Here is a 72,089-nt window from a genome sequence, read left to right on the forward strand (position 1 = left end):
TTATATTCATTTATTAAAAATGTCGCTATGCCTCATTGATATTGAAATTGGATATAAATTCAAAAGCATTTCAATAAAGCTTTGCTCACAGAGTGCCTTTTATTATTATAAAACAGACTGATCAAATGCACACCTTGAGTCAAATGTATGTCACTTTTCAAATGTAATTAAAGCATCAGCCAAAAGCATAAATGTATTGTTTCCGTTCTTTTGGGAAATGACTCTGATTCTCTGTTTGATGTCTAATATATACTGCTGTCAAAAAGCACACTTATATATGCCTGTTTTTTTCTTTACTAACTTGAATTTTTTTGCTCAACATTAAGTGTGGGCCCAAGGCAAAGGCCGAGAGAAATGTCTCGTGGAGTTCATGACATACACCTCAACCAATTCATTTCTTTATTGAAAAAAATAAAATAATAACTACTTTGAAAAATCTTATTAAAGACTTAAAAAAACCACTAAATTAAAATTAAATTATTCAGATTGAAGGTTTACAGAATGAGTTGAAAATCCAGTTACTTGTTCAATTGCACTCAAGTTCAGACCGCGGCAAACGAGCCCAATCTGAAAACGCCCTTAGTTGAATATGACATAGATGCATTCAAAGTGAGTGAAATGGCCGAGCTCTACTGTCAAGTCCTGATAAAAAAGTCACAATGGAAATGCCCTGGCATTAGGTTTTGGATATTTCACCATCTTGCCAAAGTTAGTTTTGTGGCTTTTGTCGTGGCAAAAAGTCGATCAGCCAATGTAGAAAGAATTCACGAAGACCAGGGGGCCAGGTTTCAAGAGGTTTCAATCAAAGAGAGACATACAGAGTTTTTATACATTGTTCTCAAGTTGTTATCACAGTTAAAACCAATCATGTTTTACCTGACATCATCTACCAACCAGGTTTTACATGACATCAGTTATTTTTATTAGTCCATCCCCTTATGACTCGTTACAGTTATATTTCCGGCCTACCATATTAGGATTTAATCGTAGGGAGCGCCTCTCAATCAACACATACGTATATCATGTGCTCTTTATCTTGACACCTTTCCGGGGGCTTTCGGACGATACATGATTTAACATTAGTTTTATTCAAAATGAACTCATGGTTTAGTGATAATGAGCACCCCAGCGTCCTTGGCTGTCTGCGATAAGTTAAACTTCTCTGCAAAAGTGTGTGGTTTTATTAAAAATGAGCTCATTGTTAAGCGTAATAATAAGCAACCCAGTGTTCTTAATTTAACTTCTCTACAAAAGTGTGTGTGGTGTACGTGTGGTGTACGTGCAGTTCCTGTCGTAGTGTGATAAGATATTTGGTGTGTACTCAGGTGTTCAAGTGTTCAAACTCATACATGAGACCCATAGCCCTTGTTAAGATCAGAGAAGTACAACATGAACTCTATATTTAAATGTATTCTTTTATATAAGAAAACTCAGTAATATCTTTAGAATATAAGAAAAGTCAATTATATGTCTAGAAAAACCACCATACTTTATGTACAAGGCTGAATCTAGCTACTTGTTTGTTATATTAAATGTCAGAGATTTGTGTTTCTTTAGGACATATGTATCTGAGGCAGTATGCATCGAATTATGTTTTCATCAACTTACAGTTTATAAAGTTTATTGTAGCTTTGTGGGTGCTCAGTTTTTCCCAGTACAAATTCAGTCATATTAAAAAAATCCTCTTCAATTACAAAACTTTAATTTAATGAAAGTTGGCAATCAAACACAAGGACATAGCAAAATCAGATCATATTTTTTTCTATATTCAGTTTAAAATCTGTCCAGCTCCACAAACATATATAATTCTTAAAATTGGGCACAATTACAAGGGGCCCTATTTGAATGATCTATGCCCGTGGTCTAAAGCGAGGAAACAGATCCCTCATGCACAAGGTTAAAGCGTGCTAGCAGACCATCTTCAGGACAAGACGGATTTTATCTTTATGTACCCAATTATATTCTTTTCTTAGAATTTTTTGCATGTCTGTTGTCCCTCTGTGTGCAGTAAGAGTGTACGTGTGTTGTATAGGCTCATATTACTAACGCGCTCTTTAACCAAAACAATATTTCGACATTGACTTTAGACCAGGTTGCAGTTGGTCAATAGCTCAGTTTTTTTCAGTTGCCTCAAAATAGCAACGCGCCAACAATGCGCCTGAACACATCTTGTTTTCAGACCAGCATGCCCATGGGCGCACAAATGGGCGCAAATGCATTTGCTATTTCAAGCAACACTTTAGAACGTTTGCTCACGGTTCCCCCATGTGGTTGATAAGATTTTCTGTTGCCAGTGTTGTAAATAATGTCGCTGTAATAGCTCCCCCGTGTGCAGCGCAATACATGTGACTTTGTTTACAAATCTGATGAAACCAGCGAATGCAGAAACGTCGTTTGGGAACCATGTGTATGAAGGTATTTTTGGTGCAAAACTACTGAGCACCTGTGAGAGTGGAATTTGTAGTTGTAGAGGTCGGCCACACATGTGTATCAGTAAATTTGAAGTCAAAATTTGAAGTTGTAATCTTGTAGATTTTTTTTCTCTCCCGCAAACACAACACAACAGTTACACCTTCTTGAATCCTTCAGTGCAAGTGCACAAATCCACTTCTACAAATCACAAACTGAGATACTCGTGCACTCACATTTTTTGCTACAAATGCTGCAGTAAATATGGTGCAAAACACATTCACACACCTGCACCAAAAGACGTGCGTTCACAGACGAGTTTTGCACATCCGCAAACAGTATGTGAATTCATGCAATGAGAGTTGAATGCTTGTCAAATATTTTCTGACAATTTAAAGATTTTATTCTTGCACATTGTTCTAGCACAAACACAAGAGCATAACTACAACTGCTTGAATCTGCTGCTGCGAGTCTCTGACACAAGTTCGCACACACTCTCATTTTGCACCACATGTGTCATGGCTCTGCTTCCTTTAGTCATGTTTTTCTTGGTCCTGTAGCAGAGTCATGGCAAAGCCTTTGGTTATGTGTGGAGGGAAACATATTATTGTCCTTTTGACAATAATGTGCATTCTCTCCAGTGTCTCGTCATTGGCCCCGCCCTTCTCGTTTCCTTGTGATCTTTCCCTGAGTGTTTGATTAACCACACCTGCCCCATGTCGTTATCCCTCGTTTGTCTTGCCTATTTAATGCCTCATGTTTCATTGTCCTGTGTTCGTTCATTGTATATGGTTCTTGTCTGTGTACTACCCCCGTGCCTAGTGCTGCCTGTTCCTGTTCCTGTTCCTGTTGTAACGGCCACATAATGTTTTAAGGTGTGCATGTGCCTTTAAGATGCTGGAAGACTATACTCCTGTGTGAGCACGCGCAGTCGCAGAGAGGTGAAGGAGAGTGATGGTCGCTCTAGCTCTACCGCTGACAACGTGTGTACTTTATTTTCTTTTGTTTGTGATGGTACCAGAGGGTTTTTGTGTTCCGTTTCTGTGCTCGCTCCTTTGTATGTGTGTGTAGTATAACGTTCGTGTAGGTGAGAAGGAAGAGATCGGGGACAGGTTGACTACTGCAGAGAGAAGATATAATTTATTCGTAAACAAAATCAAAGTTCAGTGTTGACGCCGCGCGTCTTTGTTTCCAGCCTCCGTGTTCCAACGGAGCTGAAGATCCTCTCGTGAAGAGCTCCTCTCTCGAGCTTCATCTTTCTCTCTCGCCGTCTCCGCAGTAGTCTGCTGGCTCTCACACACCCGGCTCCTGTCTCCGAGCTGTTTATATGCATCCCCACACCAATCACTGGAATAGAGGACAGCTGATCATCATTTGCACTTCGCACCCCATTTACTCACCACTCTTCTCTCAGCCTTCTCTCCCGCTGCAAACCTTGCTAAATCACACCCCCCTTGCCACATACCCCCACCGCCCGACTCAGGCCGGGGAGCCCTCCGGCCTGCAGCCTCCCCCCTCCCCCTTCGCCTGGAGAGGAAGTCGGCCACAGCCATCTGTGCCCCCGGCCTGTGGATCACCTTAAATTTAAAAGGCTGTAAAGCCAGATACCAACGGGTGATCCGCGTGTTGGTATCTTTCATGCGGTGGAGCCATTGGAGGGGAGCGTGATCCGACCAGAGGGTGAATTCCCACCCCAGGAGATAATACCGGAGGGTGAGAACAGCCCACCGGATCGCCAGACACTCTTTCTCGATGGTGCTGTACTTCGCCTCCTTCTTTGAGAGCTTGCGGCTGATATACAGCACCGGCCGTTCCTCTCCCCCCATCTCCTGGGACAGGACAGCCCCCAGCCCTCTGTCCGACGCGTCGGTCTGCAGAAAAAAGGGAAGAGAAAAATTAGGCGAGTGCAGAAGCGGCCCGCCGCACAGGGCAGCCTTAACTTGGGTAAAAGCCTGCTGGCACCGCTCCGTCCACTGGACCGGATCTGGTGCCTCCTTTTTAGTGAGATCAGTCAGTGGGCTGGCAAGCTCCGAATAATTGGGCACAAACCTCCTGTAATATCCCGCCAGCCCCAGAAACTGTCTCACCTCCTTTTTGGTCTTAGGCCTCGGGCAGGTCGCAACCGCTGCCGTCTTGTTAATTTGGGGACGCACCTGCCCATGACCCAAGTGGAAGCCCAGATACCTGATCTCCACCCGCCCAACCGCACACTACTTCGGGTTGGCCGTGAGCCCGGTCTCCCTCAGCATCCCCAGGACCGCCCTCAGGTGCTCCATATGCCGCTGCCAATCGTTACTGTAGATGATAATATCATCGAGAAAGGCAGCCGCATATGTTGCATGTGGCCGGAGGATGCGGTCCATGAGGCGCTGGAAGGTGGCCGGAGCTCCGAACAAGCCGAACGGAAGGGTGACAAATTGGTGCAATCCGAACGGCGTGGTAAAGGCTGTCTTCTCTTTAGACACTGGGGAAAGGGGGATCTGCCAGTATCCCTTCGTCAAATCCAGTGTCGAAAAAAACCGAGCGGTGCCTAGCCGATCTAACAACTCGTCAATCCTTGGCATGGGATACGCGTCAAATTTCGACACGGCATTCACCTTGCGATAGTCTACACAGAACCGTATCGAGCAGTCCGTTTTAGGGACAAAAACTATCGGGCTCGCCCAGTCACTGTTAGACTCTTCTATTACCCCCAACTTCAACATCGCGTCTAATTCCCCCTGAACCACCTTCTTTTTGTGTTCAGGTAACCGGTAGGGTCTACTTCGCACCACTACCCCGGGCTCGGTCTCAATGTGGTGCTGAATAAGGTTCGTGCGACCAGGCAGGGGGGAGAACACATCCGCAAATTCCGCCTGCAGGCAGGCCACATCCGTGAGCTGCGAGGGTGAGAGGTGATCTCCCCCCGGGGCCAGGGCGAGAGATTGATGTTTAACATTCGCCTCCGGCCCGAGATCATCCTCTCCCGTTACCACCGTCGCCAGCATCACAGACTCCTCTTCACTCCATTTTTTTAGGAGGTTGAGGTGGTAAATTTGCCGTGCTCCCCGTCTGTCTGTTCGCACGACCTCATAATCGAGATCCCCTACCTGCCGTGTAACCTCAAAGGGTCCTTGCCACTTTGCAAGTAATTTTGAACTGGAAGTAGGGAGTAATACAAGTACCTTCTCTCCCGGAGTGAATTTTCGCAAGTTGGTTCCCCTATTATACCCGCGGCTCTGCTTGTCCTGGGCCTGTAACAAATTCTCCATAGATAGCCGCCCCAGTGTATGGAGTTTTGTTCTCAGGTCCATGACATACTGAATTTCATTTTTGCTCGTGGACGGTCCGTCCTCCCAGGTTTCCTTCAATACGTCCAGCACCCCTCGAGGTTGCCGCCCGTAAAGAAGTTCAAACGGGGAAATCCCTGTGGAGGCTTGCGGGACCTCCCGTACCGCGAATAATAGGGGTTCCAACCACTTATCCCAATTTTTGGCGTCCTCGTGTATGAACTTACGAATCATGGTCTTTAACGTGCGATTAAACCGCTCCACCAGACCGTCTGTTTGTGGGTGAAAGACGCTGGTACGGATCGATTTAATGCCCAATAATTCGTATAGTTCGCGCAGTGTGCGTGACATGAACGCCGTGCCTTGATCCGTGAGGACCTCGCGGGGGATCCCCACCCGGGAGATGATACGAAACAGAGCCTCCGCAACACACTTAGCCGAAATGTTGCGCAAGGCTACTGCCTCGGGATATCGGGTTGCATAGTCCACTATGACTAACGCAAACCGATGTCCCCGTGCCGATCGTTCCAATGGCCCGATGAGGTCCATCCCAATTCGTTCGAAGGGGACCTGCATCAACGGAAGAGGGCGCAATGGCGCTTTTGGTGTGGCCGGTGGATTCACCAACTGACATTCACGGCAAGACGCGCACCACCTGCGCAAGTTGTAGTGAATGCCCGGCCAAAAAAACCGGGCCATGAGACGATTTAAAGTGTTAGTTTGCCCCAGATGTCCTGCCATTGGATTACAATGAGCCGCCTGAAAAAGCATTTCACGGCGGCTCTTTGGAACTAATAATTGGGTTAAATCCTCATTAGTCTGAGTGTCCTGGGCCACTCGATATAACCGATTGTTCCGAAGTGCAAAATAGGGGTAGGCGAGAGGTCGGGCAGGCTGCACCGGCTGCCCGTCAATGGACGAGACATGCTCAAAAGCCCGTTTTAAGGTCTCGTCCTGGGCCTGCTCTAGGGGAAAGTCATCGCGGTCCGAGAGGATCAGCCTCTCGATCCCACTTTCTCCTCCCCCGGAGTCAGACCCCTGCGAGCCGGGTTCTGCACTTCCCGCCTGCACGAGCCCTCGCCTTCCCCGGTTTCTCTTAACCCAAGCAACATCCATGCATAAAACCCTTAATAATTCTGGAAAAGCAGGCCAATTCGTCCCTAGAATTAACGGATGTCGGAGGTGCGGATTAACGGCCACCTCAACTCTATGCTTTTTCCCTTTAAATTTTATTGGCAGCGACATGAGGGGATATTGAACCACATCCCCGTGCACACACCGTACCTTAACCGCGCGGCCTTTATCCCATGCCACGGATCGAATCAGGCTTTGGTGGATCGAGGTCTGGTTGCAACCGGAATCCACCAGAGCCCGATAGGTACCCCCCCCAATACTCACTGGTATCTGGTACTCGCCAGCCTGACCGGGGGCAGCCTGAGGCGCGTCCGGGACCCGAACCATTAACCCCACATCCATCATGGGACATCGGTCGAGAAAATGGTCCGGATCCCCGCAGCGCCAACAGGCCGGCCCAGACCTACCCGCCGCCCGGGCGGCAGAAAATGGGGGCGGTGCTTGGTGTGGGGAGGACGGAGACATGGGGTGGTGTTCCTCCAGCGCCGATCCGCCGGTGCGTCCCTGCATCCCGCTGGACCCATCATCGGGCCGAGGAACAGTCCCGCCTCGCCCCCGAGGCGGGAACCGCGGTGGACCCGGTGGCCGGGCTCGAGGAGCCGGCACTGGTCGACTTGGAGGAGGTGTGGGGGTGTGTGAGAGCGAGGCCGATGGAATTGCCTCCCCGACCCCGGGGCACGTGACCAAATGGTCCTCCGCCAGCTGGATGGCCGAGTCCAGCGACGACGGCCGGTGGCACTGGACCCACGCAGCTGTCTGCCGGGGAAGACGGGTGGCAAACTGCTCCAGCACCACCCGGTCGACGATCTTCTCCACGTCGCCTTCCTCGACCCTCAGCCATCTGCGGCACGAGTCCCGGAGCTGCTGAGCGAGGGCGAAGGGTCGACCGGTTTCTGCCAAGCCCAGCGTCCGGAAACGCTGGCGATGCTCCTCTGGGCTCCGGCCGACCCGCTGTAGAATGGCCCTCCTCAGCTCATCGTAAACCAGGAGGCTCTCTGGGGCCAGCTGTTGCGCCGCCACCTGTGACTCTCCGGACAAGAGGGGGAGGAGCCGGATTGCCCACCTGTCCCTCGGCCAACCGCTGGACTCAGCAGCTTTCTCAAAAAGGCCGAGGAACGCCTCCGGCTCATCCTGGGGTCCCATCTTTGTCAGCCACAGGTGGGAACCCGATGCCACTTCCGTACGGCCCCCAGCCTGAACCTCCCGGTCCACCCAGCTCCGGAACGCCTCGCGGTCCTCTTTCTGGGCCTGGAGGATAGCCTGGAAGCGGGCCTCCTGGTCTGCCCTCAGCTGCAGAAGCGCCTGGTGTTGCTCGCGGTGGAGGACCGCGAGGGACGAGATGACGTCCGCAAACGGGGTTGCCGGCGGAGCTTGCATCTGGCCACGGCTTCCTACTTCCTTCTCCCGGGTTTCGGCACCACTGTAGTAATGTTCGTGTAGGTGAGAAGGAAGAGATCGGGGTCAGGTTGTCTACTGGAGAGAAGAAATATGTTTATTCACAAAATTATATCTCAGTCTAATGCTGACGCTGCGCGTCTCTGTTTCCAGCCTCCGTATTCCACTGGAGCTGACGATCCTCTCGTGAAGCAGTCCTCTTACTGGCTCTGTCTCTCTCTCTCTCTCTCTCTAGTAGACTCTGCTGGCTCTCACACACCCGGCTCCTGTCTCCGAGCTGTTTATATGCATCCCCACACCAATCACTGGAATAGAGGACAGCTGATCATCATTTGCACTTTGCACCCCATTTACTCACCACTCTTCTCTCAGCCTTCTCTCCCGCTGCAGACCTTGCTAAATCACACCCCCCTTGCCACAGTGTGTGACAGGAGTGCTGGTGCAAACCGCTATAAAAAAGTTTGTCAAACGACTATCTAATGGACTCGTGTTTTCCTTCTTCAATGGCCATCTGTTTCAGTCCGGGTAACGTTGGCTCTTAACTCTCTGGCCCGCCGTTACACTGTTCCTGTTCCTGTTCCTGTTCCGTGAGTTTAGTTATTGTCAGTTCTTTGTAGTTTTGTTCAGTGTGGTGTTTAATCCTTGTATTTTAGTTTAGTCAGTTTATGTGCCTGTTCTGTTCTTCCATTCATTATCGTGTTTTGTTCCCCACTGTGGGTTTTTGTTTTGCGTGTTTTTGTAATATTAAAGTTTTGTTAACCCCTTCACTGCCATTGCCTGCATTTGGGTTCTTTCCACACCAGTTCGTGACAGAATGAACGAACCACCCAGAACCCAGCAGGCAGCTCCAAAGGACAGCATGGCGTCGTCCTCATGGGCCGCCCAAGCCCACTTGTTGCTGGGGTTCCGTCAGGGGAGTTACGGGAACCGGGAGTTCGCCGGGGCATTCTCGACGGTGGCGAGGTCGTCTGGGTGGCGAGGCCCCGTCGGAGAAGAGGCTGCTGGCTCCCCTTGGGTTTGCGGACATGGTCAGGTTCGTGGCAAACCAGGACGGTCCCGGGGGTGAGGTTCCACTCGGAACTCTCGCGCCACGGTCGACCGCTCCGGAGGGCCTTGTCCTGGCTGCCCCTGCTGGGGGGACTCAGTACCCTTCGGCTTGAGCTCCACGGTCCCCAGTTCTCCTGGCGGCGCCTGTGGCGAGTGGGTGAGGTGTGACCCGGGGATGATGTCTGCGGTCTCCACCGACGCAGAACTCCCTCCGGTCCCCATGGTTCCGCCTAAGTTGGCTACGGACCCAGTGGTGCGGAGAAGGAGGGAGAAGCGTCGAGGAGGAGCGTCCACGGCGGTGCAGCCGGCGTCCAGCCCGGTGATCCAGCAGGCGTCCAGTCCGGTGATCCAGCCGGCGTCCAGTCCGGTGCAGCCGGCGTCCAGCCCTGTGTCCAGGCCGGTGATCCAGCCGGCGTCCAGTCCGGTGGTCCAGCCGGCGTCCGGTGCAGCCGGCGTCAAGCCCTGTCCAGCCGGCCTTCATGCCGGCATCAAGCCCTTTCCAGCCGGCCTTCCAGCCGGTACATCAGCCGGCCTTCCAGCCGGCGTCAAGCCCTGTCCAGCCGGCCTTCCAGCCGGCATCAAGCCCTGGCCAGCCAGTTTCCTCCTAAATGGAAACAGCTTTTAGATGTTCACTTGTATTACAGTATGTGACAGTTCAGTTCAGTTATAATATGACTGCAAGTCTGCATGATAACTAAGAAATATATATATACTGTATACATACAAAACAAAAGACTTCCCACGTGGGGGCAAAACGTAAAACAAGAACAGCAAATAACCTAACTGAAAAAAACACGACAAAACGTCTTACAAAACACGGAAGGGTAACAAGGCAGGGGAGGGCAGGGTAAAGCCACAGACAATGACAAGGCAAGGTAACAGGAATCAGGAACACAAGCTAACACGAAGACTTCCACAAACAGGTAAGTACAAGGTACAACGATCGAGCACAGGACAATGAAGACGAGGGTATTATATAGGGAGACACACAAAGGAAGATAACGAGGGGCAGGTGAGGAACATGAGACACGGCAGGAAGGCAATACGGGAAACGAGAGGGGCGGGGCCAATGACGAGACACGAGAAAGCACATGGAATGTCAATGATAAACAAACCATGACTTTCTCACACTAAACACAAGGGATCTGTCACGATCCTGCCACAAGACTAGAAAATCATGAACAAGAAAGCTGGACCATGACGCTTAATCTTTGTGGGTCATATATCAGGGCCGTGCCCAGACAATTTAGGGGACAGGCGGAATCAGAATTACTTACACTTTTAAAGTTAATGATTAAGCTGGTATACAATCAGGGGCGTCGCACTAATACACCCACACTTTTCCCGGTGAGAGGGTTCAACACCCGCACTTTTTCTGCAGTTTTGCACAAATGCCTTACAGCAGTCGCTCCTCCATTTCTCTTGCCGCTCCGTTTGTGTCTGCGCTCTGCGCTCGCTGCAGCTGCCTCCTCTCCCCTCCCCTCCCTCTCAAACATGACACCGGCTTTGAGTGTGACCGGCTGACGATTGGCTGTTCTGCCTTAAGTCCCGCCTCTCTTGGTGTGTTAGATTTATTTATCGGTCAGCTCGTGCTGAGGAGGCGGGAATTTATGGTTATCGTTATTTACATCTCCCTTTTCCAGGTACTTTGAATAAGTGTTTATGCTTTCGAGGTTTTTAAATAAGCATGATATGTGTTTGGGAAGATGTTCTGTTTATGTTTTGTTGACATGTCGAGTGTTTTCTGTATTATATTTCGTTTTTTAGACTAATGCTAATTGCTAATTGGGATATTGTTCAGCAGCTAGCTAAATTCGGTTATGTGGCATGCAATGTATGAAGTAACTGTGATGAAGAAGGCAGGGAATTGACGATGAGGAGGGACAAATTGTCATTGTTAAGCAGTGTATTTATTGCCAGTGCAATTGATTTAGATATTTTGAGCATTGTTTGTTGCTTAGCTGAATACTTTTGTGGATACTTACCTGTTGTGTTTGAATGTACCTGTTGAGGAGAAAAAAGTGAGAAATGATGTCATTGTTTGCATACCTGTTGAAGAACTATGAAAGAAAAGTGTATATTATTTTAATGTTTCAAAACAGTAAATTGTTACATTATTTATACCACCAGAGAAAAAGCTTTGTGTGGGCATTTTTTTTAAATCTCCCCTTTTCAAGGCGCAAGTAAGCAAAATTTAGCAGTCTCAGTCACAGTCCTGTCAGACCCATGTCACTATCAAGCTTACCACCGAGTGTGTTTTTATACTTTTCTAGTATCACTCATTTAAATGGGAAGCTTTTTATATCTTGTATGTTATACCTTTTGTACCCTTCTGTCATTGTATTAATCATTTTTATTGTTAACAAACAAACCACATCCATCCCCCGCACTTTTGAAAAGCTTGCTAGGCCCCTGTATACAATGAAGTATTTTAGCACACAGAACCTACAGACACTAAAACTCATGACCGTTTCTCATGTTTTCGATCAATTCATGCATTTTAATTTTATTCAGAGCATATTCATAATAGGTCAAAAGACTTGAACATATTAAAACAAACTCATGTAGTAATAGAAACTTTTTGCCAACTCAACAGTTTATATCTTGTGATTTTCTTTCTGTTAAACATGCTCATTAAGTGTAAACCACATGGACTGAGTGTGAAGAGCTCATCTTAAGCACTCTATTGCAGCATCACTTATATCGAAAAATTGCAGTGAATTTTCACACCTGCTTCTTTTCAACCTAATAAATATCAGAGTCAGCTGAGCGTTTCTGGCACTTGCTGACCTTCAACTCAACAAAAAACTTCCATTTACACAAGCTCAAAAACAGCAGAAGTACAGGTTTGAATGACTTTGTTGCATTGTAGAAAATACTGATCTCAAACAAATAGATTGCATGAGAAGAAGCATTGTTAAAACAATTTCACACATTTCATTCTTTCACAGCACAAAATACTGAAGAGGGAAGTAAGCCTTGCTAAGCAGACCCTGAACAAGCAGTGTAATCAACTTCTCAGGAATTAAGCAGGTAAACTTGCAGGCATAGTTGCATATTGTAATGAATTTAGATTGTGTCAATGGCTATGTCTCAATCAGCTCTGTAGATCATTGATCAGTATATCATTTACACATAGTCGGGCGCTGGTATGGACCCTAGCTCAATTCAGATTGGGACATTGGGACACTGTGACGTGACTAAGCATGTTGTGATACATCACAACTGATATTTATCAATAACAGGCAAAACTGACTTCTCTATGACTTGGTTAAAGTACAGTCTGAAAAACAATCTGATTATTCATATCCGTGCATAAATTAAGTCGGTATTAATTTAAGTGTTTAGTAAATTGTTCCTAGCAATATGGGTTTATATAAGATCAAATAAACGTTTGTCTTTTGTCAAAAGTTCTGTTGCATTTCATCGTTTATTGAGTCTCGTATGGTGGCGGACTCAGGTGTGGGAGACGTGGGCAGCCGCCCAGGCGGCATTTTGAAGGGGGTGGCATGAGGCAGCCCAAAAAAACACTGAATGCAATGGGTTTTACCGCTCATTTGCCCGATACGTCAATCATTCCATGTCACTGTGCTGTCCGGTCAGTCAAACCTGATCGGGACTCACAGCGTCCATGCCCCACCCAGAGAGATGTGTTTGACTTTATGCAGTGCTTCGTGCTGCGCTGACTGATCGGCACGTGACATCAAGTAGCGCAAGAGTATGAGGAGTATGAGTCATTATTGAAATGACTAGTGGCCGAGGCCCCCCCAGAAAGGTCACTGGCCCCCATTGGTCCACCAGAATAAGATTTTTTTATTTTTTATTAGAATAATAGTATTTTTGAAAAAATAAATTAACTCGTATAATGTGTTATGTAGAATACGATCTCAACCCCTCCCCTCTCGTTTAACGTGCTCACGGCAGCCGAAGTTCAACGCACGTGACGTCATGTTCGCTCCTGTTCAGTCAGCACGCATGAAAGGAGTAGAGGGTTGGAGACGAAACTCACAAACTAGTCAGTAAAACTCAGTTTCTCATAGGTTATATACAGGGGTGCACATAATTTTTTCTATCTGGTTCTCAAGAGAGCACCTGGAGATTCGGTTTGGTGCTCACATTGCACATAGTGTGACAAATTATATTTACCTATTAAAAATAAAAGTAAAAAAGTAGTTACTTTTTAATGAAAAATAAACAAAATAATAAAGTGGGATAATACTATATTTATATTATTTTAAAGTACACTTAAAATACAATGATAATGTATTTCTTCTTGTTTTTCACATTAGTAAATATTAATTTTCAACACCAATTTTGAAACCTAAAACGACAAACTTTTTGGTTTTTGGCAGGTGGCTGGGAAGTGCACTTGCGAACGCACATGGAGACTTGCGGTGCAGAGCTAGGATCGAGTATAGCATAGAGAAACACAAGCTGTGTGCACGTTTAAACAGCTTGTCCTTTTAGAAAGTTTAAGAGAAGCGGTGTTTTGGTAGATGTGCAGCGCAGCGCAGTTCCAGACATTCACAGAGGCTGCGCGTGCCGCGTGCTTCTCTAGTAACGAAAGCAGAACCAACGAAGGCGGAGCTACCAATACTCCGTTTTTCATCATTTACACCCAGGTCCCGTTTATCACCGGGAACTAACGAGATATCGGTAGTTTTAGCAGCATTCAGTACAAACGGAAATCTTATCCAGTATTACATTTACTCGGTCTAAAACAGTGATTGTGCATCAAAAGGTTTCAACAATGTCAGTACGCAAATGAGTGTTCTAAATTTATCTACAGAGCGCATTTTTAATTTTGGTCGCGCATGCGCACCATTTATGTGCATCCCTGGTTATATAAACGTATTGTATCAAGCTTAGATAATCACCTTTAATGCTGGGCTGTAACTAAAAGAAGCTCAGATATGTTTGGCTAACGTTAACTGAGATTAGGCTAACTCTAGTGGCAAACTGGCAATGGCATTTTGGATTTAAATTTAGCTTTTTATGCTGCTCACACGTTGATCGATGACTACACATGTTTGGTAGATTAATATTACTCCATCATCTGATCTTTAAATTATTGGATTTGCAGTTTTTGGCATCTATTACTATCATTTTTTATTTAGTCTAATATAGTCTAATATACAGTATGTAGAACAGTTAGCGAATTAGCATGTATCGATCAAACACTGAAAATATTAGTAGATTAAATTAGAAATCGTAAAACGTAAATCTTACACCGTAAATCGTAAGACTAGAAGGCTAATAACTTTATATGATCCCAGTAGTATTAATGGCAATGCCCAAACTCTTAACCATTAGATTCAGGCATAATACATTTTTTTTTAAATGTGCCACCCTAAGACTTGTACTGGCCCCTTTGTGCCACCCCATAAAAAAATCCTGGGGGCGCCACTGCGCTGGTTCTCATGTCTCGACAGATTACATATCTTTCGTTTAGGTATAACGGGGTCTTTTTGCTGCCCTTGTTTCTAAACAAATTGTTAACTACAACAGTGTCTTGATTAGGCAAAGCTTTAATCCTTTAGGCTAATTTACTTTTAAATCTTGGTTGTCCGGTGTGACTATGCACCCGTGACATTTACCTTGCATGTTGCGCACATATTCTGCTTTTACCTGCTCGTAGTATTCTTTATTGATATATGCCATTTATTATTACTCTTTAAACGCACAGATTGAGCTTTGTTGCGCGTTTTAAAATGTCATTAAATGTATTCGCCCCTACTATGGTAAGGGTTCGGGATGATGAAGGCGGGATTTAGAAATAAAGACCAATCATGTATCAGCATCCGCAATAAATAAACCAATCAGAATTAGGGAAGTCACAATCTGTCCAATAAACTGCGCGGTGTGAGGCTCACTATACCTTATCATAGTATGGGAACAATAAGATTTAGGGACATTTTAAAACGCTCAACGAAGCTCAATCTGTGCACTTAAAGAGTGATAATATGGCGAAATTCACTACACACCTTCTAAATAAAGAATACTATGAGCAGATAAAACCAGAATATGAGCGCAGTTCACGTGCAAGGTAAATGTCTCGAGTCAGCTCCGCATAGCGCGAGCTCTGTCACACCGCGCAGGCAAGATGAAAAGCCAAAAGACCCCCGTTATACCTAAAACAAAAGATATTTAATACATAATCTGTGTGTCGAGACATCAGAACCAGCGACAAGTTACATGTGCTGCCAGATATTACTGTTCTCAGCGGGTCGTGACTCGTGTGACCACTGACAGTGCGAACCTTAAACCTTAGAAAACGACAGAGCACATTTTTAAACAGTAGCGACTTTATAATTCGACCTCAGATTGTGAGTTTAAACAACCACGTTGTGCTCTAACGAATTCATAAAACTATATTTTGTGACACAGCAATATATGTACGGTATTGTTACAAAGGTTTGCCCAGGCTCAAATCAAACTAAACGGAAGTGCGGGTGCAGCTTCCTTTTCAAGTGAAATAAGCTCTCATCAACTACACTGAAATCTTTCATCAACTATACCTGCAATATGTTGCCTCAGTAGTGCACAAGTGTTTATAAGAGGCTGTTTCGCATGCATATGAATAGTATTTGTAAAAGGTTATTTAGTAGTACACGTGAGTGAACTTCACTGATGTTTGTAAAAGACTTTTCATTAATACACGTTAATGATTTTCGCTAGTATTTGTAAAAGATTGCAGTTGTAAGATGTATTTCATTAATACATATGAATGAATTTCGCTATGCTTTATTTCACTAGTGTTTGTAAGAGTCATTTCAATAATTAATGCCTAAACGGCCCCTCATAGACACGTCTGCGCAGAGCTACATTAACCTGAACAACACATCTCATTCAAAAGTCATTATAGTTGAGAAAAGGCCTTCAGCTACCCACATTAGGAAAAAAGGGGAGGAGAAAAGTGCAGAAAATGAAAGTATGCATGCAGCAATAATTTTCATTATAAGTTTAATGTGCTTATAGTTTATATGACATATCACTTATGTAACGGATGACCTGTCTTGAGAATGCAAAACAAGTCAGGGTTTAATGAAAGTTTAGTTTTTATTGTTTAGTTAAAACACAATTAACTTTGTGTGCTTAAATAATTATTTGTGTTTTTTAAAATATCTATAATCATTAAAGCAAGTGCAAAATGTTGCGTTTCATGCTGGCGGGTGGGGAAGCAGTTGGGGGCCGTAAATGGGGGTTTTGCCCATGGCACCATAGAAGCTAGAACCGCCACTGGTTCTCGTGTGATTTTGGTTAGACAGCTTTAAAAAAGGATTTCTGGTAAAGGAACATAGGGAGATACATCTATATTTATTTGGGAAACAAATGTTTTTTTCAGTGAACAGGAAGGATTTTGTAAATGAGACAGCCCTTAAAATGATCAGTGCTCTGACTACAAGAGAGCTGATTGAGACACAATGTATTCAGATTAGTATTATGACGAATATGTTATTTCAGACAATAAAGTGTGTAGTAGCAAGAGGTTTGTTCTTAGTAATTATGGCATGGATTTTTTTTCATTAGCAGCTGCATTGTAAAAAATGTCACTGTGCTGTCCCTTATATGTTTTCAGGATGAGATCCGCGGTTCTGTTCTTGCTTCTCATCACTGTTCCACAATGTTCCAGCAACATTCAACCTGAAATTAACATTTATCCTAATCGGTCAACTCCCTGTCAAAGGTCTCCAAATAAAAGTGCATTTAATACTTTTATGAGCAGACACATCCTCTTAATCAATTTCGACACAACAAAGCTGACTGAATGGGGACGTTATCTTGTTTCAATGGGACTTTGTGACAGAAAACCGAATAAAAAACAATCCTTCCTCCATATAAGGGACACCCAAAGTATTATGAAAATCTGCAATGGTGAAGGCATTACATACAAAGGTAACCTGTGCATCAGTACAAAAACGTTCTTGGTGTTTGTTGTTCAAAGCAATTTAATAAATGGAAATTGTGTATATGTAGTTCAGTTTGAGATTACATATGTGGTTGTTGCTTGTGAGGCCATTGAAACATTTTGTTTGCCTGTTCATTATGAAAAACAAGTTTACACAGCACCTCCACAAAATGGTCAGACCTGCAGAAGAACTAAGTAGAATGTTAGTAGCAAATAAATTCTGCTTCACCTCCATTCAAACTTTTTAATGATGCATCTGGACTGTCATTGAATCAGATTAAAAAATAATAATTTCGTATGTAATACAGACAAAAAAAATGTTATTGCTTGTTTCATATTACTTCATTAAAATGAGCTAAAACAATACAATGGCTATACATTTTGTCCAAACCTCATTTGATTGTATTCAATCCCACTAAAATCTATGTAAAATTGACAATTACTTAATCGGTTTGCGTTGGGATTACAGGTGCTGGTCATATAATTAGAATATAATCAAAAAGTTGATTTATTTCACTAATTCCATTCAAAAAGTGAAACTTGTATATTATATTCATTCATTACACACAGACTGATATATTTCAAATGTTTATTTCTTTTAATTTGATGATTATAACTGACAACTAATGAAAATCCCAAATTCAGTATCTCAGAAAATTAGAATATTACTTAAGACCAATACAAAGAAAGGATTTTTAGAAATCTTGGCCAACTGAAAAGTATGAACATGAAAAGTATGAGCATGTACAGCACTCAATACTTAGTTGGGGCTCCTTTTGCCTGAATTACTGCAGCAATGCAGCGTGGCAATGGAGTCGATCAGTCTGTGGCACTGCTCAGGTGTTATGAGAGCCCAGGTTGCTCTGATAGTGGCCTTCAGCTCTTCTGCATTGTTGGGTCTGGCATATCGCATCTTGCTCTTCACAATACCCCATAGATTTTCTATGGGGTTAAGGTCAGGCGAGTTTGCTGGCCAATTAAGAACAGGGATACCATGGTCCTTAAACCAGGTACTGGTAGCTTTGGCACTGTGTGCAGGTGCCAAGTCCTGTTGGAAAATGAAATCTGCATCTCCATAAAGTTGGTCAGCAGCAGGAAGCATGAAGTGCTCTGTATATGTATGGGTTAGACTTTACAATAACGGTCCATGAACAATCATGTACTAATATCTGAATTAATACTTACTAATACGGGTGGAGTTCTCAATGCCAGTGGGCACGGGAGAACCTGAGACTGAAACGCCAAAGTGATGGCGTCCACGATCCAGTGGGCCAATCTCTGTTTGGAGACAGCCCCCCCTTTCTGCTGTCCTCCAAAACAGACAAAGAGCTGCTCAGAGCTTCTGAAGCTCTGCGTGCGGTCCAAGTAGAGGCGCAGGGCACATACTGGACACAACACTGCAGGGGTTGGGTCTTCCTCCCCAATGGGGAGCGCCTGCAAGCTCACCACCTGGACCTGGCGAGATAGGAGGGGCGGGGCTCCTGGGAAGCAAATGCTTCTTCACCATGAAGAACTGCTCACTGACGGTGTCACCAAACAGCCCACCCTGCACGACGGGCGCATTGAGAAAGCATATTTTCTCGGCATCTCACATCTGCGCAAGGCTGAGCCATAGGTGTCTCTCGGCCGGATTGATTGGCCGGAGTGGCAGCTGAATCGTGTCTTCCCTCGAGCGGGGGCAGCTTGTACACTTTGGACTTGCACGCTTTGGAAGGGCTTGGTCGGTCCTTCCAGGTGGCGGCTGTCTGCGGGCACAGGTGTGCCGCGACTGCACACTCAACCTGGGGTACATCACATAGCCCTTAGCGGCCCAGCATCGAGGAAAGTCAAGGCAGTGGAGCTCGTCTGACGTGAACACGCCGAAAAGGGGGTGGCGGTACCATGCTGCGTTCCGCCCCGGTATCTTTCTTCCCGGAGGTTCATGACGAGCTCACAAAGACCTGTAACACCCCCTTCACGGCGCGTTCACATCAGATGAGCTCCGTCGCCTTGACTTCCCTCAACACTGGGGCAGCTATGGGATATGTTGATGTATCCCAGGTTGAGCGAGCAGTCGTGGCACACCTGTGCCCGCAGACAGCCGCCACCATGAGGAACCAACGAAGGCACCCTTGAAAAGCATGTAAGTTCTTTGACACTTGTGCAGAAGTCACATTTCGGGTATGGTTCACCATTACTGACAAATAGGTCACTTTTACTGGGCAGCATGGATGTATACGTTTTCAGCACGTTTCAGTGTGCATAGGCAGCATTTGGAAAACACTTAAAAACGCTAGTGTGGTTGAAGACCGTTTTAAAACGAAAACTCTGTTTTCAGCTAACATTACTAATTTTGTGGCGACATGTGAAGATGTGGGGTGCTTCATAGAATTACTTGCAAGTTACATACACATGCCTTGTGTTTCACCATAACGGGGGAAAGGTACCCATACAGAAGTTACATAGGTTGAAATATATTAAAAATCAATATATTTTGTATATTTAAATGTTAAAATATTTAATAGGAAAAAATAGATTTTATATGTATATGTAAATCTATTTTGCAATACATGTTAAAAATATATCGAAATATTAGATTTTGGCCACTTTTTAATATTTTTCACAAATATTAAACATGTGTATATATACTGTATGTGTGTAATGGACAAATTTACATCTATTTATTTCCTTATGTAAATAAGTTTACATGCACATATATTGTTTTGCAATATATGTCCATAAATGAATCCTTAATATTTGTTAACATATTAGTTTACTGGTATATTTAAATCTATTTTAAAAATATTAAATTAATGCTCCTTTAGTAAATTTCACATATAAATAAACATTATATACACATATTCACAAATCATTGCATTTTAGCACTAGGAGTTATCCTAAATAGCGGTAAAAGTTTTTAGTTAAGAAATTTTTCTTAAACCTATTCACAAAGCTGCCGAGAGAAATGGCAGGGTTAACCTCATTACTTTGGATGTCAGCAGACTTACTACACTGAACAAAATTATAAACACAACACTCTTGTTTTTGCCCCCATTTTTCATGAGCTGAACTCAAAGATCTAAGACTTTTTCTCAAATATTGTTCACAAATCTGTGTTAGTGAGCACTTCTCCTTTGCCGAGATAATCTATCCACCTCACAGGTGTAGCATATCAAGATGCTGATTAGACAGCATGATTATTGCACAGGTGTGCCTTAGGCTGGTCACAATAAAAGGCCACTTTACAATGTGCAGTTTTACAGTCCGGGGGGCTCCGAAAACCAGTCAGTATCTGGTGTGAACACCATTTGCCTCATGCAGTGCAACACATCTCCTTCGCATAGATTTGATCAGGTTGTTGATTGTGGCCTGTGGAACGTTGGTCCACTCCTCTTCAATGGCTGTACGAAGTTGGTGGATATTGGCAAGAGCTGGAACACGCTGTCGTATACGCCGATCCAGAGCATCCCAAACATAATCAATGGGTGACATGTCCAGTGAGTATACTGGCCATGCAAGAACTGGGATGTTTTCAGCTTCCAGGAATTGTGTACAGATCCATGCAACATGGGGCCGTGCACATTTGTCAAATTCTATAGCATGGACATCCACGCCACTCCGGGCTCACGTGTCCTTGAGTCGACATCCCAGAGTCAGGTCTGAGGCCTCTTCAATGTCTGTGCGCACACACTACACAACCTTGGGGGTCAAGACACTTCCAGTGTGGCAGCATTGGTATTCTCATTTTGAAATGCAGCATCGAGAGTAGCTTTTGATAGGGAACGTCTCGGGTTACTTGGCTGTAACCCTGATCCCTGAAAAAGTGGGAACGAGATGCTGCGCCTCAATGCCGCACTGTAGTTGTGCTTGGACGTACTTTCAGACAAAGTTTGAACCTGAGGATATATCCGTTTCACAGGTATTTATAGACCTCAGGTACGTGTAATTAATTACGTCACCCACCGAGGTTATTAAAGACAATTTTTGGTGTGTTTGGCACACGTGCTTCACAACCGGTCGAACAAAGAATGTTCCCATAGCGTTTTGAAACGCAGCATCTAGTTCCCGCTTTTCAGGGAACAGGGTTACAGCCAAGTAACCCGAGACGTTTTTATTACATGGTACAAAAATGAATGTGCTGATTTTGAAAAAACAGGCTCAATATTTGTTGATTCTTGCTGTTTAAAAAAAACGTAAGTGTATGAAATGTTAACTGTTTTTCAACGTGTCACTGGGGCAATACCCTTAAAAGGACAAATTTACACCTTTTTAAAAGGTACATTATGGTAACATAGCAGTATAAGGTACAATTTAGTCATCAAAGGTACACATTTGTCTTTGAAAGGTACATGCTTTCAAAGTACTGAAATGTACCCATGTGAAAGGGTACAATGGGTGTACCTTTGAGGGTACTGCCCCAGTGACAAACCATTGTACCCCTAAAGGTACAAATTTTGCACATTTTTTGTGACAGTGTATAATCAGATATCAAACACTTGCTGTGCTTATGGCAACTACATGTTGATACTACAGATCGTCTTGGTTACAGATGTAACCTCCGTTCCCTGATGGAGGGAATGAGACGTTGTGTCGAACCAACAGATGGGGTTCGTCTTGAGAAACTATCAACTTCCGACTATTTTAGAAAAGCCCAATGAAATTGGCGAATGAAATTTGCATGCCGGACTCCGCCCCCGGATATCCAGGTATAAAGGGGAGACGGCGTGCTGCATTCACCTTTTGGTCTGACGAGCCTGATATCTCTCTCGACTGCTGCAGCGGGCGGCATGTGTTGTGGCATGAGGGACACAACGTCTCGTTCCCTCCATCAGGGAACTGAGGTTACATCCGTAACCAAGACGTTCCCTTTCTGTCGGTCTCACGACGTTGTGTCGAACCGACAGATGGGGTTCCTATGGAAAACGCCACGGTGCTGTGCCGTGTCACAATCTCTAGTGAAGCGACGGTGACTGGCCTGGGCGTGTCAGACGTGAGCACTACCGCAAAATTTTAACCTACCAGTGGATAGGTAGGGGGTCCCAGAGCTTTTTGAAAAGGTGGGAAGCCCCTGCCTTCGGCCCTCACAGGCGGCGCCTTGTTTCTCTAACAGCGAGAAGCTGCCCGGTACCGTAAGGCCACTGGGTAAGCGTTACTTCCTCAAATGGGGGACACGCTACAGAGACCACTTCCTACCATAGGGAGGAGTTTAGTGGAGATACCAACATGGTCTTGCCGTTTAGGGGAGAATTCATGGGAGAAATGTGCGGACTGAAGGAGTTTGTAGGAGGCTGTAGAACCTCGCAAAGGTGTTGGGCGTAGCCCAACCCGCAGCTCTGCAGATGTCTGCCAGAGAGGCGCCCTGAGCCAGTGGCACGGGCGATCTTGGAACCGATACGCTGTAGTGACGGCGTCCATGATCCAGTGTGCCAATCTCTGTTTTGAGGCGCAATGTGCGTACTGGACACAACATGGATGGGGTTGGGTCTTCCTCCCTGGTGGGGAGCGCCTGCAAGTTCACCACCTGGTCTCTAGGGGGAGTGGTGGTAACTTTGGGCACGTAGCCAGGCCGGGGTCTCAGGATAAAGTGAGAATCACCGGGCCCGAGATCCAGGCAATCTGTGGACACTGAGAATGCTTGTAGGTCCCCTACCCTCTTGAACGCCATCAGGAGAGCAGTCTTCATCGTGAGGTGAGAAAGAGCAGCATCTCTGAGGGGCTCGAAGGGGGGCCTCTTGAGGACCACATCAAGGTCGCAAGAGGGTACGAAGCACGGCCGAGGCGGTAGCCTTCTCGTGCCCCTTAGGAACCTAATGATCAGGTTGTGCTATCCTAGAGACTTACCAGCAACTGGGTCATGATGAACGGCAATAGTGGCTACATACACCTTCAGTGTGGAAGGGGAGAGATTACTTTCGAGTCTCTGGAAGGACAGCATGTTCCCGACCGAGCAACTCTGCTGGTCTTCTCTTCGAGAAGAGCACCAGGACGAGAACAGGCGCCACTTATAGGCGTATAGCCGCCTAGTGGCAAGGGCCCTGGCCTGAGTGATCGACTTAACGACTTAAGTGATCGAGAACGCGGTGGCTGTCTAGTTCAGGTCGCCTGGGATATGTGTGGCTCGCAGGGAGCTGATCACCTGTTGACTCCAAAGGAGGAGGCGTCGGGTGAGTCGTGTTAACTGCTGGTGGTTGCCACCCTGGTGGTTGATATACGCTACAGCAGTTGTGCTGTCCGACCGGAGCAGCACGTGCTTGTCCTGCACGAGAGGTTGTTGCCTCTTCAGTACAAGTAGCACAGTCAACAACTCTAGGCAGTTGATATGCCATCGCACCGAGACGGATAGTATCTTGTAGACACCATGACGGTAGGGCTGTGCAATTTGGGGAAAATATCTCATTGAGATTTTTTTGACAGACATTGCGATTGCGATTTGATTTGCGACAAGCTTCAACTCAATATTGTCAATAGTGTGCTGCACAGTATGGGGTATACTTACCCTGCTGAAAAAAAACAATCAAAACCATTAGATAAATTCTAATTCTTTCCATTAAAACCATTACAAAATTCATTTTTGCAGTCTTGGGTATTATTGATATAGGAATTACTGTTGTTCTATAGGTTGCCAACTGCCAGATTACACCACACCAATAGAATCCAAATACCAGTGTACACTATTATAGTTTTCACTAAAACAAATACAACGCCCATTATAACCCTTAAATCCATAAAATGTTCTATTGTATTAGTGAATTATTAAAATGGTAAATAGGTTACACAGCTTGATTTATTAATTTTTAAGTAGGCCTATTTGGGATTTTAAAAACAAGTTCTGAATGTTTCTTTTCATCCAAGTGAAATTAGTAAAGCAGTCAGATAGAATTAACATTTGTTTGAAATGCAGAGCCAGGCGTGAGTTGACACGGGTGCGCATGTGCGTCAAGCCTCGTCCATATAGCCAGATGCGCATGTGGAGACATGCGGTGTGGAGCCGGACTCAAGTATAACGGAGACGCGCAGCACGGGGCAGAGACGCTTGCAGTGGTGTAGTCTACGTGATATGCAGGTATACGCCGTATGCCCACTAGAAAAAAAAGATCAAGAATTTCCATATACCCACTTAAAAAAACTCAATGATACATAACACCATCGTTTTGTGTCAGAAAAGTGCGACGCACTGACTTTTGGACCATTGGTGCAACCGCGAGATATGAAACAAAAGGAGATCATGAAAGGCAAGCATTAACTACACTATTTCAGTGTTTTCTAAAGCCTGACCCTGAAGCTGGGCTGCCTGGCGCTTCGTGTGCAGCAGGTGTTACAGACAATGAGCCCGAAGAGGCTCAAGCTACGCTGTACGCGGGGTCCCCATCCCTCGCGATAGTGTCCCGGGGTCGCAATTTCGCACTCTGTTCGCCGGTGTATTATACTTTCTGCTGATAACTCACCCACACTTTTAAAACCACTGCGTAGTCTTAATAAAACGAACATATTTGTTATCACTAACATAACTGTAAGGAGATTGTTGTCATATTAAATTGTATCTAACTAGCCAACTTCACTGAAGTTAGTTTGTGTGGTGGTGAATCAATACATGAGGGAGAAAGGGAGAGAAAACTTATACTACAATGTTTATAATTGTTTTAGATGATAAGAGACAAGAACTCCTGGCCAGACTTGTGAAAGTCAGGCTAAAGACACTGCCAGCGATCTAAAAGTGCACGCAACGGGTGCTTGATAAAACTGCACAAATGTTCATTGTTGATTATTATAGTTAACTATCAATGTCAATAATAGCGTGTGAAAACTTGGCTAAAAATCTAGTTATTAGTGACGAGCATCAGAGTTTGATTTTAACCATTTATTTGAATATGATTTACTGTAAGTATTTGACACGGCCTTAGTCAAACTAAATCAAAATCTAAAGATTAGACTTTCACAGGATATTCTTTACATTATGTTGGTTGCCCTGCTTAAAAAAATAATAGAACCCTGCCCAAAACACAACAGATGCAGATGGGAATCAATAGAACACCCAATATTTTTTTTATTTTGTAAGAGAAAAAATGGTGGTACATAATGGTATTTTAATAGAAACCGCTAGAATTAATGTAATACTATTTTTAGCAGGGTTTATGTAGAAATAGTACATCACAAATAAATGACTTTATAGCTGGGTTTTCACATGGATTGTAAATGTGCATTGAAAATTGCCAGCTGATCAAACCTGTGCTTTAGGGATTGTATACATACACCATCTAAGGCTAAATGTAACTCTTAACTGACTGATTTATACAGTGATTAACAAAACCAGCATGTCACCCCAGCTGTCATTGGCTATTGAAATCTTGCTTGCAATAAATCTTTCAGAATGCTCTTGATGACATATAGAGGCATACTCTATGCATTAGTAAGTGTGGTGGTGCTCATGGGTTGTTGATCTGGGACGGATGAGTAGGCTGGGGGGATCAGAGTATACTCACTACAAAAAAAAACTAGACTACACCACTGGACGCGCGAGGATAACAGGCTGTATGTGCATCAAATTTAAACGGCGAGCCGCGAAAGACACGCCGCATGGGGCAGAGACGCGCAAGTATTACAGTCTGTGTGTCCATGCGTCAAGTTTAAATGGTTCCTCCGCGATACGTGGGAGACGCGCAACACAGGGCAGAGACGCGCGAGTAATCCCACTCTCTTCTCTCCCGCTTTCTGTTTTTTTGTGACTACCGTTTACGCAGTTCGCAAGGGCAGTGCTAATTGGGCTTAACGGAGGTGCGCTCACTCAGTTGGTTAGCAAGAATGCCACTCAAAGTGGGCTTGGAACAGACACGTTTAATTTTTTTTCAAATCGCGTCCACATGGCAACTTCTTGCGATTAGCAAATCGCAATGTCTCACATCGAGATTGCGATTCGATTTCGATTAATCAGTCTTACCCTCGTGGAGCTCTCTTAACGCCTTGGCCTGATGGACCTGCAGGATGGCCATAGCGTGGAGAGAGGGGGCAGCTTGGCCCGCAGCAGTGTAAGCTCTCGACACAAGAGATGCCGAAAACCTACATGCTTTGGACGGGAGACTAGGTCGAGCCTCCCAGGTGGCCGCCATCTGCGGGCACAAGTGCACCGCGACGGCACACTCCACCTGGGGGACATCGACGTATCCTCTAGCTGCCCCACCATCGAGAGAAGAAAGGGCGATGGAACTAGTTTGACGTGCACGCGCCGAAAAGAGGGCATTCCAGGTCTTACTAAGTTCCTCATGCACTTCTGGTAAACACGGCACTGGGGGCAGGCGCAGCTTAGAGCCGCACTCAAACCCGAGGTACCATGTATCCAGCCGCGAGCGTTGCACTGCACTGCAACCCAATGCTCACGGTGGCCTGGGAAAGCATGGTTGACATTTGGACGTCCGCTTCTTCCTGGGCTCGACCCCCCGAGGGAGGGAGCTCCTAGGAATCGTCAGTACAGATGCCAGTAAGTCACCCTCCGATGATGCAAGGGACATCTCATCATCATCATGCACCATTTCTGAATACGTGGTTGAGGAACAAGATGGTGGGACAGTCTCTTGGGGAACGGTCAGACAAGCGAGACGAGGTGCTAATGGTCCGCGAGCCAAATTAACGCTCACAGTAATACTCATATCAACCTCGCTGCTCACCGTAGTGGATGGCAAGGCCGTAGCCACTGCTGTCACGGAACGGGAAGCAGAAGAGGTGGTGGCTGAGTCCCGAGGGAACACAGCCACCCGTGAACACAACATATGAATCATCATCCACCCGGAGTGCGGGCAGGACGTATCCACAAAGGCTGCCTCAGCATGCTGAAAACCCAAACACTTGAGGCAGACATCGTGTCCATCCCCCTCCTCGATGAGTGTGTGACACCCACGAGAACAGCGGGACATGCCATGCTGGAGAAATTTGCTCTTTTAGAGAAAAACTCGAACACTTCTGGAACCGCCGAGACGCCCAGGGGAAGTCGCTGCAGGAAGGGACAGTCCACTGCACCACGTCGTAAGAATCCAGCAGTAATTCGGCGATAAGTTTGAAGTCTCGAAGTCGATCATGTGTGAAGGCTCCGAAGAACGAAAGGTGAATGAATGCAGCACGCCGTCTCCCTTTTATACCCGGATATCCAGGAGCGGAGTCCAGCATGCAAATTTCATTAGCCTTTTCTAAAATAGTCGGAAGTTGATAGGTTCTCAAGACGAACCCCATCTGTCGGTTCGACACAACGTCGAGAGACCGACAGAAAGGGAACCTCTACAGATGATCCAGAATGCAGCGGCAAGAATGGTCTTCAATGAACCGAAGAGAGCGCACGTCACTCTTCTCTTCATTAAGTTACATTGGCTCCCTATAGTCGCTCGAATCAAATTCAAGACTCTGCTCCTGGTCTACAAGACCACCACTGGTTTGGCACCCCCTTATCTTCATTCACTAATGCAGACTTATACACCCGCCAGACCCTTACGCTCTTGCAAATGAACGACGTCTTGTGGTGCCATCCCAAAAAGGTAAAAAAATCGCTCTCACGAACCTTCTCAGGATCGGTTCCACATTTATGGAATGATCTGCCCGCTGCTACAAGATCAGCAGATTCTGTGGCCATCTTTAAGAATCGGCTGAAAACACATCTCTTTCGTCAACACCTGACCGATCATTTCTGATTTCTATATCTTTTCTTTATCTATAAAAAAAGCCTACTTAAACTTAGATAAACTAAACTTAGCTCTGTACACTGTAGTAGGCTTTGTGAGACATGTTTTTATCGCACTTATGCTTTTTGTTGTCCTAATGTTGACCCAATTGCTTCCATTTGTTTACCCAACTTGTAAGTCGCTTTGGACAAAAGCATCTGCTAAATGACTAAATGTAAATGTAAATGTAAAGATCACACAATTCGACCAATCTGTTGTTGAGATCAGATGTACATTTATTTGGAGTGCACACACGCTAAATTTCATAAGAGATATTTTGGTGTTGATATTTACATCAGCTGGAAAACCAGCAGTCTTTCTTTAATTTGACTTTACACTACAATACAGTAACGTACAACAAAACAGCAATTTCAAAACAATTTCAAAAACAGTTTTACAAAGACTGTTTGCAAATAGCGATTATCCACAGTCATACAGAACCAGAAAACAAGAAACGAGACTATGACAAATAGAGTCATTTAATTACAAAATAAATGTTCTAAAAAAACATTTCACCGCATTTTCCACACTATTTCTGCAAATGAAAAGGAAAGCACATATGTACTGTAATTCAGGAAACACTGTTTGCAAAGACTGAACAATTTCTTTGTGATTTTATTCATAATTGCACATGAAATGCAGATGGAAGATTTTAGTTCAAGCAGATTTTCAACTGAACTGTAACTTTCTGTTAATATCATCTCTGGCACTTTTAATCTCATTCAGAGTCAACTGAAACTGATCAGCAGTTTTTTTCATTTCATAAATAAATTTTAAAGTTTCTGATTTGATTTCTTCTGCTTTTCTCTCTTTTTCGGGTTGATTTATTTCAGAGATCTCTACAGAATCACAATAAATACTGTAAACATCAAGAGCGAGAAACAGAGTTGAGATTGTGCTAGTAATTTTCCCGACCACTTTAAGAGTTTTGGCAGCTTTTGCAACTGTTTTCCCAAGGCTAGCAGTTCTCAGTACAGTTAAAAGTTTTGTAATGCTGGAAATGGTTTTCATGGACTTCACACTTGTCATTATTGTTTTATGAAGCGCAGAATAGTTCTGCCCCTCCTGCTGAAGCTCTTGTATTTTGTTAGAAATTGCATTCAGATGCTCAATCATTGGATTGATTGTTTTCTGGAAATCATTAATGATATTCTCAATAGTCTCACGTAGTTTTTTCTGTTGGATCATGTTAGTGATGTTATATTTTGCACCTGTAACTCCTCCAGCTATTCCAACAGCACCACCAATAACAGCAGCAGAAAAAGCTAAAGAAGCACCAAATGTGAAAAATGATAAACCCAGACCCGCTAGTGCTGTGACTCCTCCAGCCACTCCAAGTTTTGAGCCAAACAAACTGCCCTTTGTAGTGCTTTTGTGCATGTCTTCAAGTTCCTTGGTGACATCTTTCAGTTCCTTTATTTTACTAATGAGAGTTGGATGGTTTTTGTTGAATTCTGAGTTCAGTCCCATAATGCTTTGTTGAAGTTCATCATTAATCTCTTCCAGTTTCCTGAAACATCAAAACTTTTTTAGAAGTAGACAGCACTGGACATTTGTTTAGTCTGTTTTATGATTTTACAGCCCCTCCATAAGGAACACATACATCTTGACCGTTGTGCAATTTATAATTGTTATGTTGTACTTTTGCAATGACAACAATATTCTAAAACTTTGCAATATTCTTTATTTACATTATTGCATTCATTAGCTGTTGATGCAATTATGTGGTGTTTCTCTCTCTAACTTCCCTTCAGCTCGTTGACTCTGATGTACGTCATTGCTTACGTTACACGAGCGCCCTCAACTGGCTGAACCAATGGAATTAGTTGAACTGGAATATGTTTCACGCACCGTTCTGTAGGTCTACATGCATGCTACATATAATATATATATATAAAATGATAACAAAACATTTTTAATTATTTACTTGTTTTCCTGTTTCAAGTTAAAGAAAATCCTGTAATAATTGTTATTTATAGATCATGTTGGCTAATGTATTTAGCTTATGTTAACATAGGAAACCTGGTACATTTATTCTTGTTAATAGTCCATTAATTATACAATGAATAAAAATCAAATCAAAGCTTTGAACAAATGAATACTTACTGCAGCGACATCTCGTCTGGATGATTCACTTCACCTGTGAACATTAAACATTTTCAAAGTTTACTTTAATCATAATTCAATAAACAGTGCTTCCTGTTTCACTATGAGACATATAGATTTCACATACAGACAGACATTTCACGCATGTCATTTGTAAAAAAGCTTTTCAAAACAAAACACCTCAATTAAAACCTGCTTTACAGAAAATGTCCTCAATAATTAAATGTCTTACTGCCCAGGAAATCTCATCGATGTAAGAAAAGCATTTAAAATATTCTTATGTCCATTTTCTGTGTCGTCTTGTGTTTTCTCTCTCTCGTCTCTCTCTGCTCTACGTAAATGATAAGGTATGGGAGGCTGTGCTTTATCAGGAATAAATCACAGCTGAAGGGCATTGTTTGGGATGACCTCTTCAGCCGTGATTTATTCCTGATTAAGCACTTGTCTCGAGTACAGTATTGCTTTTATGAAACTGTTACTAAACAACACATATATTAAAGGAGAAAAATATGCATCAATGTAATGTTCATTAAGTGAAATCACTGTCTGCTAAAGATCTGGAAAACATCTGCTGTGTAAAAACATCTGATAATCTTACAGACATCTTCTAGATGCTATATGTGCATATTGCAGATAAGCAAACAATCAAAACAATACATCCTGCAGATGTAAAAGCAGACATCAAATAGACGTCTCCCAGATGTGTGTGTGCTATCAGCGTTCCTTCTGCTAGAAAAAGAATCCAATTGACTGTGAACAGCAACAGAATGTTTGGTTTATGTTGCTAAGGGTGCTGTGCAGTGATACACAGAATCGATCGTCATAACTGTGCTTTATCATGAAAAAAAGCACAGATATTGACCAATCAGAATCAGGGATTAGAACGAACTGTTTTATAATTTCATTTTTACTGACACTGTTATTGGCTCAAGGAGCGAGTGCCACCCCTTCTATGTTTTTAACCAACCCTTTGCACTTTTTAGCACAGCTCAAGTCGCTTCTCTTCTCACCCTCCCTGGTGTCTGTTTGTGTCCTGGTAATTGTAAATACTTGTATACTTTGTATATTCCTTGAACTTTATTTCCCCAGTCACTATGAACGGAGTTGGGTAGTGTGGGAATATTTTTCAGATAAAAGTATGATTTAAATATCAATATAATCAATAAGTGTTTTCTTTCATTAAATCATTAAGCTGTGTGATTTTGTCATGTGCTTGCTATCTTACTCAGTAAAATAGTTACTGTGGCAAATGGGGGTTGGAGCCATAAATTATCTAGATCAACACACANTTGACCGTTGTGCAATTTATAATTGTTATGTTGTACTTTTGCAATGACAACAATATTCTAAAACTTTGCAATATTCTTTTTTTACATTATTGCATTCATTAGCTGTTGATGCAATTATGTGGTGTTTCTCTCTCTAACTTCCCTTCAGCTCGTTGACTCTGATGTACGTCATTGCTTACGTTACACGAGCGCCCTCAACTGGCTGAACCAATGGAATTAGTTGAACTGGAATATGTTTCACGCACCGTTCTGTAGGTCTACATGCATGCTACATATAATATATATATATAAAATGATAACAAAACATTTTTAATTATTTACTTGTTTTCCTGTTTCAAGTTAAAGAAAATCCTGTAATAATTGTTATTTATAGATCATGTTGGCTAATGTATTTAGCTTATGTTAACATAGGAAACCTGGTACATTTATTCTTGTTAATAGTCCATTAATTATACAATGAATAAAAATCAAATCAAAGCTTTGAACAAATGAATACTTACTGCAGCGACATCTCGTCTGGATGATTCACTTCACCTGTGAACATTAAACATTTTCAAAGTTTACTTTAATCATAATTCAATAAACAGTGCTTCCTGTTTCACTATGAGACATATAGATTTCACATACAGACAGACATTTCACGCATGTCATTTGTAAAAAAGCTTTTCAAAACAAAACACCTCAATTAAAACCTGCTTTACAGAAAATGTCCTCAATAATTAAATGTCTTACTGCCCAGGAAATCTCATCGATGTTAGAAAAGCATTTAAAATATTCTTATGTCCATTTTCTGTGTCGTCTTGTGTTTTCTCTCTCTCGTCTCTCTCTGCTCTACGTAAATGATAAGGTATGGGAGGCTGTGCTTTATCAGGAATAAATCACAGCTGAAGGGCATTGTTTGGGATGACCTCTTCAGCCGTGATTTATTCCTGATTAAGCACTTGTCTCGAGTACAGTATTGCTTTTATGAAACTGTTACTAAACAACACATATATTAAAGGAGAAAAATATGCATCAATGTAATGTTCATTAAGTGAAATCACTGTCTGCTAAAGATCTGGAAAACATCTGCTGTGTAAAAACATCTGATAATCTTTCAGACATCTTCTAGATGCTATATGTGCATATTGCAGATAAGCAAACAATCAAAACAATACATCCTGCAGATGTAAAAGCAGACATCAAATAGACGTCTCCCAGATGTGTGTGTGCTATCAGCGTTCCTTCTGCTAGAAAAAGAATCCAATTGACTGTGAACAGCAACAGAATGTTTGGTTTATGTTGCTAAGGGTGCTGTGCAGTGATACACAGAATCGATCGTCATAACTGTGCTTTATCATGAAATAAAGCACAGATATTGACCAATCAGAATCAGGGATTTGAACTAACTGTTTTATAATTTCATTTTTACTGACACTGTTATTGGCTCAAGGAGCGAGTGCCACCCCTTCTATGTTTTTAACCAACCCTTTGCACTTTTTAGCACAGCTCACGTCGCTTCTCTTCTCACCCTCCCTGGTGTCTGTTTGTGTCCTGGTAATTGTAAATACTTGTATACTTTGTATATTCCTTGAACTTTATTTCCCCAGTCACTATGAACGGAGTTGGGTAGTAATGGAATACAAATGTAATTGAATTGTGTGTCTTTCAAAAAATAAGTTTTGATGATTTTCAAACACACTAACCATCAACCATTGATTTTGTTTCAAAGACTCAAAGTGTTATGAAATGTTTAGTTTGTGTTTTTGGACCCAACTCAGTGTCCGAAATTGCCACCTATACGCTCTTTCATTATTCCATACATAGTTGAAGGAACAAGTGAAACGAGTGAGTGAATTCGTACGCTGTGGGCGCCACCAAGACATGGAAACTCCTACAGCACGAGCCTCACGATGATTGACCAGCAGCTAGCCGTGAGTGCACATGTTGTACACTCGTTATCGCAATGCATCATGGGATTGAATGAGTGCACTCAATAATTTCCAATAGGAATTCAGACAACATTAAAGATGGATGTCCCCTAAAATAGTGCATTATATTAGGATACAGGGGGCTATTTTGGACACAGCCTCAGTGTCTTATAAATATTTGTGTTCACATATTATTGAAGCACAAGTTAGGACATGGGTCCCAAAAAGGAGAGTTTTAAGTCAAATGTTTCATCTTTAACAAAAATTGTTATCCTGTAATTGATTAAAATTAAAGATGTGATGAACTGGGCTTGTTTATTGTTTTATACTGTTATATGAGGTCTACTTATGATGTTCTCATGGTTTTTACATTCAAAATCATCAAAATAAATAAGTAATAGGCTATTTTCTACCCGGATTTTGAGGCCAGCTCTGCAAGCTGGGTTTTAATGGGCGTGCCGCATTAAACGCCCACTGCTTTGATTGGATAGCAGTTTGCGTAGTTGGAGCCTTCTGTGAATTTGGTAACGTTAGGTTACACAGTAGCACCCTTCACAGTTTTCGCAAGGCATTAGTATTATCTGGAGACCTCCTGTGATTTATAAATGACCTCCCCACATCAGTATTTCATGTGACGCATTCGCACGGGATGATTTTACTCAAATTTACTGACTTATTTCCCGGATGTGATGACAAGGCTTTGCGTATAGTTTGTACAGCCTATACTTGTATTGTGTTTAATGATATATGACCGTACCCAGGGACGTGCACAAACATTTTAAGGGGCAGGGGCTCAAGTGAAAAAAAGGGCACTTCTCATATATATTTATTTTTCTAAACAAAATGTTATATATATATATATATATATTAAAAAAAAACACAACTCTAACTTACCAATTTATTTGAATTCCCTCACACTCACCCAATTGTTTCATGTTGTTTCATTTTTCAACAGATGTCTACAAAATAATCAGTTCAACATCTCCGAGTGAGAGATGCACTGACAACCAGTCTCGTCCGGGGGCGTAACATTTCAACCACACGCTTGAGACATTCAGCCAATAACAACGCACTGGGCAACTGTCTAATCAGAGCACACCCCGCTTTTCAAAGCGATGAGTTTTGTCAAAATCCAAGCGTTTTAGAAAGGCAGGGTATAGAGGAGCTACACTAATGTACAGTATGTAAAAGATAATGAGATTTTTCAACTGTAAAACACATTTTATTACACCATAAACACAAGTTAATCATGTTTTTAATCATGTGACCTCTTTAAGGCAGGACACATGTAGTGTTCAGTTTTGACATTTTGGTAGGCTATATACATTGATTTACTTTCCATTTCTTCTTTTGCAAAATTACAAAAATACTAATTAAGGTGTTTGTTTAAAAGCCTACTGTCTGTTTGCTTCTGTAGATTTCTTTTAAATTAACCAAAACCAGCTATATGCATATTTAAACAACATTTAAAGGGAAAATACTCTTGATATAAGTCATTAACTAATAACTGGAGTAGTTCTGTGGTGATATGCTTTAGTTATTTTTTTTTATCGATGCCAGTGAGGCCCGCGCAGAGTGGGACCGGTGTTCTGCCAATTTATGCATCCCTATCAAATTTTGCTACCTCCATACAAAACAGGACTAACCCCTCCCCCAACCCAACCCTTACACCTAAATAACCCCTCCCCCAACCCAATCACAACACGAGGGTAGCACAAATTTATGGGTAGCATAAATTGGCAGAACACCTGTTACATGTGCACGTGCCTGACCGTACGTGTCAGCATTTGAGACCAGTGATCCCGAACCGGACAAAAGATCACCGCGATTGCGAGTCTCAAATGTAACGACAGTTTCCATGATAAATAAACAAACAGGAGACTCCTGGTAATTTATGGATATCACCCAGCACCCGAAATAATACCAAAACACTTCAAAGCAGCCTCCATTATTCGCAAACGGTGGATACAATCATGAAAAATGATATATGAGCCCGCCAAATCACAGAGATGGCAATTCGCATGGGCTTAAGATCACAGAAAACCTCTGCAATTAATACAAATGACTAGAGGTCCCCAGGTAATACTAATCTCATGCGAATAGGGCTCAGGACATATCAAGCGATCTCTAACAAAGCAATAGTGACGCATAGTACAAACATGTTTTACATAAGATTGCTGCGCCATTCCTATCGGATCCAATATTGACGCCACAGACAGCACTGCTTTTTAATTTTAGTCTCTCCTAAACCTCTCCACCGGTTTAGATACGCATATTCAGTGTCGACCTGTGCCTTGTTCATGAAGGAATCCTCAGAGAAATTAAACGAACGAACGCTCCATGTTTTTCCCACACGAGCTGGAACGTCTTTAAAAAAAACTTTAACCCCGCATTCCTACTATCGGAATCCGAAGGAAGGTTATGCAGCGACGGTATTCTTCCACAACCAGGGATGGCACAATATTTAGCGATCTTTAACGGCATGTTTGTTTATTGCTTGCTCGCTCTATCTGGTTCCGCGCCACTGGTTCTGTCACGTGAGAACCAGTGGGCGGGGCTACAGAAGTAGTCGTTGATATTTTTCTGTGGAGGTGGGGTTCAACCTATCAATGTGCATTCCAGAACCTGGCGTTGGCTGGGCCTGGTGTCAATAACAGATGTAATCTCGGTCCGTGTACCTTCGGATAATTCATTTATTCGTTTTTGTTTTCAAAACAGAAAAATGAATAAACCGTTCATTTTTTACACATTGCACCGCATACGAGACAAATTGTTGGTTTGTTTTCCTCAATATTTCTTTAAGTGCATCAAATTAATATACAACAAAACCAAAACGAAACATCAAGTATTTTTCTTAACATAGCGCATTTTAGTCCACCGGAAGTTCAGCTGCACTGCAGCCTCTGGCGACGAGAGGTGGTAGCACAAGACCACTCTCTGTAATTATACATATGTTTTCAGTGGTGTGTTCCACTAAATCCGTAAACAATCATAAANTTCCATTTCTTCTTTTGCAAAATTACAAAAATACTAATTAAGGTGTTTGTTTAAAAGCCTACTGTCTGTTTGCTTCTGTAGATTTCTTTTAAATTGACCAAAACCAGCTATATGCATATTTAAACAACATTTAAAGGGAAAATACTCTTGATATAAGTCATTAACTAATAACTGGAGTAGTTGTGTGGTGATATGCTTTAGTTATTTTTTTTATCGATGCCAGTGAGGCCCGCGCAGAGTGGGACCGGTTACATGTGCATACATATGTTTTCAGTGGTGTGTTCCACTAAATCCGTAAACAATCATAAAGACACATTGGTAGACATTTCTGTGCAATGTAGACGCAGTTAATGAATAAAGAATGTGTGTGTGTGTGTGTGCGTGCGTGTGTGTGTGTGTGTGTGTGCGTGTGCGTGTGCGTGTGCGTGTGTGTGTGCGTGTGTGTGTGTGCGTGTGTGCGTGCAAAGGTGACAGCAAGGGAGGTTTAACCATAGCCCCCATTTAAATTCACAGTGAGAGCAGCTCGTTTTGCACTTCTGATACCATTTTCATCTTTGTTTGTACTAAAAATGTGAAAGTTGTTAAATGTTAAGTTCATGAAAATGTAAAACGTAAAAGACTAAACATTTCTATACAACTCTACATGCATGATAGCTGTTTACAAAAATAAGCTGAGTTAATCAAAACCTGTACTTATCATTGCATATTACATTATAGGCTAGCTGAGTTTGATAAAAAAAGTTAAAACTACTAAGAGATTGTGCAAATAAGCAAAGTGAGTGTCTAAAATAAAGGTTTATTGTTAGGTATGAGAATCACAAGAATCACCTGAGACTGCTCTCACTCTGGTCACGGTCTGTTTGAACTGTTGCCATCTGGCAGGCGTTACAGATCAGCCAAAACACACACTAGCCGATTTAGAGACAGTTTCTATCCCAGGACAATAAATATCCTAAACAGTTATCTACAGTAAATGTTCAAATGTGACTCTGCTATCTCTCTGCACTTTAAGATCTCCCTTATCTCGTCTATTACATTGTTGGTCATTCTACAGTGATTAGTCAAAATGCTGATTTGCCAATTTTTTGCCCTTTTTTCAGAATCAGAATCAGAAGAGCTTTATTGCCAAGTGTGCTTGGTGTTGGAAGCTTCTAGTACAGACATTCAACACAATGACAATACAAATATAATACGATTTACAGTCTAAAAGATTCTAAAATATGCATATATAAAATAAAAGACTATTGTACAGAAAATGGGGGATAATAACATATAAGAGACATTGGAATGTTGCTCTTAAGAAGCAGTTATCTGTTTAGGAGGGAGATTGCCTGCATTGGGGAAGAATTAAGCTGCTTCTGTGTCTGGAAGTCCTGGTGTTTGGTGCTCTGAAGCGCCGGCCAGAGGGCATTTTTGTCGTATTATATTACACACATATTTATTTATGTCTTGTGTTTTGTGTTAGAGGTGCTCTAAGAATTTCGTTGTTTGCTTTGCCTGCAATGACAATAAAAGCTATTCATTCATTCATAATCAGGTATACAGCAAAATCGCCAGTGTTAAAAAATGTCAAATGAACTCTCACAGAGTAGGCTATATATAATCCACACTATGAGAGTGTGGATTATATATACACTGTGAGTGTTAATTTGACCTTTTTTAACACTGGCGATTTTGCTGTGATATGCGAATGTAAAGGTTAACCGGTCATAGTGACCCATGATAAAAGAAGAAGTAGTGAAGAAATAGTTTTTATAATATACAGTCTGCTTGATCAACATGTAATGTCTCTACACACTACTCACTACATTTTATTAAGAATAAAAAAAACAATAGAACCCTACCCAAAACACAATAGAAAATGTAATGGATTTATTAGTTATAATAGGAATTTAGTTTTGGTTTTAATGCATAAAAACCCAAAGGTTCATAATGGTATTTACAAGGAAACCATTACATTTTTTTATTGTGTTTTGGGCGGAGTTCTATTGCTATGTAATAGAATGTAACGTGCAATGAAAAGTACAGGTTTCTGATCAACTCATCTTATTTTTATAAACATAGCATCATGTAGCCTATGTCGATCTACATACAGTATAAAACATAAAAGACAAAACACTTCTACATGCAACAGTTGTATGTAGAAGTGTTTTGTCTTTTATGTTAACATTTTTACGAACAGTGCAAACAAAGTTTTCTTTGCATTCTTTATTTAATTAACTGCGTGTATACTTCTACATTGCACAGAAATGTCTACTTATGTGTCTGTATGGTTGTTTACGGATTTAGTGGAACACACCACTGAAAACATATGTATAATTACAGAGAGTGGTCTTGTGCTACCACCTCTCGTCGCCAGAGGCTGCAGTGCAGCAGAACTTCCGGTGGACTAAAATGCGCTATGTTAAGAAAAATACTTGATGTTTCGTTTAGGTTTTGTTGTATATTAATTTGATGCACTTAAAGAAATATTGAGGAAAACAAACCAAAAATTTGTCTCGTATACGGTGGAATATGTAAAAAATGAACGGTTTATTAGTTTTTCTGTTTTGAAAACAAAAACGAATAAATGAATTATCCGAAGGTACACGGACCAATCTCAGTAACAAGGGCGTTTTCAGTTCTGACACTTACATGATGTTCGCATTCCCTCTTATATAACAAAAGCTCGGGTTAAAATTATGATTTTAATTCATGCCTCCTTGAAACTCACCTGAAATCTTGAAAAGCTGCTGAGCTGAATGAATGAACCTCACAGAAGATTTCAACAGTTCCCTGCAAGAAAATGTTTTTGTTTCAGAATAAACAATAAAACAATATAGTATTTTTCTATAAAGAAACAAAATATATAATATTTTGTATGTATATTATGTGATATTTTGCTGTCAAATCAATTAGAGACACAGACTGATTGAAAATAAAGAAGAATGAATGTTCCCACCTGGAGCGAGTGAAGAGTGATCAGCTCTGACTGAAATACTGCTCTATTTATATGTTGTATTTATTTATTACTCCCCCCAGCTTTACCCCAGTATGAAGATATGAGGCCCTTTCACATCTGTATTGCAACAGTTTCAGAATCATCTTTTTTGGGGAAGTTGTTTGGGCACTGTTTAATTTCTCTTTCACTCTATGTAATGTTTTCCAGAGAACGCTGGTTTTCCAGCTCATTCAGTGTCCTGAAATAGCTGGCCGGGTATTTCCTCTCATTGTAAGAATATATTGCTACGTACTGTTGTTAAAAAAGTAATTGAGTAAAAGTAAAAAGTATTCTTCTCAAAAACCCCTAGTTACTTTTTAGCAGGTGATATTTAATGGTTTATCAATAATCATTAAATCAATTTGGAGATCTATGTACACAGAGCTGGGTAGATTACTTATGAATTGTAATCAATTACTGATCACAGATTACATGACAAAATTTATAATAACGTAATCTCTTGGATGACACATTTGTGGTAACGTAATCTGACTAATTTTGCATTACATTTAGATTACTTTTGATTTAAATCCTATTTGATGTTGCATATATTGAAGCAGGATAATTTTGTACTATTTTGACAGATACAATGAGGGAAAATATTCCATTCTTTATCACCAACAAGAGCCTCAACCTCTTTTTAAGAGCAGTAGCGACAAAATACTAAAAGTCATATAACTTGTTGTTAGTGTTTACTGATAGTAACACTGAATAGTTTTCACATGAGTTTCCTTGAAAATGAAAGGGTCTCTATTAGGGGTATGACAAAATCTCCTTCCACAAGATCTCGCAAGATTAAAATGTGACAAGATTTCTCGTCAAGGTGATCTCATGGGATAAGTGTCTCGTCATGCCCCCTAGTGTCTATTCATACAGCATTCAAATGCTGAGTGCCGCTCCATTTTGCATCTCTGTGCGATTCCAAACCCCTCCCCTCTCTGCCGGAGAAAGCTCAAAGAATCACAAACCTATATAAGTGTTAGGCATGTTTATTAGATTTTTTTTAGAAAAAAATCCTAAAAAAAAAATGTAGGGAAAATCATTGAACTATAAACAACTTACTGCCCTTCTGTGAATAATATGTAATCATGTAATCTATAAAAAAGTAACTAGTCTGATTATGAGTATTTTAAAATGTATTTTGCTCTAATGACAAGTACTTGATTTTTGGAATCTCATTAAGTAATTCAGATTACATGTAGGCCTAAAGCGTTACTACCCAGCTCTGCAGGAGTGTCCAACCCCGCTCCTGGAGATCTACCGTCCTGCAGACTTCAGCTCCAACCCCACTTCAGCACACCTGTCTGTAATGATGAAGCAACCCTTAACATAGACATACACAGACCGCGCATTGGCTGCTTTGGTCAGGTGTTCCGACGTAAACGGCGCCGCCATATTGGTCGTGGCAAGAGTAGCATGTAAACAGATGAAAGTAAACGGGGGAGCGGCGCATTATCGGCATTAAAAACCCAATAAGGTTTACATTTCGTAACACATTTCAATGATTTACGATATATGTGGAGTAAAAAAACATCATGTCTCTAGATACTTAAAATCTAAATATTTAGACTTAGAAAAATAATTCTTTGTCATAGGAAATTGTGAATAATTTATTAACTGTGCCTGTTATTCTTGGAAGTACACTATATTGAACATGTTTGAGGATATGTTGTGAATATGCAGGACAAACAAGAGCGTATACTAGAGAAAAAAACGTGTTTAAGTATTAATCGAGAATAAAACCAGACTTCTTGAGATGGTATGAAGAAGCGTTTTATTTAAATCATCAAACAAAACATCCAATGTAATATTAATTTATTTATGTTACATCTGAAAAAATAGCTTTTTCTGTCATCATTTTAGATTTTCTAGAGCTCCAGTTCAGAACACAACTGGAGCTCGTTTACACAACACACAGATATGCTCAAAAACTGACCATGTTAAAGATAATAGATGTTTCTTGTTCAGATTCAGTCAAACAGTTACAGCAGTTAAACATTTATGGGATATTTATAAAACATATGCAATCGGACATTATGAATAGTATGAAATAACATTAAAGTAATAGATGAGACTCACCATAAATTTTTTCCTATTTATTCTGATCATGTTCATTTCATCTACCTTAAAATATAGCACATTAGGGGTGTCTGCACAATACTTAAACAAAAAATAAGCAAAATGATGGGTTGACAAGTGTGACTTTTAACCATTCCTTATGATAACAAATGTTTTTTTATGTCTAACCGTCGATAACTGAAGGTGAAACGTTTCTGTACTCCGCCTAAGTCCGTAATATTGAAATCGTTTGATAAATGTGTTTATATCCAGAAAAACTGCAGCGCCGCCATACACTTGCATGTGCTTGTATGGAAATGTTGCCACGACTAACATGGCGGCACTGTTGACGTACGATCCAGCAGCCAACGAGCGGTCAAGGTATTTCTTATGTCTATGACCCTGAACACCTTAATTAAATAGTTCAGCTGTGTTTGATTGGGTTGGAGCTGAAATCTTTAGGACGGTAGTTCTCCGGGAGCCGGGTTGGACACCCCTGCTGTAAAAATGATTTGTTGACCCAGCTAGACTAAGTTAAGTCATATTGCTGATAGATATTTAATAAAATAATGTTATTCATGATTAGGTAGTATTATATTGAATAAAAACTTATTTTACCGTTATTATGGGAGGTAAAATAAGTTTAAATGAAGAACGTTTCGAAATTCACAACATTTCAACAGAACTTTTTCTCAGGAATTTAAAGGCTGCTATTGGACTATTCAAGGAAAACGTCATATTATGCGACAACGTATTACTCTACGGAGAGCTTACGAACTACTAGCGACGTTCTGCCTTAAGAGCAAATGGTGCAACTCAATAACTACAGAGTTAGTTACAAACTAGCTAGTAGTTACTAAGCCTGTAATGTGGACTTTACGTACGTTCTCATTTAAGAAAGAACTTAGGAATGGCAGGTGCAACCCTACCCTGATGTCTGACTCAATGTACATGTGTTTGTTGTTAAAGAGTAAGTAACATTGGATTTTCAAGATCCTACTTTGGTTTATGGAGTGTCCAACAACAAGTTTATGTACATACAAGGTGTAAAAACACTATTATGTCGTAATAATAGGCAGTTATTCTTACCATATTTCTTGTCTGACTCTCAAATGATTCGTTCCGCGATTCATCAGTCTAATCCCCACCTATCCGCTAGCCTAGTGTCATGTGATTGGTCAGATGGTGTAGTCTGTTGTGATTGGTCAAACGCGCTCAGCATGTGCCGCAAACGGAACGTCTATCATCATTACGGGAGTCTGCTGTGATTGGTCAAACGCGTTCATCATGTGTCGCAAATGGAACGCCTATCATCATTACTGGATTGCGGTTTACAGGTGGTTGGACAGTGTATAGATAGAGATGGTGGGGATTTTACCATACCAGTTTGAGCCTGCGTCTGACAAAGAAACATCCGAAGACGATAGTAGTTAATAGATATACGATAATAGATTGAACACTTAAATTAGCCGAGTTCATAGCTAGATAACCAAACTGTAACTCCCCAGAAATAACGGTACATGTTTACGTTAGCGTTATATGCATTAGCTAAACACAGACATAAGGTACACAAATATTTCTTGAAGTTCAGACAAAAATAAATAGTCACACTTACAGGTTTTGATTCGGTGGAGCTTACAGGTCCAAATAAAGTTGGTATTGCCCCCTCTTTCAAGGATAGTCATTTCACATATCCTGCAGTGAACGCGCCAAGATTACTGAAGCAATCTTCGGTGAAATGTACAGTAAAACCCTGGGGTTATGCTCCTTTGGTGTCATTTGAAAAATGAATTGTAACCATTGTTTCCTTTGGTAGTTTAAATAAGACGGACTTAGTTTCACAATGTAGAACACAGGTTCTAGACATGATACACACGCATCATGAACGAGCGACAGTGTTTGGGGGAGGAGAGTGAAGATTTCGTGGCAGTCCCAGCAAAACGTAGGCGGGGACTATTTCTAGTGACTTAGAAACGCGGCGGTTAGAGACTCGGACTAGGTCACATCTCCTTTGCGTGATTCAGAGTCGACTCCCTTTTTTACAAGCCAATAACTTTGCTATTCATTCACCTTCGGACTTACAACTTTGCAGACTTCGGACTTACAACTTGGCAACTTTACTTTCAAACACGGAAACATAACACAGTGCACGAAATGTAATTTTCATGATCTAATGTTACTTACTCTTTAAATAAATCCAAAAAAGTTGAAACCTAAAAATGCTATGTCATGCATTCTGACTTCTTTACACTGATGTGCGTGCTGGCTCCTCATGCTTAACATGGTCAACTTGTCAAAAAACGTGCTGAACGTATGATGTAGTATCTCTGTGCTCGATACACTCTGCCAGGGTTCGTATAGGTTTCGGGAAGTTTTTTTAAAACATGAATTCCCGTTTCGTAACAAGGGTTCTCAGTCCCTTAATTCGCCTGGAAAAGCACCCCGACACGTCACCTAGCGAGAAAGAGCATGCCCATAATGTGCTTTGTTCGGGTGCAAGTTTGTGTTCACTGCTTTTCGGTGATGAATGTTATATAAACGGTGGATGTAACGCTGGATTTGCAGATCATATAAAACTGTTAGATGGTGCTAAAAGATGCCGGACATGAACCGCATGCGGTAAGTAAAACAGAGTCACATATCTGTGTTTTGTTGGCAATCGGTGCGTATGTGCATAATGTAAACAACACAAACTTATAGTGACTCAAAAGATATGCAGGGATAATGTATTGTGTGCTCATGCTTTAGTTCCGCCCCTAGTTGCAAGCCTCCAGGAGCTCGACTGTTTTAGGGAATAATCAAACAGTTGTATCTGTCTTTTATAAATTTGATCAAACTAAATACTCTTCGAAGATAAGAAGGTGCGGTAGATTAACATGACATTGGCAGTGTTTAACAACTATTTAAATGCCCCATCAGTTTTTATTCTTTAAGCCAAGTATAAATTCTCAAAATATTCAGTATATTCCGGTATTCAGGGATTTGGCTAAGTTACCTTTTTAAGAATACCTTATCTAAATGGGAAAATTTAGTTAATTCAAAGAATATAACTGTGTTATCTGCCCACACAACAAGGGTCACTCAAAGGACTGAGAAATATGTTGCCTGAACTATTCTGAATAAACTGATGAGTTAAGCACAGGTAAACTTGAAATCTTAAGTTCACACAACATTTTAGTTGAACTGACTTAGGAAAATGACCTGAGGTAGTTCGTCCACACATTTCACATTATTTTACAAAATTCCTGTTTTATGTGTTTATTTAAAACACAAATAGCCGTTTAAAAGCACACATATTTTTGAACGTTTACATTTCCAGTGCACTTCAAACAAACAGCTGTGCATAGGCCTTTAACTTTTGATCATGCTAACATGTCTTGGACAGGTCACTTTATAAACCTTTTGATAACGTACAGCAGACGCAGATGTTCAAAGTTTTGCAGTTTATTAAACGTTTCCTCCGAAACAGAAGAATTATAGAAAGGAAAGGAAATCAACCAATCATGAGGGGGTCAGTTTTCCAGTTAAAACAATGTATGCAATTCAAGCACTGTTCAATCATGTGTACTAGGTCCCAGTATAAGGAATTAATAAATAAGATGCAAAATTCATATAAATCCTGCATGCCAAAAAAACGTTTTTTTAACCAAAGTGCATTGGATTATCGCTGGACATAACTGTAGATGATTTGATTGTTAATTGACTCATCATCAGGCCATCCATGATGTATGCGGCATTGTTTATTAAATTGAACAGTGAGGAATTTTGCAGTACCTAAAATCGTGGTCCATGGTCATTCATAAAATGCTGGTCTAGGTTCCATGTCTTTTCTAAATTCAAAATACAGATACAGGCAACATAAAAGTAAGAACTGCGCCTTATGACGACATATTAACGTCTTATTAAGCGGATCAATCGATCTGTGCAAGAAACTGAGCGTTATTGACTAAATTATCACTGATAATCTAATCTACAGTCTGCCAAACTGCACTTGTCTTGTCTGAAACATTGGGCGAATTTGAATCGCATTCATGTTCCCTACTCACTAAGAAAGGCATAGCCCTTGAGGTAGAAATTCTGGAAGGACATGGACAATTGTACCTCACAATACAGCAGTTTTGGATGACACATTGCGAACTGTATAATACAGAAATGCAGTTTTCGCTCTATCTGATACGAACCTTTGTGTTGTGTCCCTTTCCAGCAGTGACTGATAGGAAATGTCTCGAGACATATTGCAGATGAGCAAACAAAAAGATAATCTTGCAGATGTAAATTCAGCTAGGCTTCAAAGACATCTTCAAGATCAGTATCATGGTTGTCTTCAGGCTTTACCTCACAATGATTAGAAAAGACATGCTCACACGGTCACCAAGAGACTGGATGGAAACATTTAATAGGGCCTAAATGTCAATGCAAGTTTTATGTTGCAAGATGCGGAGCGAAACAAATGTGGAATGTTAGCAAATGTTCAACATACTGTAAATACATAGCATATTCTACAAGAACTACCAAAAGGATTTGAAACCAAGTAAAAAAAAGAGAAGCAAAATATTCTCAGGACAAAGCAAAAGTGAAACAACACAGCAATATTAATACAAACTCTACACAGTGGTTAGCTTACACAACAGATTGGCTAAGGCATGCCACAACAAAACCGCTGAGGAGAATAGCCTCTTATCGCCTGCTTTCTCCTCAGCTCTTTTAGGCAGGCAGCGCTCAGCAAGGTAACGGGGAACAGCTGGGTGCAATCAGCTACCTGCAGAAAAGAGAACATGCACAAAACACAACAATAATGCAAATAACTAACATCAAAATGCAAAACAATATAAAGCTAAATTATAAGTAACATAAGATGTTCTGGGGACTGGAACACTGGGAACACTGTTACTGTATTCACAATTTACAGTAACATAACACACTAGCTATTCACATTATGAACTCTAGATACACTGTAAACCCGTGAGGTAATCAGTTACATCAAATTTTTTGAGTTTTGATTTTCCCAACTTTAAGTATGCAGAACTACTACATTTTAAGTTAGTGGCACTTGTTTATGTTGATTGCTCCTAACTTGAATTAATAAGTAAGCTAACACATATATTTTGATTGCAGTTCACCTAAAATATTTAGTTAATAAACTTTTTTATTTTAAGAGTGAATTATTTACTTTATCAAGTTAAAGTTGAACTTATATTATAATGTACCAGCAATTTCAAAGAAACACAACACATGTAATAATATTTTGGCTATTTATTTTTGAACAAGGAATGCTCAACAGCCAACGTAATATAAAACCAACATGAGACAGTTGCACTAAACATATATCATTTAAAATTACAAATGTGATACAAACTTTAGTCAAAAAATAAAGTATGTTTAGCATCAGTAGAGTGCCCCTTTTAAAGGGCACAATTTCAAAAAGAGTTAAAGGTTTGTTAAAACAACTTGTTTCTACTGAGTTCTTGATATAAGTAACTAATCTAAGTAACATCAGTGTAGTTACCTTTTTAAAGAATGCAAAATTCCAAGATCTACAATGAACAGTGTATTGTGAAATGAAAAGAAATGCCTAAAGAGCAACATCATTTACGACAAAACAAAAAGATTTTTGGAGAGATTTCCAGTTCCAATTACTTAAACAACTGCATAACAAAAATCTTGGGTTTGCTTGGGTTCTCAGTAACACATTATTGAACATTAGGCAGAGTAACTCCTTTAGTGTGTATGATACTGTAGTGCAAGTTACACTTTACATCAACTCATTCTTTAAGGTTTGCAAGATAGGAGACAGTTTTCCATCTTCCATGCCAAGCAAAACTTTTTGCACAAATTCAAATGTTTTCGCAAGTCCTTTAGGATATTGTATGTGAAGAGCATACATGAATCCAAACAAGACAAGAAAGGCCTCTGGAAGTTGGTAGTGGGTGGTGACCACTTCATTTTCAAGAACAACGGAGACATTCACTGGGTCATAATGTATCGGAGCAGTAATATTGCCACGGACAACAGTAAGTAGAGCCACCGGCGCATTCTCAACCTGTACTTCAGAAACATCAAGCTAAAAAAACAATCAGGAAAAACAACAATGTTAAGAACATGATCATTATTAAATGGCCAATATTTCAGAAATGACTTATTAGTAATTATGATATTAATGCTACAATGACAGTGTCAATCATTTAAATAAATAACAGACTAGGCCCTCCAACCCCTCTTTCAAATGGAACATGTCTCATTGTGGAAAAATGTAAGAAGACTAACCAAGGAGGTCTTGAAAAACTCCAAGTCTTTGTCACGCAGCAAGATGGGAAGAGCCCTGATAACAGTAGTACGCCGTGTGTTCACATCATGCTGTTCCTGTGAACATGAAAATCGAGAAAATCACAAGGAAAATCAAATGCATATGTGTACTTTGCCAAATACACACTACATACCTGTCCGTCATGCACTTTTAAAATATTAGTCAGGGCATCTGCTGTCTTGCCAGTGTTGGATGCTTTTTGCCGAAAAATTGTCATCAAACGAGTTAGGTGGTGGTCCAGTTGTGCGTAGAATTTGTGGGACAAGTTCTCATTTGTTACACGTTGGTACTCTGCAAACAGCTGAATAAGACAAAAGAGGATTTGTAAAAATAACCCACATAACATGATATATTAAGCAAGATAATTGTTTTTACCTCAGATGTTAAACACAGCGCAGGCCAGAGATGTAGAAAATCTTTCACTGATGGGCTGGTGTTTACAATGATCTGCCGCCTTAGAGCAAATGTTTTCTCCATTTTCTTGTGGATGAGACTACTGTTTATTTCTCTCTTCTCTATTTCTAGGGCAATTTCTTGTCGTATTGTTTCAAGCGATGCTTTGTCCTCTCCTTCAGGAAAGTTAGGCAAATAATTAACCTCAGAACGCCTTGGTTTCTTTATTTTGGAATGTGATGGTTCTTTCTCAGGATGGCCTTGGCTTCTTTTCCCAGCATTGATAGCTACTTCCAGACATCCAATTTTCCTCATTTTGTTTCTCAAGTTACCCATCTTGAATTTAATGCTGGTTTTCCAGCCATTCCAACCAGTGTCAGACCCTCGCTCTTTTAAACAGGGGTGTTTTTTTACAAGAGCCTCTGCTACCTTTCCAATTTCTCTTTCACCTGGGTATGCCTTGAAATCATACAAAGCTGAACCAAGCTTCTCTAAAATGTCATGTTTTTGGTCTCTGGTCAACTTCAGACTCTTTCCGGTTTTCTCAAAGTCAGCATTTCCCTGTCTGAGCCTCAGCTCGACGTCATAGGAAAACTGTGGAATTGGAAAATCACCACGTGGCCACACCTTAACACGTTCAAAGCTTGCATCTGATAGAATGACAGTAGATGTAGTGGAGCTATCTGAGTCCACTGGCAGGATATGCAATACTGCCTTTTGAGGCAAGTCAGAAATGTCATCCAAGGAAGTTAGCTGATTATTAAAATCAGGGTCTTCGTATTGTAAACTGAACACAAGTTCCAGCTGAAGTTGTTCTTCAAGAATTTGAATCAGAGCATTGACAGAGGATGGTCGTGCACTAAGTTTAATTTTCCTTGCACGGTCAGCTTCAACAACACGTAGGATCACTGCACAAGACACTGTGCTTGCAGATGTGCTGTGGGAAAAGGAGGTCAAAATTACAATATTAAAGGGATAGTTCACCCAAAAATGGAAACTGTCCCATCATTTACTCGCCCTCAAACCATCATAGGTGTATGACACTTTCTTTTTTCATCTGAACACAGTCTCAGTTATATTAAACAACATTCTGGCTCTTCAGTTTTATCATGGCAGGGAATGGGGGGAGATTTTGAAGTGCAAAAAAAGTGAATCCAACCATCATAAACATAACCCACACTGCTCCAGGGGGTTAATAAAGACCTTCTGATGCAAAGTACTGCATTTATGTAGGAAAGAAATCCATTTCAAAACTATAGAAAATGTAGGAACTGACTTCTGTTGTAAATGCATGTACAGCTGTAACAGTTTCAAGTGTCGGCTTACGCAATACGTGCAAACTCCATTGAGAAGTGAGGGATGTGGAAGCACAGATGACATTTTTCTTACAAAAACGCATTGCTTCACTTCAGAAAGCCTTTATTACCATTCCATTACCCTCTTACCATTCCCTACCATTATAAAGCTCGTAGAGCCAGGAGATTCATCTAACTTCTATTGCCTTTGTCTGAAAGAAAGTTGAATACACACAGAATGACTTGAGTGTGGAAAAAATCATGGAATCTTTTCATTTTAAATAACAATAATGCTTATTAATGCAAGTAGAAACAGCTAAAAAAATAAAACATTTAACCCACCTTTCAATTGTCTCCATTATGTGTAACTGGTAAGAACCTCTTTGCACTCAGCAGTAAGTGTCCTTCAATTCTGTAAGCGCACAATGTCACAGTGTCATTTAGCTGTGAGTGCAAGTGGAAAGACCGACTATGTCCTAATACCGTAGGGGACAGTTCGTAGCAACGAAGATGTTCCACATACCAACAGTCATAATCAGTACAGAGGAAAGAAACCTCATTATTCACCAAGTAGATCTGTGATATTTTGCAGAACTTTGGCAATCCTCCACATTCTCCCACTGATACAAACATGCCATTGAGATAATCTGTACCATCAACTGTGACTTTCGAAGTGGTGAAAATTGAATCACTCACTGTCAGATTTTTTACCCCAGTTTGGGCAATGTCTGGTAGGGCTGACACAGAAACTGATTTAACAGCACTTGTTTGTATTTTATGTTTGAAGAAGGAGTCTGAACTGAGATGGTAAGCAACCATGTATTGATGTCTGACTGCCATTGTCTTGAGAATGTTTTTGAAGTTCTGCGTGTCATGAACTACCCTTTTAAAGAAGCGATGCTTCCCCTCAAACCGCATTGTCCAAAGTTGTACCAAGGGACCAAAGCACCTTATGAGGTCAGGGTAATGTTCTACATAATGGTGCTTAGGGCGCAGTCTATAGTCAGGAAAAACTTCTTGCAATGCTTGACTGTGGTCAGCAATTTTGCATCGCAGATAGTCTATCATTTCCTCTGTGAACAATGGACATAACACCAATTCAACCAAGTACTTCAGCTCCATCAGCACTGCCCATGGGCCGCTTGTCTCTGGCACTGCATTCCCTACAAGTAAAGGAAGCAATCTAAGCAAAGTGGCATTTTCATGCCCATTGCCTCCAATGGTGCCTTTGGACATGAATGTTTTGGGTAAGGGCTTAGGTCTATCAACCTTATCTGCAAACTGATAAGGGAATGACATTATCTTTTGATTCAGCCATTCTACTGTAAAGTGTTTCAGATGAATCATCTCTTTAATGCAAAGACACACCTCAGTTGGCACTATACCCTCCAAAAGATCATGAAGTATGTCTGGTGGGAAACCAGTAATGGGATGGAAATGTGTTAGTGATGCACGCAAGACACACTCTCCCTTCACTCCATAGCGACTGTTAACCGAGTCGTTTTGCACACTTTGCACAAGAATGTCATGCTCAGCTTTAGTTCTCTGGACAAATGTACCATCACTCACTGCATTTACTTGCACTTCCTCAACTGTAGCCATACAAAACCTACAAATATTTCCGGCTCTGAAGGACTCAACAAAGCCAGCTAGCCCATGAGCAGCCAAATTGTCTGCAGAAACACAGAACACTGTTCCTCTGATATTTCTACCGAGTGAATCAATAAAGACACCATCCTCTTCAAGAGCTTGGATATCACGCAAAAGCGGTGCAAGTACTGCAGAGTAGCCATACATCTGTATGTCTGTTACTTTACAAAGCATAGCTAACTGAATAACATGTAATGATGATCGATATTTAGGATGCAGATTGGCTAGGGTCCAATACACTGCACACATCTTATGAATTTTGCGAGACGTCCCTAGAGGATTAGCAATTTCCAAATCATCAATATACAGCTGCAGCGACAGTGTTAGTTCTTCGGCAGACAGTAACTCATTTTCATGGTAGTAAGTTCCATCAGTGTGAGAACTGTAGCACCCAGCTTCTGAATTTTCTGCAGTAATCTTTGTGAGAATGTCAGAATTTCGAAACAAAGACTGAATCATTCTTAGAACGGGAACATACAAACTGAAGTGTCCAGATTGTGGCAAGCTATACTGCTGTGGCATTACAAGTGGGTAGTTGTGCTCAATAAATGTTTTTCTGCGTTTAAATGAGGACAACTCTGCACCTTCAGAGGTTTCACTGAACAGAACATTACAATTCATTACAGCACTGACTAACTCATCCAATGCAACTTCATTGACATTGTAGCCATATTTCTGCAAAACATCACAAACTGTTTCCCTGATCAACGGCTGTGACAATGAGAATATGTCATTTAGTTGTTCAATGATTTCGTTTGTGGCAGTGTTAGATATGTGAAGTATTGCCTGCATCTTCAGAAATAAAGATGCAACATTATGTTTCAGCTGATTTCTCAGTGCATCATTATCATCTCTGTCTTGCATTTCTCTACTTTCATTATCCCCATTACCTGCAAGTTCATCTGAAACATTTGCATCAGAAGTAGAGGGGAAGGGCTCAGGTTCTGGATAAGCATCACCCTCTTGGAGATCTGACAGATTACCATTGTGTACCCTACTCTTGTGTGCGTTGAATGATGAATACACATTTGTGCTGTAACTGCAGTTCTTATATGGGCAAACAACAGTCTCGTAGCTCTTAAGATGCACTCTGAGGTGACTATAAAGTGCGTCTTCAGAAACGGATTGTTCAAATTCACACAGAGTACATTTAAATGAAATGTGTGTCTGACTTTGATGGGTACTACAGCTCATATCTGTCACATGGTATCTACACATGTGAGTTTTGAATGCACTGAATGTGTGAAATGTGCAGGGGCAATCAGGATACATACATGGCAGTGGACTTATTTTAGAGCAGTGACTGTGTTTCACTCTGTAATGTCTGAGCAGGTGGACTCGGGAACGATGAATCTTTCCACAAACCCTGCACTTCCAGTCCATCATCTTATTTGAAATCTGAAAAGCAAACATTTACACCGTTAAACTTTATGATTCAAACAGCAATAGCAAGCAGGACATAAGAATAAAGTATGCACTGACAGGTACACACCATGCAAAATGATGCTCAAATTAAACAATTTACATTTTATGAAAAGTGCACAATTAGTGCCCTGAGAATGTCACTGTAATGTTTAAACCGTTTCTGTTTACGAATTAAACAGTAACAGCAAATTGGATGTAAGAAAGTTAAATGTATGCATGACACACTTCGTGCAAAAAGAATGCATTAATTGATTGAACACTGTGCAAAGCACACAAAGTGCCTTGAAATTGACATTCCATTATAATATGAATATGATTCAAGTAATTTCGTCCGTCGCAAAAAATAACACGTTCCAAAAACATAACAACTGTAGTGTTAATCATAACGTAGTCAAATAAAACACTACCGAAAAAAAACTATTTCTATATCCATTTTAAGTGAATTTACGAACCATGTGCTCTTCTTTAACAGCTCCGGGCACTGAACTAAAAGCTTATCTTATAAGCCTACAAGTTTTAGCGCGGGGCGAGGAAACTAACGTTAATAGGAATTCAAGATATTCAAACTCTTCCTCGCACAGAAAATCTGAATTGTACGTCTACATATAAACTGTAATTGTTTCAACAAACAAATAATTTATGCCATTTATTAAGTCGGTTCGAGTTAAAGGTTGTTTAATTCACTAACTTTAAGTTAGCCAACGTTAAAAATTTTGTTTAATTAATTAACGTTAAGTTAGCTAACAAGCTAACTAGAGGAGCTCATATTTTCTCCCTTTCATCACATCTAAAAACAGTCATGACTTTACATCACGCTTAACTTTCAACAGTAAAATGATCCACATGAAAAAGTAAACATAATGGTCTTTGGAATTAATAAATTGAATCGAAGATGATACTTACAGCGCCGCATGAAACGAGACCGATCCGCCATCTTGAGAAGAAAAATTCACCGCGGGCAGCTTGCGTGTACACGGATGACGTCAGACGCAAAATCTCTATTCTGAAAGCTTTTAAGTTGCAGTAAATTTAAAAAAACAAGTTTGTGTAAATTGAAACAACAAAATGTATTCACCTAACTTGAAGCGTTTAATTTTTGCAAAGTCATAAATATAAGAAAGTTCTAAATACTCAACAAAGTCGATTAATTTGAACTAATTGTAATGATTTAAGTTAGCACTACTAAATACAATTAATTACTTTGTGCATTGGGGTTTACAGTGTAATGAGCATCTACTCCATCATTTTCTGAGACTTTTTATGTCGGATGTCAAGATAGTATTCTTGTACAATCAAGGACCAATGCATAGGACCTTAATTTGAATGACACATTCTTGACAAAACACCAGGGGATTGTGATCGGTGTAAACTAGCACTGGAATACAGTTACCTCCAATGTAAACGTTGATGCTCACTATGTCAAAATGTGACTTTCACAGACAGACGCTGCGTCTGAAATCACCTACTTCTATACTATATAGTAGATGAAAATGAGTATGAGTCATGAATAGTATGTCCGAAACCTCAGTATGCAAAAAACAGTAGGCGAGAAATACCCGGATGGTCTACTACTTCCGCCGAGATTCGTGAGTGTGGATCGGATGGACACTTATCTATCATGATTCTGCCTCATCATGTCATGTCTTTCTTGGTCTTGTGGCAGGATCATGGCAGAGCCTCATGTTTATTGTAGAGAGAGACATGGCATTGTTTGTTTTGACATGTCATGCACTCTCTCTGGTCTCGTCTTTGTCCCCGCCCCCTCGTTTCCTAATTATTGCTTGTTCATTATTTCATGCCCAACGCCTGTTCCCCTCTTGACTTGATCCCTTATTTAATGCTCCTGTGTTTTCTGTCTTGTGCTGGTTCATTTCGATTTGTGTGGTTTAGTTCCCATGTCTTGTTCAGTTCAGTTATTTGTAATTTAATTAAAGTGTTGTCTTAGTCTTGTCTAGTGTAGTTAGTCCGTGTTCCTGTTTATCTGTCATGTTTTTACCCTTGTTCTTTGTTATTTTAATACCGAGTGGGTTTTTGTTTTGTTTTATCAATTAAAAAGTCTTGTGTTAACCCCTCACCCGCTGTCTGCACCTGGGTCCTCTTTCTCTTCTCACCCCGATCCCTGACACTTATCTATCCCATGATGCCACGGGAGATAAAATGTAAGTGCCAATAAATGAATTTCTCGCTGACTAAATTATGTTTTTATCAACACTCACATTTAGGGTGTTGTCAATACGTCATAGGTCAAAGAGCATACAGGTCACATGACCATAAAACATGACGGACACAGTATGTCTGAAATGTATTCATACTACTCCCACTCATACTATATAGAATGTACTGTTTTAACGGCCGATAGGTAGGTGCTTATTCAAATTCAGTACGTACAGTCACAGTATGCCATTTCGGATGCAGCAACTGTCACAAATTAGGGTATTTGTTTAGCTTTTATAAAGATACCTTAGTAAAAAATATGTAATTGCCAGTTATGTTCAGTTAAGACAGCTCAAACTTACATTTTAGTATGACACTAGGATTCAGCCTTGTCTGTGAAACAGGGCAAAAATGTTGTTAAAGCAATAGTTCACCTAAAAATTCAAATATGCTGTTTATTTACTCACCCACAGGCCAACCGAGACGAAGGTGACATTTTTTCTTGAGTAGAACGATAAAGAAGATTGTTTGATAAATCCGCTGCCCTCTGTGCTTCATATAATGGGAGTATATGGGATCCATCTGTCTAAGAGTTCCTAAAGCAAATAATTCTAAAAAAAGTGGCTCCTGGCGACACGTTGACGTCTTGTGAAGAGAATCATTTGATATTTTCATAAAACTGAACATCATTTTTAAAGGAGGCATATAGAGGGAATCATATTCATGCGAACATCATGTAAGTGTTAAGGCCCGTTCAGATTGGCCGCGAATATTCGGTGCGAATGCTCGTCGCGATAACAAAAACAATAGTTCCCTTTCTGTCGGTCTCTCGACGGTGTGTCGAACAGACAGATGGCGTTCGTGAAATTTGCATGCCGGACTCCGCCCCCGGAAATCCGGGTATAAAAGGGAGACGGCGTGCTTCATTCATTCACCTTTTGTTCTTCGGAGCCTTCGCTTGTGAAGATCAACTCTCGCTACTACTTAGCAACTCCAGATTGCCGGTTCTACGACGTGGTGCAGCGGACGGTCCCTTCCTGCGGCGACTTCCCCTGGGTGTCTCGGCGGTTCCAGAGGTGTTCGAGCTAGCAGACGGTGCCACACCGTCTGCATTCTAAAAGAGCAAATTTCTCCNTTACAGTGTAATGAGCATCTACTCCATCATTTTCTGAGACTTTTTATGTCGGATGTCAAGATAGTATTCTTGTACAATCAAGGACCAATGCATAGGACCTTAATTTGAATGACACATTCTTGACAAAACACCAGGGGATTGTGATCGGTGTAAACTAGCACTGGAATACAGTTACCTCCAATGTAAACGTTGATGCTCACTATGTCAAAATGTGACTTTCACAGACAGACGCTGCGTCTGAAATCACCTACTTCTATACTACACTGGGTTCCAAATTATTATGCAAATGATATCTTTCTCTGGTTTTCCTAATTTGTCGATGCAAATGACAGTCAGTATAATTTTCAAGTAATCAACAGTTAGGGTACATTTGGAATTTTATTGAACAAACCTCCCACTGACAACAGTATTTATTTAAAAAATGAAAAACTCAAAATGCACTGTTCCAAATTATTATGCACAACAGAGTTTGAAAACATTTCATAGGTTGTAAAAAACTGAAAATGGTCATTTGTTGAATTTGCAGCATTAGGAGGTCATATTTACTGAAATCAAAAGCTATTTCAATCAAAAACATCCTAACAGGGCAAGTTACATGTTAACATAGGACCCCTTCTTTGATATCACCTTCACAATTCTTGCATCCATTGAACTTGTGAGTTTTTGGATAGTTTCTGATTGAATTTCTTTGCAGGATGTCAGAATAGCCTCCCAGAGCTGCTGTTTTGATGCTAACTGCCTCCCACCATCATAGATCTTTCGCTTGAGGATGCTCCAAAGGTTCTCAATAGGGTTGAGGTCAGGGGAGGATGGTGGCCACACCATGAGTTTCTCTCCTTTTATGCCCATAGCAGCCAATGACACAGAGGTATTCTTTGCAGCATGAGATGGTGCATTGTCATGCATGAAGATGATTTTGCTACGGAAGGCATGGTTCTTCTTTTTGTACCATGGAAGAAAGTGCTCAGTCAGAAACTCTACATACCTTGCAGAGTTCATTTTCACACCTTCAGGGACCCTAAAGGGGCCCACCAGCTGTCTCCCCATGATTCCAGCCCAAAACATGACTCCGCCACCTCCTTGCTGACGTCGCAGCCTTGTTGGGACATGGTGGCCATCCACAATACTACCATCCATCTGGACCATCCAGGGTTGCACGGCACTCATCAGTAAACAAGACTGTTTGAAAATTAGTCTTCATGTATGTGTGGGCCCACTGCAACCGTTTCTGCTTGTGAGCATTGGTTAGGGGTGGCCGAATAGTAGGTTTATGCACAACTGCAAGCATCTGGAGGATCCTACACCTTGAGGTTTTCGGGACTCCCGAGGCACCAGCAGCTTCAAATACCTGTTTGCTGCTTTGCAATGGCATTTTTGCAGCTGCTCTCTTAATCCGATGAATTTGTCTGGAAGAAACCTTCCTCATTCTGCCTTTATCTGCACGAACCCTTCTGTGCTCTGAATCAGCCACAAATCTCTTCACAGTACGATGATCTCGCTTAAGTTTTCGTGAAATATCTAATGTTTTCATACCTTGTCCAAGACATTGCACTATTTGACGCTTTTCGGCAGCAGACAGATCCTTTTTCTTTCCCATATTGCTTGAAACCTGTGGCCTGCTTAATAATGTGGAACGTCCTTCTTAAGTAGTTTTCCTTTAATTGGGCTCACCTGGCAAACTACTTATCACAGGTGTCTGAGATTGATTTCAGTGATCCAAAGAGCACTGAGACACAATACCATCCATAAGTTTAATTGAACATATAAAATTAAATGTTTACGACACTTAAATCCAATTTGCATAATAATTTGGAACGCAGTGTATATAGTAGATGAAAATGAGTATGAGTCATGAATAGTATGTCCGAAACCTCAGTATGCAAAAAACAGTAGGCGAGAAATACCCGGATGGTCTACTACTTCCGCCGAGATTCGTGAGTGTGGATCGGATGGACACTTATCTATCATGATTCTGCCTCATCATGTCATGTCTTTCTTGGTCTTGTGGCAGGATCATGGCAGAGCCTCATGTTTATTGTAGAGAGAGACATGGCATTGTTTGTTTTGACATGTCATGCACTCTCTCTGGTCTCGTCTTTGTCCCCGCCCCCTCGTTTCCTAATTATTGCTTGTTCATTATTTCATGCCCAACGCCTGTTCCCCTCTTGACTTGATCCCTTATTTAATGCTCCTGTGTTTTCTGTCTTGTGCTGGTTCATTTCGATTTGTGTGGTTTAGTTCCCATGTCTTGTTCAGTTCAGTTATTTGTAATTTAATTAAAGTGTTGTCTTAGTCTTGTCTAGTGTAGTTAGTCCGTGTTCCTGTTTATCTGTCATGTTTTTACCCTTGTTCTTTGTTATTTTAATACCGTGTGGGTTTTTGTTTTGTTTTATCAATTAAAAAGTCTTGTGTTAACCCCTCACCCGCTGTCTGCACCTGGGTCCTCTTTCTCTTCTCACCCCGATCCCTGACACTTATCTATCCCATGATGCCACGGGAGATTAAATGTAAGTGCCAATAAATGAATTTCTCGCTGACTAAATTATGTTTTTATCAACACTCACATTTAGGGTGTTGTCAATACGTCATAGGTCAAAGAGCATACAGGTCACATGACCATAAAACATGACGGACACAGTATGTCTGAAATGTATTCATACTACTCCCACTCATACTATATAGAATGTACTGTTTTAACGGCCGATAGGTAGGTGCTTATTCAAATTCAGTACGTACAGTCACAGTATGCCATTTCGGATGCAGCAACTGTCACAAATTAGGGTATTTGTTTAGCTTTTATAAAGATACCTTAGTAAAAAATATGTAATTGCCAGTTATGTTCAGTTAAGACAGCTCAAACTTTCATTTTAGTATGACACTAGGATTCAGCCTTGTCTGTGAAACAGGGCAAAAATGTTGTTAAAGCTATAGTTCACCTAAAAATTCAAATATGCTGTTTATTTACTCACCCACAGGCCATCCGAGACGAAGGTGACATTTTTTCTTGAGTAGAACGATAAAGAAGATTGTTTGATAAATCCGCTGCCCTCTGTGCTTCATATAATGGGAGTATATGGGATCCATCTGTCTAAGAGTTCCTAAAGCAAATAATTCTAAAAAAAGTGGCTCCTGACGACACGTTGACGTCTTGTGAAGAGAATCATTTGATATTGTCATAAAACTGAACATCATTTTTAAAGGAGGCATATAGAGGGAATCGTATTCATGCGAACATCATGTAAGTGTTAAGGCCCGTTCAGATTGGCCGCGAATATTCGGTGCGAATGCTCGTCGCGATGGCAAAAACAATAGTTCCCTTTCTGTCGGTCTCTCGACGTTGTGTCGAACCGACAGATGGGGTTCGTCCCTGAGAACCAATCGCTTCCGACTACTTAGAAAAGGCCAATGAAAATTGGTGAATGAAATTTGCATGCCGGACTCCGCCCCCGGAAATCCGGGTATAAAAGGGAGACGGCGTGCTTCATTCATTCACCTTTTGTTCTTCGGAGCCTTCGCTTGTGAAGATCAACTCTCGCTACTACTTAGCAACTCCAGATTGCCGGTTCTACGACGTGGTGCAGCGGACGGTCCCTTCCTGCGGCGACTTCCCCTGGGCGTCTCGGCGGTTCCAGAGGTGTTCGAGCTAGCAGACGGTGCCACATCGTCTGCATTCTAAAAGAGCAAATTGTCTCTCATTGGCGTGAGCCATGTCCCGTCTGTTCTCGTGGGTGCAACACACTCATCGAGGAGGGGGACGGACACGAGGTCTGCTTCCAGTACGCTGGGGCAGCCCTTGTGGATACGTCCTGCCCGCACTGCGGGCGGTTGACGATTCAGACGTTGCGTCACGGGTGGCTGTGTTCCCACGGGGCTCAGCCACCACCTCGTCTGCTTCCCGTTCCGTGACGGCAGGACTACGGCCCTGCCGTCCGCTACGGCGAGCAGCGAGGGTGCTATGAGGATTACTGTGAGCGCTAATCCACCAGCCACTGGCTTGCGGACCGTTCGCACCTCGTCTTGCTCGTCTGACCGTTCCCCATGAGACGGTCCGCCGTCTTATTCCTCAATAACATATCGGACACCGTACGTGATGATGAGATGTCTGTTGCAGCATCGGAGGGTGACTTACTGGCATCAGACTCCGACGATTCCTTGAAGCTCCCTCCCTCGGGGGGTCGAGATCAGGAAGAAGCAGATGTCGAAATGTCAGCCATGTTTTCCCGGGCCGCCGGCGTTGGGTTGCAGTGCCCGCACTGCCTCTCCCAATGCTCGCGGCTGGATACATAGTACCTCGGGTTTGAGAGCGGCTCCATGCCGTACTCGCCCAATTGCCGTGTTTCCCCGGAAGTGAATGAGGAACTTAGTACGACGTGGAACGCCCCCTTCGGCACGTGCATGTTAACTAGTTCCATCACCCTTTCTTCCCTCGATGGTGGGGCAGATAGAGGATACGTCGAGTCCCCCTGGGCCCAGGCCAAGCTGTCCCCTCTCTCCATGCTATGGCCATCCTGAGGCCAAGGCGTTCAGAGAGTTCCACGAGGGTAAGACTGACCCAGTGCTTATGCAGGAACTCCACGCCATCACCGACCTCGCTCTACAGGCGATCAACGTGACCACGCGGGCCCTAGGTCGGGCGATGTCCACACATGTGGTCCAGGAGAGACACCTCTGGCCAAACCCTGCACAGATGGGTTGCGAGAAAGTCAGCTTTCTCGACGCACCCATCTCACAAGGGGGGGCTGTTTGGTGATACTGCCGAGCCACAGTTCTCGACAGTAAAAGGAGCAGAGAGAGGATATCAAGCATATCCTCCCCCGCCGCGACTCGGCCGCCCCCTGGCCGTCGAGATCCTGTGCACCCTCTGCTTCCCAGCAGCCCTGGTCCTCTTCGACACTCCGGTTCCGGTGCCCCCACTCGGCGGCCCCCCGGGAGACGTTGAAGAGGAGACCACCACCCCATCAGCAGCCGCGGCAGAAGCCGTAGCGGCCCTCATGGAAGACCCGAGGGAGATCGAGAACACCTTTTGGGCTCGACCCCAGCCATTCCATTGCTGGTTGGTGGATCCGGGAAGGTTCCTGCACTGTCCCAACTACCCACTTCTAAAGGTTTTTCTCTCTCTCTCTGGGTGTTTATCACAGCCGCTCTCACCCTGTACACGACGGTTTTCGGCAACTTTATGGCGAGGCGCAACATCGAATGTACATTGCAGCCCTCAGCACTCTCAAATCGACGGTGCGTGGAGCTGCATCGCCAGGCAGGCGAACCAGCAGAGCCAGTCTTCTTCCCGGGGACCTTTCAAGAAAGCTCTGAGACCCCCTACCTACCCACTGGTAGGTTACAATTTTGCAGTAGCGTTACGGCTGACATGCCCAGGCCAGTCACCGTCGCTTCGTTGAGATTGTGACAGGGCACAGTGTTATGGCGTTTTCCATTGGAACCCCATCTGTCGGTTCGACACAACGTCGAGAGACCGACAGAAAGGGAACGTCTCGGTTACGTTTGTAACCTCGGTTCCCTGATGGAGGGAACGAGACGTTGTGTCCTCTTGCCACAACACGTGCTGTCCACTGCAGCAGTCGTGAGAGGTCTCAGGCTCCTCAGAACTAAGGTGAATGAATGAGGCACGCCGTCTCCCTTTTATACCCGGATNCTCTAGCTGCCCCACCATCGAGGGAAGAAAGGGTGATGGAACTAGTTGACGTTTACGCGCCGAAGGGGGCATTCCAGGTCGTACTAGGTTCCTCATGCACTTCCGGGGGAACACGGCACTGAGGGCGAGTGCGGCTTGGAGCCGCTCTCAAGCCCGATGTACCGTGTATCCAGCTGCGAGCGTTGGGAGAAGCAGTGCGGTGCACCGCAACCCAATGCCGGCGGCCCGGGAAAGCATGGCTGACATTTCGACATCTGCTTCTTCCTGATCTCGACCCCCCGAGGGAGGGAGCTTCAAGGAATCGTCGGAGTCAGATGCCAGTAAGTCACCCTCTGATGCTGCAACAGACATCTCATCATCACGTACCGTGTCCGATACTAAGCCCATGTGAATCGGGATCTCTGTGATTTAGCGGGCTCATATATCATTTTTCAAGGTTTTATAAACCATTTGCCAATAATGGAAGCTGTTTTGAAGTGTTTTGGTATTATTTCGGGTGCTGGGTGATATCCATAAGTTACCGGGAGTCTCCCATTTGTTTATTTATCATGGAAACTCTCGTAACATTTGAGACCTGTGATCGCGGTGATCTTTTGTCCGTTTCACGATCACGGGTCTCAAATGCTGACAGGTACGGTCATATATCATTAAACGCAATACAACTATAGGCTATACAAATTATACGCAAAGCATCACATCCGGGAAATAAGTCGGTAAATTTGAGTAAAATCATCCCGTGCGAATGCGTCACATATGAAATACTGATGTTGTGAGGTCATTTATAAATCACAGGAGGTCTCCAGATAATACTAATGCTGTCCAAAAACTGTGAATGGTGCTAATGTGTAACCTAACATTACGTCTCGAACCAAATTCACAGAAGGCTCCAACTACGCAAACTGCTATCCAATCAAAGCAGTGGGCGTTTACTTCCAAGTGTCTTCAATGCGGCACGCCCATTAAAACCGAATGTTTGCAGAGCTGGCCTCAAAACCTGGGTAGAAAATAGACTATTACTTATTGATTTTGATGTTTTTCAATGTAAAAACCATGCGAACGTCATAAGTAGACCTCATACAACAGTATATAACAATAAACAAGGCCAGTTCATCACACCTTTAATAATATTAGCCATACTCTACAGCCTCAACACTCCCATTCGACACCATTGACCACAGCACACTCCTACATAGACTCGAAAATTACGTCGGCATTAAAGGAATAGCTTTGAAATAGCTTTTGAAACCGTTTTCAATTTGTAGCAATAAACAATGTGGTGTCACGCAAATTGCAAGTCCAGTACGGTGTACCACAGGGCTCAGTCTTAGGGCCTCTGCTCTTCTCATTATACATGCTACCTCTAGGAGATATAATAAAGAGACACGGAGTTAGCTTTCACTGTTATGCTGATGATACTCAACTTTATATTTCCTCGAAGCCTCATGAAACACAGCAGTTCCATCGAATAATGGAATGCATAGTCGATATAAAAAACTGGATGAGTAACAACTTTTTATTACTGAACTCGGACAAAACAGAAGTGTTACTTATTTGGACCGAAAACTGCTATAAGTAACAACCAAGAATACTGTTTAACTATTGACAGATGTTCCGTAAAACCCTCGTCGTCAGCAAAGAAACTTGGCATTCTATTCGATAATAATCTGTCATTTGAGAGCCACGTCGCCAACACCTGTAAAATTGTGTTTTTCCATCTTAAGAATATATCTAAACTACGTCATATGCTGTCAATGTCAGATGCAGAGAAGTTAATTCATGCATTCATGACATCAAGACTAGACTACTGTAATGCACTGTTAAGTGGTTGCCCTGCAGGCTTATTACAAAAACTCCAACTGGTCCAAAACGCGGCAGCTCGAGTTCTTACACGTACAAAAAAGTATGAACATATTAGCCCGGTTCTGTCAACTTTGCACTGGTTAACTATAAATCATCGCGTTAACTTTAAAATCTTGCTTATTACCTATAAAGCCCTACATGGTTTAGCTCAGGGGTCACCAACTAGCGGACTCCGGTCCGGATGCGGACCGCGAGATGCATCCGTCCGGACCTCAAAGCCTTTTGACATAATAAATAAATGAACGCCTAACATTATTTTATAATGCAATCAAATTTATACCAGGCACATCAAGGTCCGCTCAGTAGCAGTTTGGGTCCTACGGCGCCACGGACAGTTAACATATGCGCACTGTTGCCACGTTCAGACGTCGACGTCTCGACGAGAGAAGAGAGCCGGGACAGACTCGCTGCACAGCGCGTAGACAGATGTAACTTCAGTGACTGAAAAACAATGTCCTTTTCAAAAGTTAGAAAATTGAGCTGAAAACCATGTTTTCCGAGATGAATGGGTCAGACAGATTTGCATTTATTCTTCCTGCATCGAGATGCACGAGACCGGTTTGTCTCATTTGCTCGGAGTCTGTCGCGGTTGTCAAAAGTGGAAACTCTTAAACGGCATTATGAAATTAGACAGAGACACTTTGAAGAAACTTACAAGCAGCAGTCCGAAGTAAGGACACGGAAAATATATGAGCTCAAAGCCCAGTAGGTAGCGATCTACATGGGTCCTCCCTCACTCACTTAGCCGCCCAACAACGAGCGAATGTTCGGCTAAGAATACAGTGGATCTTAGGAAAACATAACAAGCCCTTTACTGATGGGTAAATAGTAAAAGAGTGAATGGAGCCTGCGTGTGAAACACTTTGATTAGTTTAGATGATTTGAAAAGATAAAGACATGAACTAAAAGAAAATATTAAACTAACCCCCCCCTTTCAGCTGCAACAGCCACAAGAAGAGCTGAAATGTTATCAGATGATGATCGTCGCAACTTGATCGTTGCTATTTGTTCATCTCAGTTCAGCAGAAAACAACACTTTAGTTTTCTTTTAAAGTTGATAATTTTGAAATGAATGTATGTTCAATGCAGGTGTAGAGATTATGGCATTTTGCACATTTTCCTTCATTATATTGTTGTCAGACATTGTTATGCGTTGTATAGATATGAAAAGACATGTTTATTTCTTTGGTCTGCCAAAAACAATCAATTCATGATTTTAGGTATTTAATTGTCCGGACCTCGACTGGCAAGGAGGGTTTGTTTACTGGACCTCAAGCAATTTTAGTTGAAGATCTGGTTTAGCTCCTCATACTTGATGAACTCCTTTGTATTACAGTCCTTCACGTGCATTACGCTCTCAGGCGTCCTGTCAGTTGGTAATACCTAGAATTTCAAAATCAAGTGCAGGTGGTAGATCCTTTTCCTATCTAGCGCCTAAACTTTGGAATAGTCTTCCCTGCACTGTCCGGGAGGCAGACACACTCTGTCAGTTTAAATCTAGACTAAAGACGCATCTTTTAAATCTTGCATACACTACTCTTCCATAATATAAATCCTCTGAGGGTTTAGGCTGCATTAGTTAGATCAACCGGAACCAAAAACACAACTGATGTACTTGTTGCATCAAAGAGTACAGAACAGTACTCTACTCTCAGCCAGTCTTGTCTCATTGTTCCAAGGTTACCACAGCGAGCAGGATGCAGTTCATGGCCTGACCTGATGGTAGAGCGGAGAATGGGAAGTGGGGACCTGACAAGAGCTGAGATGATAGAGCTGGATAAAGAAGGACGCGGTCACCTGACACGTCTTCACCACAAAATTTCAAATGCTATTAGATTATAATGATAATCTTAAACTATAATTTACCTTATTAGTAAGTTTATTTATTTTATTTAGCCTTGTTGTGCAAGCTCTCTGGAGCTTGTGCAGAGGCAGCAGCTTTTGCCAGAGGGGAACTGGAATCCCCTGGTTGGGCTGTTCGAGTTTTGGGTTCCTCCCACCGTTTGCATACTGTTTTTGCACTATTTGCCTGGCCGGGGGGGCTGCTTTAGAATTTTAAAGTTTTACTTAATTAATATTGCATATAGGAATTTATAGTCTGTTATATTTGACCTGTGCTTCTCTCTCCTTTATCTTAAATGTGTGCTCTCACTGAGCGTGTGTGTGTGCGCGTACTTGTCTGTGTACGTGTGTGTGTGTGTGTGTGTGTGTGCGCATCCGTGTGTGTGTCTATGTCTATGTGTGTTAGTACGTGTGCATATTGTGTGTGTGGAGTGTTTTGTATGTGGGTATGTCTGTCTTCTGTTTTTCTTGTTTTTGAAGGTACAACTTTAATTATTTTGCTTATAGTCAATATGTCTTATGTACAGCTGCTTTGTAACAATGAAAATTGTAAAAAGTGCTATATAAATAAAGTTGAGTTGAGTTGCAGGTGGCGCTATCTGAGACGAACCTTTGTGTTGTGTCCCTTTCCAGCACTGACGTTCTGCCTTCTGCATTACTGATTGTTGATACGCGGCAGGGCTGGATCTGGGGGGGACTTTTTCCCCCAAGAATTTTCTTGGGCCCCTGCAAAAATATCAAGAAGAATGGCCAACCAGAGTATGTTATTACCCTCCCAGTCGAGCCAGCCTAACAGGCTACTGCACAAAATCTATTGGTCAATTTACGGTCAGACATCTGTTTTGGCTTACAAAATGCCGGTCAAAGGTTTGAATATTAATTCAAACGGTATGTGTACTCAGTAACTAATTAAAAAAATAGCAAAGTAGAAGTATTAGTTTAATTTGTAACGAAGTACAAGTAAAAATATACTAATATAAAAATACAAGTGTCCGAAAAAACTGCTTAATTACAATACTTATTTGTCAGTAACTGATAGGAAATGTTTCGAGACATTGCACATGAGCAAACAAAAATATAATCTTGCAGATGTAAATACAGCTAGGCTTCAAATAGACATCTTCAAGACATTTGTGTGATATCAGGGAATTTATGAGTAAAGAATATATATACGCTTCACCCCATATCAAGATGATCTCCATCCATTTGTAGTTTTTGCACTACAGTATCATGGTTGTCTTCAGTCTTTACCTCACAATGATCAGAAAAGACAGAAAACGCTCACATGGTCACCAAGTGACTGGATGGAAACATTTAGTAGGCCTAAATGTCAATGCAAGTTTTATGTTGCAAGATGCGGAGCAAAACAAATGTGGAATGTTAGCAAATGTTCAACATACTGTAAATTCATTGCATATTTTACGAGAACTACCAAAAGAATTTGAAACCTAGTCATAAAAAGAGAAGCAAAATATTCCCAGGACAAAGCAAAAGTGAAACAACAAAGCAACATTATTACAAACTCTACACAGAGGTTAGCTTACACAACAGATTGTCTAAGGCATGCCACAACAAAACTTCTGAGGAGAAAAGCCTCTTTTTATATTAGTTTATATTAAGGCTTCAATGAGATGTCTGACCCTGGTTAATGGCATAAAGACTATTTTAGTGGAGGTAGAGGTTGTCTCTGGATGCGAAAGAAATTAGTGCAGATTTTATGCATTCTGCCTTTTTTCCTTTATGTTTTGGAAATCTAACGCAAAAGCATCTTTTCTTGTGTTTCTGTATGGGAGTGGCTGCATAATGTCCTTTCTTTCACTTGTACCAAAATAAATGAATCACTGAAATGCAAACATTTATATTTTAACAGGTCTATTGTACATTGTTACAACATCGTCTATGTCAGTCATGGCCTAATGGTTAGCGAGTCAGTCTCGTGACCAGAAGGTTGCCGGTTCGATTCTCAGAGCCAGCGGGTAATTACTGAGGTGCCCTTGAGTNACGCAATACAACTATAGGCTATACAAATTATATGCAAAGCATCACATCCGGGAAATAAGTCGGTAAATTTGAGTAAAATCATCCCATGCGAATGCGTCACATATGACACACTGATGTTGTGAGGTCATTTATAAATCACAGGAGGTCTCCAGATAATACTAATGCTGTGCGAAAACTGTGAATGGTGCTAATGTGTAACCTAACGTTACGTCTCGAACCAAATTCACAGAAGGCTCCAACTACGCAAACTGCTATCCAATCAAAGCAGTGGGTTGTTTACTTCCAAGTGTCTTCAATGCGGCACGCCCATTAAAACCGAATGTTTGCAGAGCTGGCCTCAAAACCTGGGTAGAAAATAGACTATTACTTTTTGATTTTGATGTTTTTGAATGTAAAAACCGTGCGAACGTCATAAGTAGACCTCATACAACAGTATATAACAATAAACAAGGCCAGTTCATCACACCTTTAATAATATTAGCCATACTGTACAGCCTCAACACTCCCATTCGACACCATTGACCACAGCACACTCCTACATAGACTCGAAAATTACGTCGGCATTAAAGGAATAGCTTTGAAATGGCTTAAATCGTATTTATCCGACCGTTTTCAATTTGTAGCAATAAAGAATGTGGTGTCACGCAAATTGCAAGTCCAGTACGGTGTACCACAGGGCTCAGTCTTAGGGCCTCTGCTCTTCTCATTATACATGCTACCTCTAGGAGATATAATAAAGCGACACGGAGTTAGCTTTCACTGTTATGCTGATGATACTCAACTTTATATTTCCTCGAAGCCTCATGAAACACAGCAGTTCCATCGAATAATGGAATGCATAGTCGATATAAAAAACTGGATGAGTAACAACTTTTTATTACTGGACTCGGACAAAACGGAAGTGTTACTTATTGGACCGAAAACTGCTATAAGTAACAACCAAGAATACTGATTAACTATTGACGGATGTTCCATAAAACCCTCGTCGTCAGCAAAGAATCTTGGCGTTCTATTCGATAGTAATCTGTCATTTGAGAGCCACGTCGCCAACACCTGTAAAATTGTGTTTTTCCATTTTAAGAATATATCTAAACTACGTCATATGCTGTCAATGTCAGATGCAGAGATGTTAATTCATGCATTCATGACAGCAAGACTAGATTACTGTAATGCACTGTTAAGTGGTTGCCCTGCAGGCTTATTACAAAAACTCCAACTGGTCCAAAACGTGGCAGCTCGAGTTCTTACACGTACAAAAAAGTATGAACATATTAGCCCGGTTCTGTCAACCTTGCACTGGTTAACTATAAATCATCGCGTTAACTTTAAAATCTTGCTTATTACCTATAAAGCCCTACATGGTTTAGCTCCTCAATACTTGCATGAACTCCTTTTGTATTACAGTCCTTCACGTGCATTACGCTCTCAGGCGTCCTGTCAGTTGGTAATACCTAGAATTTCAAAATCAAGTGCAGGTGGTAGATCCTTTTCCTATCTAGCGCCTAAACTTTGGAATAGTCTTCCCTGCACTGTCCGGGAGGCAGACACACTCTGTCAGTTTAAATCTAGACTAAAGACGCATCTTTTTAATCTTGCATACACTACTCTTCCATAATATAAATCCTCTGAGGGTTTAGGCTGCATTATTTAGATCAACCGGAACCAAAAACACAACTGATGTACTTGTTGCATCAAAGAGTGCAGAACAGTACTCTACTCTCAGCCAGTCTTGTCTCATTGTTCCAAGGTTACCACAGCGAGGAGGATGCAGTTCATGGCCTGACCTGATGGTAGAGCGGAGAATGGGAAGCGGCGACCTGACAAGAGCTGAGATGATAGAGCTGGATAAAGAAGGACGCGGTCACCTGACACGTCTTCACCACAAAATTTCAAATGCTATTAGATTATTAATGATAATCTTACATCTATAATTTACCTTATTAGTAAGTTTATTTATTTTTATTTAGCCTTGTTGTGCAAGCTCTCTGGAGCTTGTGCAGAGGCAGCAGCTTTTGCCAGAGGGGAACTGGAATCCCCTGGTTGGGCCTGGGTTCTGCTGAGTTTTTTTTTCTTGATTAGAGTTTTGGGTTCCTCGCCACCGTTTGCATACTGTTTTTTGCACTATTTGCCTGGCCGGGGGGCTGCTTTAGAATTTTAAAGTTTTACTTAATTAATATTGCTTATAGGAATTTATAGTCTGTTATATTTGACCTGTGCTTCTCTCTCCTTTATCTTAAATGTGTGCTCTCACTGTGCGTGTCTTTGTGTGTGCGTGTACTTGTCTGTGTACGTGTGTGTGTGTGCGTGCGCGTCCGTGTGTGTGTGTCTATGTGTATGTGTGTTAGTACGTGTGCATATTGTGTGTGTGGAGTGTTTTGTATGTGGGTATGTCTGTATTTGTTTTCACCTTTTTCTTGTTTTTGCAGGTACAACTTTAATTGGTTTGCTTATAGTCAATATGTCTTATGTACAGCTGCTTTTACACAATGAAAATTGTAAAAAGTGCTATATAAATAAAGTTGAGTTGAGTTGCAGTTTGTGCGCTTATTCTGGAGACTCTATCCTTCTGGTGTGTGTTTGTGCGTGTTCCGAGTCTGGGAGTTCTGCCTGTCTTGCAGTTTACTTTTTGATATTTGTGATGTAACGGTTCCGGTCAGGCTTGATCTGGGGGGGACCTTTCCCCTCCAAGTAATTGTCTTGGTGCGCCTTGCAATAGAATATCAAGGAAGATGGGCAGATCGAGTATAGTCTCTTCGTCAATCACCACAGGCTGGACGTGTAGGTAGTGAGGTGGGATAAGGAGGATATGATTCTGGTTGGTCCATTTCTCTTGTTGTTGTTTTTTGGTCTTCTTGATTTTTGCGGGGTGGTGCCACGTAAAATTTTGGGGGGAAAGTCCGCCTGCTTAGTGATCCTGCCTGCCCGGGTATATCGAAGCTGATGCAGGTAGATTGCAGAGAGGCATGAGTCAGTGCTGGACAAGGGACACAACACAGATAGGTTTCGTCTAGAGATAGCGCACCGTGCACTTCAACTCAACTTTATTTATATAGCGACTTTTTTACAAATTTGTCATTGTTACAAGTTTTTAAGTTAGTAGTCAGCTGTTACATGAAGACATATTGACTAAAGCAAAACAATCAAAGTTGTACCTGCAAAAACAAGAAAAATTGAAAACACAGAAGACAGACACACCCACACTACAAAACACTCCACACACACAAACATGCACACGACTAACACACATAACACACGACACACACACAGACGCACGTACACACACACGTACACAGACAAGTACGCACACACACACAGTACGCAGAACACACCTCAGTGAGAGCACACATTTAAGATAAAGGAGAGAGAAGCACAGGTCAAATATAACAGATATAAATTCCTATATGCAATATTAATTAAGTAAAACTTTAAGAATTCTAAAGCAGCCCCCCGGCCAGGCAATAGTGCAAAAACAGTATGCAAACGGTGGCGAGGAACCCAAAACTCTAATCGAGAAAAAAAACCTCAGGAGAACCCAGGCCCAACCAGGGAGATTCCAGTTCCCCTCTGGCAAAAGCTGCTGCCTCTGCACAAGCTCCAGAGAGCTTGCACAACAAGGCTAAATAAAATAAATAAATTATAATAAAAGGTAAATTATAGTTTAAGATTATCATTAATAATCTAATAGCATTTGAAATTTTGTGGTGAAGACATGTCAAGGACCGCGTCCTTCTTTATCCAGCTCTATCATCTCAGCTCTTGTCAGGTCGCCGCTTCCCATTCTCCGCTCTACCATCAGGTCAGGCCATGAACTGCATCCTGCTCGCTGTGGTAACCTTGGAACAATGAGACAAGACTGGCTGAGAGTAGAGTACTGTTCTGACTCTTTGATGCAACAAGTACATCAGTTGTGTTTTTGGTTCCGGTTGATCTAACTAATGCAGCCTAAACCCTCAGAAGGATTTATATTATGGAAGAGTAGTGTATGCAAGATTAAAAAGATGCGTCTTTAGTCTAGATTTAAACTGACAGAGTGTGTCTGCCTCCCGGACAGTGCAGGGAAGACTATTCCAAAGTTTAGGCGCTAGATAGGAAAAGGATCTACCACCTGCACTTGATTTTGAAATTCTAGGTATTACCAACTGACAGGACGCCTGAGAGCGTAATGCACGTGAAGGACTGTAATACAAAAGGAGTTCATTCAAGTACTTGAGGAGCTAAACCATGTAGGCTTTATAGGTAATAAGCAAGATTTTAAAGTTAACGCGATGATTTATAGTAACCAGTGCAAGGTTGACAGAACCGGGCTAATATGTTCATACTTTTTTGTACGTGTAAGAACTCGAGCTGCCCGTTTTGGACCAATTGGAGTTTTTGTAATAAGCCTGCAGGGCAACCACTTAACAGTGCATTACAGTAATCTAGTCTTGACTGTCATGAATGCATGAATTAACTTCTCTGCATCTGACATTGACAGCATATGACGTAGTTTAGATATATTCTTAAATGGAAAAACACAATTTTACAGGTGTTGGCGACGTGGCTCTCAAATGACAGATTACTATCGAATAGAACGCCAAGATTCTTTGCTGACGACGAGGGTTTTATGGAACATCCGTCAATAGTTAAACAGTATTCTTGGTTGTTACTTATAGCAGTTTTCGGTCCAATAAGTAACACTTCTGTTTTGTCCGAGTCCAGTAATAAAAAGTTGTTACTCATCCAGTTTTTTATATCGACTATGCATTCCATTATTCGATGGAACTGCTGTGTTTCATGAGGCTTCGAGGAAATATAAAGTTGAGTATCATCAGCATAACAGTGAAAGCTAACTCCGTGTCGCTTTATTATATCTCCTAGAGGTAGCATGTATAATGAGAAGAGCAGAGGCCCTAAGACTGAGCCCTGTGGTACACCGTACTGGACTTGCAATTTGCGTGACACCACATTCTTTATTGCTACAAATTGAAAACGGTCGGATAAATACGATTTAAGCCATTTCAAAGCTATTCCTTTAATGCCGACGTAATTTTCGAGTCTATGTAGGAGTGTGCTGTGGTCAATGGTGTCGAATGGGAGTGTTGAGGCTGTACAGTATGGCTAATATTATTAAAGGTGTGATGAACTGGCCTTGTTTATTGTTATATACTGTTGTATGAGGTCTACTTATGACGTTCGCACGGTTTTTACATTCAAAAACA

General features: G+C 41.7%; 2 protein-coding genes and 1 long non-coding RNA gene across 4 annotated transcripts; 1 reads left to right on the forward strand and 2 right to left on the reverse strand.

Moving 5' to 3' along the window:
• The first annotated feature begins 10,840 nt into the window (after positions 1-10,840).
• On the forward strand, positions 10,841-17,466 carry LOC130546518 (uncharacterized). Its single transcript, XR_008961782.1, has 3 exons — positions 10,841-10,897; positions 12,206-12,287; positions 16,834-17,466. It is a non-coding gene; the product is annotated as an uncharacterized LOC130546518 (long non-coding RNA).
• A 10,604-nt stretch (positions 17,467-28,070) lies between these two features.
• LOC130546331 (uncharacterized) lies at positions 28,071-39,163 on the reverse strand. Of its 2 annotated transcripts, none has more exons than XM_057321530.1 (4): positions 39,086-39,163; positions 38,858-38,919; positions 29,949-29,982; positions 28,071-29,352 (listed from the first exon to the last, which is right to left on the reverse strand). In XM_057321530.1, the coding sequence occupies exons 3-4, from the start codon at positions 29,957-29,959 to the stop codon at positions 28,512-28,514; spliced, it is 852 nt and encodes a 283-aa protein (XP_057177513.1). In that variant the 5' UTR covers positions 29,960-29,982; positions 38,858-38,919; positions 39,086-39,163; the 3' UTR covers positions 28,071-28,511. The 2 variants fall into 2 exon arrangements, with proteins under 2 accessions (XP_057177513.1, XP_057177514.1); XM_057321531.1 differs by lacking the exon at positions 29,949-29,982 and adding an exon at positions 31,738-31,771.
• A 6,655-nt stretch (positions 39,164-45,818) lies between these two features.
• Positions 45,819-51,810, reverse strand: LOC130546376 (uncharacterized). Its single transcript, XM_057321587.1, has 6 exons — positions 51,715-51,810; positions 51,462-51,535; positions 47,862-48,816; positions 47,620-47,787; positions 47,447-47,542; positions 45,819-45,941 (listed from the first exon to the last, which is right to left on the reverse strand). The coding sequence occupies exons 1-6, from the start codon at positions 51,808-51,810 to the stop codon at positions 45,819-45,821; spliced, it is 1,512 nt and encodes a 503-aa protein (XP_057177570.1).
• Positions 51,811-72,089: the final 20,279 nt, after the last annotated feature.

Source organism: Triplophysa rosa, linkage group LG22 (genome assembly GCF_024868665.1).
Source record: "Triplophysa rosa linkage group LG22, Trosa_1v2, whole genome shotgun sequence".
In the NCBI taxonomy this organism is placed as follows: domain Eukaryota; kingdom Metazoa; phylum Chordata; class Actinopteri; order Cypriniformes; family Nemacheilidae; genus Triplophysa; species Triplophysa rosa.

Coding starts and splice junctions, on each gene's coding strand:
- LOC130546376 (XM_057321587.1), bottom strand. CDS start 51,810: ATGGTAATCTGTCAGATCTCCAAGAGGGTGATGCTTATCCAGAACCTG. Junction 51,536..51,714: donor TGTTTCAGATGAACTTGCAG/GTAATGGGGATA, acceptor TCATTGTCACAG/CCGTTGATCAGGGAAACAGT. Junction 48,817..51,461: donor AATGAAGTTGCATTGGATGA/GTTAGTCAGTGC, acceptor CTTTTCCCACAG/CACATCTGCAAGCACAGTGT.